The sequence below is a fragment of the Pleurodeles waltl genome, chromosome 5 (genome assembly GCF_031143425.1).
Source record: "Pleurodeles waltl isolate 20211129_DDA chromosome 5, aPleWal1.hap1.20221129, whole genome shotgun sequence".
NCBI classification, from domain to species: Eukaryota; Metazoa; Chordata; class Amphibia; order Caudata; family Salamandridae; genus Pleurodeles; species Pleurodeles waltl.
This window is the reverse complement of record NC_090444.1, coordinates 1,028,553,724-1,028,625,181: the sequence shown is the minus strand read 5'-3', so window position 1 is coordinate 1,028,625,181 and position 71,458 is coordinate 1,028,553,724.

Sequence of the window (71,458 nt, the reverse complement as noted above, 5' to 3'; positions counted from 1 at the left end):
GGAAGGAAATTTGTGGCTCCTCTTAGATTCCAGAACTTTCTGCCACAGAAATGTGAGGAACATGTGTTTTTTTAGCCAACTTTTGAGGTTTGCAAAGGATTCTGGGTAACAGAACCTGGACCGAGCCCCGAAAGTCACCCCTCCTTGGATTCCCCTAGGTCTCTAGTTTTCAGAAATGCACAGGCTTGGTAGGTTTCCCTAGGTGCCGGCTGAGCTAGAGGCCAAAATCTACAGGTAGGCACTTCGCAAAAAACACCTCTGTTTTCTTCCAAAAATTTGGATGTGTCCACGTTGCGCTTTGGGGCGTTTCCTGTCGCGGGCGCTAGGCCTACCCACACAAGTGAGGTATCATTTTTATCGGGAGACTTGGGGGAACGCTGGGTGGAAGGAAATTTGTGGCTCCTCTCAGATTCCAGAACTTTCTGCCACAGAAATGTGAGGAACATGTGTTTTTTTAGCCAAATTATGAGGTTTGCAAAGGATTCTGGGTAACAGAACCTGGTCCGAACCCCACAAGTCACCCCTCCTTGGATTCCCCTAGGTCTCTAGTTTTCAGAAATGCACAGGGTTGGTAGGTTTCCCTAGGTGCCGGCTGAGCTAGAGGCCAAAATCTACAGGTAGGCACTTTGCAAAAAACACCTCTGTTTTCTTCCAAAAATTTGGATGTGTCCACGTTGCGCTTTGGGGCGTTTCCTGTCGCGGGCGCTAGGCCTACCCACACAAGTGAGGTATCATTTTTATCGGGAGACTTGGGGGAACGCTGGGTGGAAGGAAATTTGTGGCTCCTTTCAGATTCCATAACTTTCTGCCACAGAAATGTGAGGAACATGTGTTTTTTTAGCCAAATTTAGAGGTTTGCAAAGGATTCTGGGTAACAGAACCTGGACCGAGCCCCGAAAGTCACCCCTCCTTGGATTCCCCTAGGTCTCTAGTTTTCAGAAATGCACAGGTTTGGTAGGTTTCCCTAGGTGCCGGCTGAGCTAGAGGCCAAAATCTACAGGTAGGCACTTTGCAAAAAACACCTCTGTTTTCTTCCAAAAATTAGGATGTGTCCACGTTGCGCTTTGGGGCGTTTCCTGTCGCGGGCGCTAGGCCTACCCACACAAGTGAGGTATCATTTTTATCGGGAGACTTGGGGGAACGCTGGGTGGAAGGAAATTTGTGGCTCCTCTCAGATTCCAGAACTTTCTGCCACAGAAATGTGAGGAACATGTGTTTTTTTAGCCAAATTATGAGGTTTGCAAAGGATTCTGGGTAACAGAACCTGGTCCGAGCCCCACAAGTCACCCCTCCTTGGATTCCCCTAGGTCTCTAGTTTTCAGAAATGCACAGGGTTGGTAGGTTTCCCTAGGTGCCGGCTGAGCTAGAGGCCAAAATCTACAGGTAGGCACTTCGCAAAAAACACCTCTGTTTTCTTCCAAAAATTTGGATGTGTCCACGTTGCGCTTTGGGGCGTTTCCTGTCGCGAGCGCTAGGCCTACCCACACAAGTGAGGTATCATTTTTATCGGGAGACTTGGGGGAACGCTGGGTGGAAGCAAATTTGTGGCTCCTTTCAGATTCCATAACTTTCTGCCACAGAAATGTGAGGAACATGTGTTTTTTTAGCCAAATTTAGAGGTTTGCAAAGGATTCTGGGTAACAGAACCTGGTCCGAGCCCCGCAAGTCACCCCTCCTTGGATTCCCCTAGGTCTCTAGTTTTCAGATATGCACAGGTTCGGTAGGTTTCCCTAGGTGCCGGCTGAGCTAGAGGCCAAAACCTACAGGTAGGCACTTCGCAAAAAACACCTCTGTTTTCTTCCAAAAATTTGGATGTGTCCACGTTGCGCTTTGGGGCGTTTCCTGTCGCGGGCGCTAGGCCTACCCACACAAGTGAGGTATCATTTTTATCGGGAGACTTGGGGGAACGCTGGGTGGAAGGAAATTTGTGGCTCCTCTCAGATTCCAGAACTTTCTGCCACAGAAATGTGAGGAACATGTGTTTTTTTAGCCAAATTTTGAGGTTTGCAAAGGATTCTGGGTAACAGAACCTGGTCCGAGCCCCGAAAGTCACCCCTCCTTGGATTCCCCTAGGTCTCTAGTTTTTCAGAAATGCACAGGTTTGGTAGATTTCCCTAGGTGCCTGCTGAGCTAGAGGCCAAAATCTACAGGTAGGCACTTCGCAAAAAACACCTCTGTTTTCTTCCAAAAATGTGGATGTGTCCACGTTGCGCTTTGGGTCATTTCCTGTCGCGGGCGCTAGGCCTACCCACACAAGTGAGGTATCATTTTTATCGGGAGACTTGGGGGAACGCTGGGTGGAAGAAAATTTGTGGCTCCTCTCAGATTCCACAACTTTCTGCCACAGAAATGTGAGGAACATGTGTTTTTTTAGCCAAATTTTGAGGTTTGCAAAGGATTCTGGGTAACAGAACCTGGACCAAGCCCCGAAAGTCACCCCTCCTTGGATTCCCCTAGGTCTCTAGTTTTCAGAAATGCACACGTTTGGTCGGTTTCCCTAGGTGCCGGCTGAGCTAGAGGCCAAAATCTACAGGTAGGCACTTCGCAAAAAACACCTCTGTTTTCTTCCAAAAATTTGTATGTGTCCACGTTGCGCTTTGGGGCGTTTCCTGTCGCGGGCGCTAGGCCTACCCACACAAGTGAGGTATCATTTTTATCGGGAGACTTGGGGGAACGCTGGGTGGAAGGAAATTTGTGGCTCCTTTCAGATTCCATAACTTTCTGCCACAGAAATGTGAGGAACATGTGTTTTTTTTAGCCAAATTTTGAGGTTTGCAAAGGATTCTCGGTAACAGAACCTGGTCCGAGCCCCGCAAGTCACCCCTCCTTGGATTCCCCTAGGTCTCTAGTTTTCAGAAATGCACAGGTTTGGTAGGTTTCCCTAGGTGCCGGCTGAGCTAGAGGCCAAAATCTACAGGTAGGCATTTCGCAAAAAACACCTCTGTTTTCTTCCAAAAATTTGGATGTGTCCACGTTGCGCTTTGAGTCGTTTCCTGTCGCGGGCGCTAGGCCTACCCACACAAGTGAGGTATCATTTTTATCGGGAGACTTGGGGGAACGCTGGGTGGAAGGAAATTTGTGACTCCTCTTAGATTCCATAACTTTCTGCCACAGAAATGTGAGGAACATGTGTTTTTTTAGCCAAATTTTGAGGTTTGCAAAGGATTCTGGGTAACAGAACCTGGTCCGAGCCCCGCAAGTCACCCCTCCTTGGATTTCCCTAGGTCTCTAGTTTTCAGAAATGCACAGGTTCGGTAGGTTTCCCTAGGTGCCGGCTGAGCTAGAGGCCAAAACCTATAGGTAGGCACTTCGCAAAAAACACCTCTGTTTTCTTCCAAAAATTTGGATGTGTCCACCTTGCGCTTTGGGGCGTTTCCTGTCGCGGGCGCTAGGCCTACCCACACAAGTGAGGTATCATTTTTATCGGGAGACTTGGGGGAACGCTGGGTGGAAGGAAATTTGTGGCTCCTCTCAGATTCCAGAACTTTCTGCCACAGAAATGTGAGGAACATGTGTTTTATTAGCCAAATTTAGAGGTTTGCAAAGGATTCTGGGTAACAGTACCTTGTCCGAGCCCCGCAAGTCACCCCTCCTTGGATTCCCCTAGGTCTCTAGTTTTCAGAAATGCACAGGTTTGGTAGGTTTCCCTAGGTGCCGGCTGAGCTAGAGGCCAAAACCTACAGGTAGGCACTTCGCAAAAAACACCTCTGTTTTCTTCCAAAAATGTGGATGTGTCCACGTTGCGCTTTGGGGCATTTCCTGTCGCGGGCGCTACGCCTACCCACACAAGTGAGGTATCATTTTTATCGGGAGACTTGGGGGAACGCTGGGTGGAAGAAAATTTGTGGCTCCTCTCAGATTCCACAACTTTCTGCCACAGAAATGTGAGGAACATGTGTTTTTTTAGCCAAATTTTGAGGTTTGCAAAGGATTCTGGGTAACAGAACCTGGACCAAGCCCCGAAAGTCACCACTCCTTGGATTCCCCTAGGTCTCTAGTTTTCAGAAATGCACAGGGTTGGTAGGTTTCCCTAGGTGCCGGCTGAGCTAGAGGCCAAAATCTACAGGTAGGCACTTCGCAAAAAACACCTCTGTTTTCTTCCAAAAATTTGTATGTGTCCACGTTGCGCTTTGGGGCGTTTCCTGTCGCGGGCGCTAGGCCTACCCACACAAGTGAGGTATCATTTTTATCGGGAGACTTGGGGGAACGCTGGGTGGAAGGAAATTTGTGGCTCCTTTCAGATTCCATAACTTTCTGCCACAGAAATGTGAGGAACATGTGTTTTTTTAGCCAAATTTTGAGGTTTGCAAAGGATTCTGGGTAACAGAACCTGGTCCGAGCCCCGCAAGTCACCCCTCCTTGGATTCCCCTAGGTCTCTAGTTTTCAGAAATGCACAGGTTTGGTAGGTTTCCCTAGGTGCCGGCTGAGCTAGAGGCCAATATCTACAGGTAGGCACTTCGCAAAAAACACCTCTGTTTTCTTCCAAAAATGTGGATGTGTCCACGTTGCGCTTTGGGGCGTTTCCTGTCGCGGGCGCTAGGCCTACCCACACAAGTGAGGTATCATTTTTATCGGGAGACTTGGGGGAAGGCTGGGTGGAAGGAAATTTGTGGCTTCTTTCAGATTCCATAACTTTCTGCCACAGAAATGTGAGGAACATGTGTTTTTTTAGCCAAATTTTGAGGTTTGCAAAGGATTCTCGGTAACAGAACCTGGTCCGAGCCCCGCAAGTCACCCCTCCTTGGATTCCCCTAGGTCTCTAGTTTTCAGAAATGCACAGGTTTGGTAGGTTTCCCTAGGTGCCGGCTGAGCTAGAGGCCAAAATCTACAGGTAGGCATTTCGCAAAAAACACCTCTGTTTTCTTCCAAAAATTTGGATGTGTCCACGTTGCGCTTTGAGTCGTTTCCTGTCGCGGGCGCTAGGCCTACCCACACAAGTGAGGTATCATTTTTATCGGGAGACTTGGAGGAACGCTGGGTGGAACGAAATTTGGGGTTCCTCTTAGATTCCAGAACTTTCTGCAACAGAAATGTGAGGAACATGTGTTTTTTTAGCCAACTTTTGAGGTTTGCAAAGGATTCTGGGTAACAGAACCTGGTCCGAGCCCCACAAGTCACCCCTCCTTAGATTCCCCTAGGTCTCTAGTTTTCAGAAATGCACAGGGTTGGTAGGTTTCCCTAGGTGCCGGCTGAGCTAGAGGCCAAAATCTACAGGTAGGCATTTCGCAAAAAACACCTCTGTTTTCTTCCAAACATTTGGATGTGTCCACGTTGCGCTGTGGGGCGTTTCCTGTCGCGGGCGCTAGGCCTACCCACACAAGTGAGGTATAATTTTTATCGGGAGACTTGGGGGAACGCTGGGTGGAAGGAAATTTGTGGCTCCTCTTAGATTCCAGAACTTTCTGCCACAGAAATGTGAGGAACATGTGTTTTTTTAGCCAACTTTTGAGGTTTGCAAAGGATTCTGGGTAACAGAACCTGGACCGAGCCCCGAAAGTCACCCCTCCTTGGATTCCCCTAGGTCTCTAGTTTTCAGAAATGCACACGTTTGGTAGGTTTCCCTAGGTGCCGGCTGAGCTAGAGGCCAAAATCTACAGGTAGGCACTTCGCAAAAAACACCTCTGTTTTCTTCCAAAAATTTGGATGTGTCCACGTTGCGCTTTGGGGCGTTTCCTGTCGCGGGCGCTAGGCCTACCCACACAAGTGAGGTATCATTTTTATCGGGAGACTTGGGGGAACGCTGGGTGGAAGGAAATTTGTGGCTCCTCTCAGATTCCAGAACTTTCTGCCACAGAAATGTGAGGAACATGTGTTTTTTTAGCCAAATTATGAGGTTTGCAAAGGATTCTGGGTAACAGAACCTGGTCCGAGCCCCACAAGTCACCCCTCCTTGGATTCCCCTAGGTCTCTAGTTTTCAGAAATGCACAGGGTTGGTAGGTTTCCCTAGGTGCCGGCTGAGCTAGAGGCCAAAATCTACAGGTAGGCACTTCGCAAAAAACACCTCTGTTTTCTTCCAAAAATTTGGATGTGTCCACGTTGCGCTTTGGGGCGTTTCCTGTCGCGGGCGCTAGGCCTACCCACACAAGTGAGGTATCATTTTTATCGGGAGACTTGGGGGAACGCTGGGTGGAAGGAAATTTGTGGCTCCTTTCAGATTCCATAACTTTCTGCCACAGAAATGTGAGGAACATGTGTTTTTTTAGCCAAATTTAGAGGTTTGCAAAGGATTCTGGGTAACAGAACCTGGACCGAGCCCCGAAAGTCACCCCTCCTTGGATTCCCCTAGGTCTCTAGTTTTCAGAAATGCACAGGTTTGGTAGGTTTCCCTAGGTGCCGGCTGAGCTAGAGGCCAAAATCTACAGGTAGGCACTTTGCAAAAAACACCTCTGTTTTCTTCCAAAAATGTGGATGTGTCCACGTTGCGCTTTGGGGCGTTTCCTGTCGCGGGCGCTAGGCCTACCCACACAAGTGAGGTATCATTTTTATCGGGAGACTTGGGGGAACGCTGGGTGGAAGGAAATTTGTGGCTCCTCTCAGATTCCAGAACTTTCTGCCACAGAAATGTGAGGAACATGTGTTTTTTTAGCCAAATTATGAGGTTTGCAAAGGATTCTGGGTAACAGAACCTGGTCCGAGCCCCACAAGTCACCCCTCCTTGGATTCCCCTAGGTCTCTAGTTTTCAGAAATGCACAGGTTTGGTAGGTTTCCCTAGGTGCCGGCTGAGCTAGAGGCCAAAATCTACAGGTAGGCACTTCGCAAAAAACACCTCTGTTTTCTTCCAAAAATTTGGATGTGTCCACGTTGCGCTTTGGGGCGTTTCCTGTCGCGAGCGCTAGGCCTACCCACACAAGTGAGGTATCATTTTTATCGGGAGACTTGGGGGAACGCTGGGTGGAAGGAAATTTGTGGCTCCTTTCAGATTCCATAACTTTCTGCCACAGAAATGTGAGGAACATGTGTTTTTTTAGCCAAATTTAGAGGTTTGCAAAGGATTCTGGGTAACAGAACCTGGTCCGAGCCCCGCAAGTCACCCCTCCTTGGATTCCCCTAGGTCTCTAGTTTTCAGATATGCACAGGTTCGGTAGGTTTCCCTAGGTGCCGGCTGAGCTAGAGGCCAAAACCTACAGGTAGGCACTTCGCAAAAAACACCTCTGTTTTCTTCCAAAAATTTGGATGCGTCCACGTTGCGCTTTGGGGCGTTTCCTGTCGCGGGCGCTAGGCCTACCCACACAAGTGAGGTATCATTTTTATCGGGAGACTTGGGGGAACGCTGGGTGGAAGGAAATTTGTGGCTCCTCTCAGATTCCAGAACTTTCTGCCACAGAAATGTGAGGAACATGTGTTTTTTTAGCCAAATTTGGAGGTTTGCAAAGGATTCTGGGTAACAGAACCTGGTCCGAGCCCCGAAAGTCACCCCTCCTTGGATTCCCCTAGGTCTCTAGTTTTCAGAAATGCACAGGTTTGGTAGATTTCCCTAGGTGCCTGCTGAGCTAGAGGCCAAAATCTACAGGTAGGCACTTCGCAAAAAACACCTCTGTTTTCTTCCAAAAATGTGGATGTGTCCACGTTGCGCTTTGGGTCATTTCCTGTCGCGGGCGCTAGGCCTACCCACACAAGTGAGGTATCATTTTTATCGGGAGACTTGGGGGAACGCTGGGTGGAAGAAAATTTGTGGCTCCTTTCAGATTCCACAACTTTCTGCCACAGAAATGTGAGGAACATGTGTTTTTTTAGCCAAATTTTGAGGTTTGCAAAGGATTCTGGGTAACAGAACCTGGACCAAGCCCCGAAAGTCACCCCTCCTTGGATTCCCCTAGGTCTCTAGTTTTCAGAAATGCACACGTTTGGTAGGTTTCCCTAGGTGCCGGCTGAGCTAGAGGCCAAAATCTACAGGTAGGCACTTCGCAAAAAACACCTCTGTTTTCTTCCAAAAATTTGTATGTGTCCACGTTGCGCTTTGGGGCGTTTCCTGTCGCGGGCGCTAGGCCTACCCACACAAGTGAGGTATCATTTTTATCGGGAGACTTGGGGGAACGCTGGGTGGAAGGAAATTTGTGGCTCCTTTCAGATTCCATAACTTTCTGCCACAGAAATGTGAGGAACATGTGTTTTTTTAGCCAAATTTTGAGGTTTGCAAAGGATTCTGGGTAACAGAACCTGGTCCGAGCCCCGCAAGTCACCCCTCCTTGGATTCCCCTAGGTCTCTAGTTTTCAGAAATGCACAGGTTTGGTAGGTTTCCCTAGGTGCCGGCTGAGCTAGAGGCCAATATCTACAGGTAGGCACTTCGCAAAAAACACCTCTGTTTTCTTCCAAAAATGTGGATGTGTCCACGTTGCGCTTTGGGGCGTTTCCTGTCGCGGGCGCTAGGCCTACCCACACAAGTGAGGTATCATTTTTATCGGGAGACTTGGGGGAAGGCTGTGTGGAAGGAAATTTGTGGCTTCTTTCAGATTCCAGAACTTTCTGCCACAGAAATGTGAGGAACATGTGTTTTTTTAGCCAAATTTTGAGGTTTGCAAAGGATTCTCGGTAACAGAACCTGGTCCGAGCCCCGCAAGTCACCCCTCCTTGGATTCCCCTAGGTCTCTAGTTTTCAGAAATGCACAGGTTTGGTAGGTTTCCCTAGGTGCCGGCTGAGCTAGAGGCCAAAATCTACAGGTAGGCATTTCGCAAAAAACACCTCTGTTTTCTTCCAAAAATTTGGATGTGTCCACGTTGCGCTTTGAGTCGTTTCCTGTCGCGGGCGCTAGGCCTACCCACACAAGTGAGGTATCATTTTTATCGGGAGACTTGGGGGAACGCTGGGTGGAAGGAAATTTGTGACTCCTCTTAGATTCCATAACTTTCTGCCACAGAAATGTGAGGAACATGTGTTTTTTTAGCCAAATTTTGAGGTTTGCAAAGGATTCTCGGTAACAGAACCTGGTCCGAGCCCCGCAAGTCACCCCTCCTTGGATTCCCCTAGGTCTCTAGTTTTCAGAAATGCACAGGTTTGGTAGGTTTCCCTAGGTGCCGGCTGAGCTAGAGGCCAAAATCTACAGGTAGGCATTTCGCAAAAAACACCTCTGTTTTCTTCCAAAAATTTGGATGTGTCCACGTTGCGCTTTGAGTCGTTTCCTGTCGCGGGCGCTAGGCCTACCCACACAAGTGAGGTATCATTTTTATCGGGAGACTTGGGGGAACGCTGGGTGGAAGGAAATTTGTGACTCCTCTTAGATTCCATAACTTTCTGCCACAGAAATGTGAGGAACATGTGTTTTTTTAGCCAAATTTTGAGGTTTGCAAAGGATTCTGGGTAACAGAACCTGGTCCGAGCCCCGCAAGTCACCCCTCCTTGGATTTCCCTAGGTCTCTAGTTTTCAGAAATGCACAGGTTCGGTAGGTTTCCCTAGGTGCCGGCTGAGCTAGAGGCCAAAACCTACAGGTAGGCACTTCGCAAAAAACACCTCTGTTTTCTTCCAAAAATTTGGATGTGTCCACGTTGCGCTTTGGGGCGTTTCCTGTCGCGGGCGCTAGGCCTACCCACACAAGTGAGGTATCATTTTTATCGGGAGACTTGGGGGAACGCTGGGTGGAAGGAAATTTGTGGCTCCTCTCAGATTCCAGAACTTTCTGCCCCAGAAATATGAGGAACATGTGTTTTATTAGCCAAATTTAGAGGTTTGCAAAGGATTCTGGGTAACAGTACCTTGTCCGAGCCCCGCAAGTCACCCCTCCTTGGATTCCCCTAGGTCTCTAGTTTTCAGAAATGCACAGGTTTGGTAGGTTTCCCTAGGTGCCGGCTGAGCTAGAGGCCAAAACCTACAGTTAGGCACTTCGCAAAAAACACCTCTGTTTTCATCCAAAAATGTGGATGTGTCCACGTTGCGCTTTGGGGCATTTCCTGTCGCGGGCGCTAGGCCTACCCACACAAGTGAGGTATCATTTTTATTGGGAGACTTGGGGGAACGCTGGGTGGAAGAAAATTTGTGGCTCCTCTCAGATTCCACAACTTTCTGCCACAGAAATGTGAGGAACATGTGTTTTTTTAGCCAAATTTTGAGGTTTGCAAAGGATTCTGGGTAACAGAACCTGGTCCGAGCCCCGCAAGTCACCCCTCCTTGGATTCCCCTAGGTCTCTAGTTTTCAGAAATGCACAGGTTTGGTAGGTTTCCCTAGGTGCCGGCTGAGCTAGAGGCCAATATCTACAGGTAGGCACTTCGCAAAAAACACCTCTGTTTTCTTCCAAAAATGTGGATGTGTCCACGTTGCGCTTTGGGGCGTTTCCTGTCGCGGGCGCTAGGCCTACCCACACAAGTGAGGTATCATTTTTATCGGGAGACTTGGGGGAAGGCTGGGTGGAAGGAAATTTGTGGCTTCTTTCAGATTCCATAACTTTCTGCCACAGAAATGTGAGGAACATGTGTTTTTTTAGCCAAATTTTGAGGTTTGCAAAGGATTCTCGGTAACAGAACCTGGTCCGAGCCCCGCAAGTCACCCCTCCTTGGATTCCCCTAGGTCTCTAGTTTTCAGAAATGCACAGGTTTGGTAGGTTTCCCTAGGTGCCGGCTGAGCTAGAGGCCAAAATCTACAGGTAGGCATTTTGCAAAAAACACCTCTGTTTTCTTCCAAAAATTTGGATGTGTCCACGTTGCGCTTTGAGTCGTTTCCTGTCGCGGGCGCTAGGCCTACCCACACAAGTGAGGTATCATTTTTATCGGGAGACTTGGAGGAACGCTGGGTGGAACGAAATTTGGGGTTCCTCTTAGATTCCAGAACTTTCTGCCACAGAAATGTGAGGAACATGTGTTTTTTTAGCCAACTTTTGAGGTTTGCAAAGGATTCTGGGTAACAGAACCTGGTCCGAGCCCCACAAGTCACCCCTCCTTAGATTCCCCTAGGTCTCTAGTTTTCAGAAATGCACAGGGTTGGTAGGTTTCCCTAGGTGCCGGCTGAGCTAGAGGCCAAAATCTACAGGTAGGCATTTCGCAAAAAACACCTCTGTTTTCTTCCAAAAATTTGGGTGTGTCCACGTTGCGCTGTGGGGCGTTTCCTGTCGCGGGCGCTAGGCCTACCCACACAAGTGAGGTATAATTTTTATCGGGAGACTTGGGGGAACGCTGGGTGGAAGGAAATTTGTGGCTCCTCTTAGATTCCAGAACTTTCTGCCACAGAAATGTGAGGAACATGTGTTTTTTTAGCCAACTTTTGAGGTTTGCAAAGGATTCTGGGTAACAGAACCTGGACCGAGCCCCGAAAGTCACCCCTCCTTGGATTCCCCTAGGTCTCTAGTTTTCAGAAATGCACACGTTTGGTAGGTTTCCCTAGGTGCCGGCTGAGCTAGAGGCCAAAATCTACAGGTAGGCACTTCGCAAAAAACACCTCTGTTTTCTTCCAAAAATTTGGATGTGTCCACGTTGCGCTTTGGGGCGTTTCCTGTCGCGGGCGCTAGGCCTACCCACACAAGTGAGGTATCATTTTTATCGGGAGACTTGGGGGAACGCTGGGTGGAAGGAAATTTGTGGCTCCTCTCAGATTCCAGAACTTTCTGCCACAGAAATGTGAGGAACATGTGTTTTTTTAGCCAAATTTTGAGGTTTGCAAAGGATTCTCGGTAACAGAACCTGGTCCGAGCCCCGCAAGTCACCCCTCCTTGGATTCCCCTAGGTCTCTAGTTTTCAGAAATGCACAGGTTTGGTAGGTTTCCCTAGGTGCCGGCTGAGCTAGAGGCCAAAATCTACAGGTAGGCATTTCGCAAAAAACACCTCTGTTTTCTTCCAAAAATTTGGATGTGTCCACGTTGCGCTTTGGGGCGTTTCCTGTCGCGGGCGCTAGGCCTACCCACACAAGTGAGGTATCATTTTTATCGGGAGACTTGGGGGAACGCTGGGTGGAAGGAAATTTGTGGCTCCTTTCAGATTCCATAACTTTCTGCCACAGAAATGTGAGGAACATGTGTTTTTTTAGCCAAATTTAGAGGTTTGCAAAGGATTCTGGGTAACAGAACCTGGACCGAGCCCCGAAAGTCACCCCTCCTTGGATTCCCCTAGGTCTCTAGTTTTCAGAAATGCACAGGTTTGGTAGGTTTCCCTAGGTGCCGGCTGAGCTAGAGGCCAAAATCTACAGGTAGGCACTTTGCAAAAAACACCTCTGTTTTCTTCCAAAAATTTGGATGTGTCCACGTTGCGCTTTGGGGCGTTTCCTGTCGCGGGCGCTAGGCCTACCCACACAAGTGAGGTATCATTTTTATCGGGAGACTTGGGGGAACGCTGGGTGGAAGGAAATTTGTGGCTCCTCTCAGATTCCAGAACTTTCTGCCACAGAAATGTGAGGAACATGTGTTTTTTTAGCCAAATTATGAGGTTTGCAAAGGATTCTGGGTAACAGAACCTGGTCCGAGCCCCACAAGTCACCCCTCCTTGGATTCCCCTAGGTCTCTAGTTTTCAGAAATGCACAGGTTTGGTAGGTTTCCCTAGGTGCCGGCTGAGCTAGAGGCCAAAATCTACAGGTAGGCACTTCGCAAAAAACACCTCTGTTTTCTTCCAAAAATTTGGATGTGTCCACGTTGCGCTTTGGGGCGTTTCCTGTCGCGAGCGCTAGGCCTACCCACACAAGTGAGGTATCATTTTTATCGGGAGACTTGGGGGAACGCTGGGTGGAAGGAAATTTGTGGCTCCTTTCAGATTCCATAACTTTCTGCCACAGAAATGTGAGGAACATGTGTTTTTTTAGCCAAATTTAGAGGTTTGCAAAGGATTCTGGGTAACAGAACCTGGTCCGAGCCCCGCAAGTCACCCCTCCTTGGATTCCCCTAGGTCTCTAGTTTTCAGATATGCACAGGTTCGGTAGGTTTCCCTAGGTGCCGGCTGAGCTAGAGGCCAAAACCTACAGGTAGGCACTTCGCAAAAAACACCTCTGTTTTCTTCCAAAAATTTGGATGCGTCCACGTTGCGCTTTGGGGCGTTTCCTGTCGCGGGCGCTAGGCCTACCCACACAAGTGAGGTATCATTTTTATCGGGAGACTTGGGGGAACGCTGGGTGGAAGGAAATTTGTGGCTCCTCTCAGATTCCAGAACTTTCTGCCACAGAAATGTGAGGAACATGTGTTTTTTTAGCCAAATTTTGAGGTTTGCAAAGGATTCTGGGTAACAGAACCTGGTCCGAGCCCCGAAAGTCACCCCTCCTTGGATTCCCCTAGGTCTCTAGTTTTCAGAAATGCACAGGTTTGGTAGATTTCCCTAGGTGCCTGCTGAGCTAGAGGCCAAAATCTACAGGTAGGCACTTCGCAAAAAACACCTCTGTTTTCTTCCAAAAATGTGGATGTGTCCACGTTGCGCTTTGGGTCATTTCCTGTCGCGGGCGCTAGGCCTACCCACACAAGTGAGGTATCATTTTTATCGGGAGACTTGGGGGAACGCTGGGTGGAAGAAAATTTGTGGCTCCTTTCAGATTCCACAACTTTCTGCCACAGAAATGTGAGGAACATGTGTTTTTTTAGCCAAATTTTGAGGTTTGCAAAGGATTCTGGGTAACAGAACCTGGACCAAGCCCCGAAAGTCACCCCTCCTTGGATTCCCCTAGGTCTCTAGTTTTCAGAAATGCACACGTTTGGTAGGTTTCCCTAGGTGCCGGCTGAGCTAGAGGCCAAAATCTACAGGTAGGCACTTCGCAAAAAACACCTCTGTTTTCTTCCAAAAATTTGTATGTGTCCACGTTGCGCTTTGGGGCGTTTCCTGTCGCGGGCGCTAGGCCTACCCACACAAGTGAGGTATCATTTTTATCGGGAGACTTGGGGGAACGCTGGGTGGAAGGAAATTTGTGGCTCCTTTCAGATTCCATAACTTTCTGCCACAGAAATGTGAGGAACATGTGTTTTTTTAGCCAAATTTTGAGGTTTGCAAAGGATTCTGGGTAACAGAACCTGGTCCGAGCCCCGCAAGTCACCCCTCCTTGGATTCCCCTAGGTCTCTAGTTTTCAGAAATGCACAGGTTTGGTAGGTTTCCCTAGGTGCCGGCTGAGCTAGAGGCCAATATCTACAGGTAGGCACTTCGCAAAAAACACCTCTGTTTTCTTCCAAAAATGTGGATGTGTCCACGTTGCGCTTTGGGGCGTTTCCTGTCGCGGGCGCTAGGCCTACCCACACAAGTGAGGTATCATTTTTATCGGGAGACTTGGGGGAACGCTGGGTGGAAGGAAATTTGTGACTCCTCTTAGATTCCATAACTTTCTGCCACAGAAATGTGAGGAACATGTGTTTTTTTAGCCAAATTTTGAGGTTTGCAAAGGATTCTGGGTAACAGAACCTGGTCCGAGCCCCGCAAGTCACCCCTCCTTGGATTTCCCTAGGTCTCTAGTTTTCAGAAATGCACAGGTTTGGTAGGTTTCCCTAGGTGCCGGCTGAGCTAGAGGCCAAAACCTACAGTTAGGCACTTCGCAAAAAACACCTCTGTTTTCATCCAAAAATGTGGATGTGTCCACGTTGCGCTTTGGGGCATTTCCTGTCGCGGGCGCTAGGCCTACCCACACAAGTGAGGTATCATTTTTATTGGGAGACTTGGGGGAACGCTGGGTGGAAGAAAATTTGTGGCTCCTCTCAGATTCCACAACTTTCTGCCACAGAAATGTGAGGAACATGTGTTTTTTTAGCCAAATTTTGAGGTTTGCAAAGGATTCTGGGTAACAGAACCTGGTCCGAGCCCCGCAAGTCACCCCTCCTTGGATTCCCCTAGGTCTCTAGTTTTCAGAAATGCACAGGTTTGGTAGGTTTCCCTAGGTGCCGGCTGAGCTAGAGGCCAATATCTACAGGTAGGCACTTCGCAAAAAACACCTCTGTTTTCTTCCAAAAATGTGGATGTGTCCACGTTGCGCTTTGGGGCGTTTCCTGTCGCGGGCGCTAGGCCTACCCACACAAGTGAGGTATCATTTTTATCGGGAGACTTGGGGGAAGGCTGGGTGGAAGGAAATTTGTGGCTTCTTTCAGATTCCATAACTTTCTGCCACAGAAATGTGAGGAACATGTGTTTTTTTAGCCAAATTTTGAGGTTTGCAAAGGATTCTCGGTAACAGAACCTGGTCCGAGCCCCGCAAGTCACCCCTCCTTGGATTCCCCTAGGTCTCTAGTTTTCAGAAATGCACAGGTTTGGTAGGTTTCCCTAGGTGCCGGCTGAGCTAGAGGCCAAAATCTACAGGTAGGCATTTCGCAAAAAACACCTCTGTTTTCTTCCAAAAATTTGGATGTGTCCACGTTGCGCTTTGAGTCGTTTCCTGTCGCGGGCGCTAGGCCTACCCACACAAGTGAGGTATCATTTTTATCGGGAGACTTGGAGGAACGCTGGGTGGAACGAAATTTGGGGTTCCTCTTAGATTCCAGAACTTTCTGCCACAGAAATGTGAGGAACATGTGTTTTTTTAGCCAACTTTTGAGGTTTGCAAAGGATTCTGGGTAACAGAACCTGGACCGAGCCCCGAAAGTCACCCCTCCTTGGATTCCCCTAGGTCTCTAGTTTTCAGAAATGCACAGGTTTGGTAGGTTTCCCTAGGTGCCGGCTGAGCTAGAGGCCAAAATCTACAGGTAGGCATTTTGCAAAAAACACCTCTGTTTTCTTCCAAAAATTTGGATGTGTCCACGTTGCGCTGTGGGGCGTTTCCTGTCGCGGGCGCTAGGCCTACCCACACAAGTGAGGTATAATTTTTATCGGGAGACTTGGGGGAACGCTGGGTGGAAGGAAATTTGTGGCTCCTCTTAGATTCCAGAACTTTCTGCCACAGAAATGTGAGGAACATGTGTTTTTTTAGCCAACTTTTGAGGTTTGCAAAGGATTCTGGGTAACAGAACCTGGACCGAGCCCCGAAAGTCACCCCTCCTTGGATTCCCCTAGGTCTCTAGTTTTCAGAAATGCACACGTTTGGTAGGTTTCCCTAGGTGCCGGCTGAGCTAGAGGCCAAAATCTACAGGTAGGCACTTCGCAAAAAACACCTCTGTTTTCTTCCAAAAATTTGGATGTGTCCACGTTGCGCTTTGAGTCGTTTCCTGTCGAGGGCGCTAAGCCTACCCACACAAGTGAGGTATAATTTTTATCGGGAGACTTGGGGGAACGCTGGGTGGAAGGAAATTTGTGGCTCCTCTTAGATTCCAGAACTTTCTGCCACAGAAATGTGAGGAACATGTGTTTTTTTAGCCAACTTTTGAGGTTTGCAAAGGATTCTGGGTAACAGAACCTGGACCGAGCCCCGAAAGTCACCCCTCCTTGGATTTCCCTAGGTCTCTAGTTTTCAGAAATGCACAGGTTTGGTAGGTTTCCCTAGGTGCCGGCTGAGCTAGAGGCCAAAATCTACAGGTAGGCACTTCGCAAAAAACACCTCTGTTTTCTTCCAAAAATTTGGATGTGTCCACGTTGCGCTTTGAGTCGTTTCCTGTCGCGGGCGCTAGGCCTACCCACACAAGTGAGGTATCATTTTTATCGGGAGATTTGGAGGAACGCTGGGTGGAACGAAATTTGGGGTTCCTCTTAGATTCCAGAACTTTCTGCCACAGAAATGTGAGGAACATGTGTTTTTTTAGCCAACTTTTGAGGTTTGCAAAGGATTCTGGGTAACAGAACCTGGACCGAGCCCCGAAAGTCACCCCTCCTTGGATTCCCCTAGGTCTCTAGTTTTCAGAAATGCACAGGTTTGGTAGGTTTCCCTAGGTGCCGGCTGAGCTAGAGGCCAAAATCTACAGGTAGGCACTTCGCAAAAAACACCTTTGTTTTCTTCTAAAAATTTGGATGTGTCCACGTTGCGCTTTGGGGCGTTTCCTGTCGCGGGCGCTAGGCCTACCCACACAAGTGAGGTATAATTTTTATCGGGAGACTTGGGGGAACGCTGGGTGGAAGGAAATTTGTGGCTCCTCTCAGATTCCAGAACTTTCTGCCACAGAAATGTGAGGAACATGTGTTTTCTTAGCCAAATTATGAGGTTTGCAAAGGATTCTGGGTAACAGAACCTGGTCCGAGCCCCACAAGTCACCCCTCCTTAGATTCCCCTAGGTCTCTAGTTTTCAGAAATGCACAGGGTTGGTAGGTTTCCCTAGGTGCCGGCTGAGCTAGAGGCCAAAATCTACAGGTAGGCATTTCGCAAAAAACACCTCTGTTTTCTTCCAAAAATTTGGATGTGTCCACGTTGTGCTGTGGGGCGTTTCCTGTCGCGGGCGCTAGGCCTACCCACACAAGTGAGGTATAATTTTTATCGGGAGACTTGGGGGAACGCTGGGTGGAAGGAAATTTGTGGCTCCTCTTAGATTCCAGAACTTTCTGCCACAGAAATGTGAGGAACATGTGTTTTTTTAGCCAACTTTTGAGGTTTGCAAAGGATTCTGGGTAACAGAACCTGGACCGAGCCCCGAAAGTCACCCCTCCTTGGATTCCCCTAGGTCTCTAGTTTTCAGAAATGCACACGTTTGGTAGGTTTCCCTAGGTGCCGGCTGAGCTAGAGGCCAAAATCTACAGGTAGGCACTTCGCAAAAAACACCTCTGTTTTCTTCCAAAAATTTGGATGTGTCCACGTTGCGCTTTGAGTCGTTTCCTGTCGAGGGCGCTAGGCCTACCCACACAAGTGAGGTATTATTTTTATCGGGAGACTTGGGGGAACGCTAGGTGGAAGGAAATTTGTGGCTCCTCTTAGATTCCAGAACTTTCTGCCACAGAAATGTGAGGAACATGTGTTTTTTTGCCAACTTTTGAGGTTTGCAAAGGATTCTGGGTAACAGAACCTGGACCGAGCCCCGAAAGTCACCCCTCCTTGGATTCCCCTAGGTCTCTAGTTTTCAGAAATGCACAGGTTTGGTAGGTTTCCCTAGGTGCCGGCTGAGCTAGAGGCCAAAATCTACAGGTAGGCACTTCGCAAAAAACACCTCTGTTTTCTTCCAAAAATTTGGATGTGTCCACGTTGCGCTTTGGGGCGTTTCCTGTCGCGGGCGCTAGGCCTACCCACACAAGTGAGGTATCATTTTTATCGGGAGACTTGGGGGAACGCTGGGTGGAAGGAAATTTGTGGCTCCTTTCAGATTCCATAACTTTCTGCCACAGAAATGTGAGGAACATGTGTTTTTTTAGCCAAATTTAGAGGTTTGCAAAGGATTCTGGGTAACAGAACCTGGTCCGAGCCCCGCAAGTCACCCCTCCTTGGATTCCCCTAGGTCTCTAGTTTTCAGATATGCACAGGTTCGGTAGGTTTCCCTAGGTGCCGGCTGAGCTAGAGGCCAAAACATACAGGTAGGCACTTCGCAAAAAACACCTCTGTTTTCTTCCAAAAATTTGGATGTGTCCACGTTGCGCTTTGGGGCGTTTCCTGTCGCTGGCGCTAGGCCTACCCACACAAGTGAGGTATCATTTTTATCGGGAGACTTGGGGGAACGCTGGGTGGAAGGAAATTTGTGGCTCCTCTCAGATTCCAGAACTTTCTGCCACAGAAATGTGAGGAACATGTGTTTTTTTAGCCAAATTTTGAGGTTTGGAAAGGATTCTGGGTAACAGAACCTGGTCCGAGCCCCGAAAGTCACCCCTCCTTGGATTCCCCTAGGTCTCTAGTTTTCAGAAATGCACAGGTTTGGTAGATTTCCCTAGGTGCCTGCTGAGCTAGAGGCCAAAACCTACAGGTAGGCACTTCGCAAAAAACACCTCTGTTTTCTTCCAAAAATTTGGATGTGTCCACGTTGTGCTGTGGGGCGTTTCCTGTCGCGGGCGCTAGGCCTACCCACACAAGTGAGGTATCATTTTTATCGGGAGACTTGGGGGAACGCTGGCTGGAAGAAAATTTGTGGCTCCTCTCAGATTCCACAACTTTCTGCCACAGAAATGTGAGGAACATGTGTTTTTTTAGCCAAATTTTGAGGTTTGGAAAGGATTCTGGGTAACAGAACCTGGTCCGAGCCCCGAAAGTCACCCCTCCTTGGATTCCCCTAGGTCTCTAGTTTTCAGAAATGCACAGGTTTGGTAGATTTCCCTAGGTGCCTGCTGAGCTAGAGGCCAAAACCTACAGGTAGGCACTTCGCAAAAAACACCTCTGTTTTCTTCCAAAAATTTGGATGTGTCCACGTTGCGCTTTGGGGCGTTTCCTGTCGCGGGCGCTAGGCCTACCCACACAAGTGAGGTATCATTTTTATCGGGAGACTTGGGGGAACGCTGGGTGGAAGGACATTTGTGGCTCCTTTCAGATTCCATAACTTTCTGCCACAGAAATGTGAGGAACATGTGTTTTTTTAGCCAAATTTTGAGGTTTGCAAAGGATTCTGGGTAACAGAACCTGGTCCGAGCCCCGCAAGTCACCCCTCCTTGGATTCCCCTAGGTCTCTAGTTTTCAGAAATGCACAGGTTTGGTAGGTTTCCCTAGGTGCCGGCTGAGCTAGAGGCCAAAATCTACAGGTAGGCACTTCGCAAAAAACACCTCTGTTTTCTTCCAAAAATGTGGATGTGTCCACGTTGTGCTTTGGGGCGTTTCCTGTCGCGGGCGCTAGGCCTACCCACACAAGTGAGGTATCATTTTTATCGGGAGACTTGTGGGGAAGGCTGGGTGGAAGGAAATTTGTGGCTTCTTTCAGATTCCATAACTTTCTGCCACAGAAATGTGAGGAACATGTGTTTTTTTAGCCAAATTTTGAGGTTTGCAAAGGATTCTCGGTAACAGAACCTGGTCCGAGCCCCGCAAGTCACCCCTCCTTGGATTCCCCTAGGTCTCTAGTTTTCAGAAATGCACAGGTTTGGTAGGTTTCCCTAGGTGCCGGCTGAGCTAGAGGCCAAAATCTACAGGTAGGCATTTCGCAAAAAACACCTCTGTTTTCTTCCAAAAATTTGGATGTGTCCACGTTGCGCTTTGAGTCGTTTCCTGTCGCGGGCGCTAGGCCTACCCACACAAGTTTGGTATCATTTTTATCGGGAGACTTGGAGGAACGCTGGGTGGAAGGAAATTTGGGGTTCCTCTTAGATTCCAGAACTTTCTGCCACAGAAATGTGGGGAACATGTGTTTTTTTAGCCAACTTTTGAGGTTTGCAAAGGATTCTGGGTAACAGAACCTGGACCGAGCCCCGAAAGTCACCCCTCCTTGGATTCCCCTAGGTCTCTAGTTTTCAGAAATGCACAGATTTGGTAGGTTTCCCTAGGTGCCGGCTGAGCTAGAGGCCAAAATCTACAGGTAGGCACTTCGCAAAAAACACCTTTGTTTTCTTCCAAAAATTTGGATGTGTCCACGTTGCGCTTTGGGGCGTTTCCTGTCGCGGGCGCTAGGCCTACCCACACAAGTGAGGTATCATTTTTATCGGGAGACTTGGGGGAACGCTGGGTGGAAGGAAATTTGTGGCTCCTCTCAGATTCCAGAACTTTCTGCCACAGAAATGTGAGGAACATGTGTTTTCTTAGCCAAATTATGAGGTTTGCAAAGGATTCTGGGTAACAGAACCTGGTCCGAGCCCCACAAGTCACCCCTCCTTAGATTCCCATAGGTCTCTAGTTTTCAGAAATGCACAGGGTTGGTAGGTTTCCCTAGGTGCCGGCTGAGCTAGAGGCCAAAATCTACAGGTAGGCATTTCGCAAAAAACACCTCTGTTTTCTTCCAAAAATTTGGATGTGTCCACGTTGCGCTGTGGGGCGTTTCCTGTCGCGGGCGCTAGGCCTACCCACACAAGTGAGGTATAATTTTTATCGGGAGACTTGGGGGAACGCTGGGTGGAAGGAAATTTGTGGCTCCTCTTAGATTCCAGAACTTTCTGCCACAGAAATGTGAGGAACATGTGTTTTTTTAGCCAACTTTTGAGGTTTGCAAAGGATTCTGGGTAACAGAACCTGGACCGAGCCCCGAAAGTCACCCCTCCTTGGATTCCCCTAGGTCTCTAGTTTTCAGAAATGCACAGGTTTGGTAGGTTTCCCTAGGTGCCGGCTGAGCTAGAGGCCAAAATCTACAGGTAGGCACTTCGCAAAAAACACCTCTGTTTTCTTCCAAAAATTTGGATGTGTCCACGTTGCGCTTTGGGGCGTCTCCTGTCGCGGGCGCTAGGCCTACCCACACAAGTGAGGTATCATTTTTATCGGGAGACTTGGGGGAACGCTGGGTGGAAGGAAATTTGTGGCTCCTCTCAGATTCCAGAACTTTCTGCCACAGAAATGTGAGGAACATGTGTTTTTTTAGCCAAATTATGAGGTTTGCAAAGGATTCTGGGTAATAGAACCTGGTCCGAGCCCCACAAGTCACCCCTCCTTAGATTCCCCTAGGTCTCTAGTTTTCAGAAATGCACAGGGTTGGTAGGTTTCCCTAGGTGCCGGCTGAGGTAGAGGCCAAAATCTACAGGTAGGCACTTCGCAAAAAACACCTCTGTTTTCTTCCAAAAATTTGGATGTGTCCACGTTGCGCTTTGGGGCGTTTCCTGTCGCGGGCGCTAGGCCTACCCACACAAGTGAGGTATCATTTTTATCGGGAGACTTGGGGGAACGCTGGGTGGAAGGAAATTTGTGGCTCCTTTCAGATTCCATAACTTTGTGCCACAGAAATGTGAGGAACATGTGTTTTTTTAGCCAAATTTTGAGGTTTGCAAAGGATTCTGGGTAACAGAACCTGGTCCGAGCCCCGCAAGTCACCCCTCCTTGGATTCCCCTAGGTCTCTAGTTTTCAGAAATGCACAGGTTCGGTAGGTTTCCCTAGGTGCCGGCTGAGCTAGAGGCCAAAACCTACAGGTAGGCACTTCGCAAAAAACACCTCTGTTTTCTTCCAAAAATTTGAATGTGTCCACGTTGCGCTTTGGGGCGTTTCCTGTCGCGGGCGCTAGGCCTACCCACACAAGTGAGGTATCATTTTTATCGGGAGACTTGGGGGAACGCTGGGTGGAAGGAAATTTGTGGCTCCTCTCAGATTCCAGAACTTTCTGCCACAGAAATGTGAGGAACATGTGTTTTATTAGCCAAATTTTGAGGTTTGCAAAGGATTCTGGGTAACAGAACCTGGTCCGAGCCCCGAAAGTCACCCCTCCTTGGATTCCCCTAGGTCTCTAGTTTTCAGAAATGTACAGGTTTGGTAGATTTCCCTAGGTGCCTGCTGAGCTAGAGGCCAAAATCTACAGGTAGGCACTTCGCAAAAAACACCTCTGTTTTCTTCCAAAAATGTGGATGTGTCCACGTTGCGCTTTGGGGCATTTCCTGTCGCGGGCGCTAGGCCTACCCACACAAGTGAGGTATCATTTTTATCGGGAGACTTGGGGGAACGCTGGGTGGAAGAAAATTTGTGGCTCCTCTCAGATTCCACAACTTTCTGCCACAGAAATGTGAGGAACATGTGTTTTTTTAGCCAAATTTTGAGGTTTGCAAAGGATTCTGGGTAACAGAACCTGGACCAAGCCCCGAAAGTCACCCCTCCTTGGATTCCCCTAGGTCTCTAGTTTTCAGAAATGCACAGGGTTGGTAGGTTTCCCTAGGTGCCGGCTGAGCTAGAGGCCAAAATCTACAGGTAGGCACTTCGCAAAAAACACCTCTGTTTTCTTCCAAAAATTTGGATGTGTCCACGTTGCGCTTTGGGGCGTTTCCTGTCGCGGGCGCTAGGCCTACCCACACAAGTGAGGTATCATTTTTATCGGGAGACTTGGGGGAACGCTGGGTGGAAGGAAATTTGTGGCTCCTTTCAGATTCCATAACTTTCTGCCACAGAAATGTGAGGAACATGTGTTTTTTTAGCCAAATTTTGAGGTTTGCAAAGGATTCTGGGTAACAGAACCTGGTCCGAGCCCCGCAAGTCACCCCTCCTTGGATTCCCCTAGGTCTCTAGTTTTCAGAAATGCACAGGTTCGGTAGGTTTCCCTAGGTGCCGGCTGAGCTAGAGGCCAAAACCTACAGGTAGGCACTTCGCAAAAAACACCTCTGTTTTCTTCCAAATATTTGGATGTGTCCACGTTGCGCTTTGGGGCGTTTCCTGTCGCGGGCGCTAGGCCTACCCACACAAGTGAGGTATCATTTTTATCGGGAGACTTGGGGGAACGCTGGGTGGAAGGAAATTTGTGGCTCCTCTCAGATTCCAGAACTTTCTGCCACAGAAATGTGAGGAACATGTGTTTTATTAGCCAAATTTAGAGGTTTGCAAAGGATTCTGGGTAACAGAACCTGGTCCGAGCCCCGCAAGTCACCCCTCCTTGGATTCCCCTAGGTCTCTAGTTTTCAGAAATAGACAGGTTCGGTAGGTTTCCCTAGGTGCCGGCTGAGCTAGAGGCCAAAACCTACAGGTAGGCACTTCGCAAAAAACACCTCTGTTTTCTTCCAAATATTTGGATGTGTCCACGTTGCGCTTTGGGGCGTTTCCTGTCGCGGGCGCTAGGCCTACCCACACAAGTGAGGTATCATTTTTATCGGGAGACTTGGGGGAACGCTGGGTGGAAGGAAATTTGTGGCTCCTCTCAGATTCCAGAACTTTCTGCCACAGAAATGTGAGGAACATGTGTTTTATTAGCCAAATTTTGAGGTTTGCAAAGGATTCTGGGTAACAGAACCTGGTCCGAGCCCCGAAAGTCACCCCTCCTTGGATTCCCCTAGGTCTCTAGTTTTCAGAAATGCACAGGTTTGGTAGATTTCCCTAGGTGCCTGCTGAGCTAGAGGCCAATATCTACAGGTAGGCACTTCGCAAAAAACACCTCTGTTTTCTTCCAAAAATGTGGATGTGTCCACGTTGCGCTTTGGGGCGTTTCCTGTCGCGGGCGCTAGGCCTACCCACACAAGTGAGGTATCATTTTTATCGGGAGACTTGGGGGAACGCTGGGTGGAAGGAAATTTGTGGCTCCTTTCAGATTCCATAACTTTCTGCCACAGAAATGTGAGGAACATGTGTTTTTTTAGCCAAATTTTGAGGTTTGCAAAGGATTCTGGGTAACAGAACCTGGTCCGAGCCCCGCAACTCACCCCTCCTTTGAATCCCCTAGGTCTCTAGTTTTCAGAAATGCACAGGTTCGGTAGGTTTCCCTAGGTGCCGGCTGAGCTAGAGGCCAAAACCTACAGGTAGGCACTTCGCAAAAAACACCTCTGTTTTCTTCCAAATATTTGGATGTGTCCACGTTGCGCTTTGGGGCGTTTCCTGTCGCGGGCGCTAGGCCTACCCACACAAGTGAGGTATCATTTTTATCGGGAGACTTGGGGGAACGCTGGGTGGAAGGAAATTTGTGGCTCCTCTCAGATTCCAGAACTTTCTGCCACAGAAATGTGAGGAACATGTGTTTTATTAGCCAAATTTTGAGGTTTGCAAAGGATTCTGGGTAACAGAACCTGGTCCGAGCCCCGAAAGTCACCCCTCCTTGGATTCCCCTAGGTCTCTAGTTTTCAGAAATGCACAGGTTTGGTAGATTTCCCTAGGTGCCTGCTGAGCTAGAGGCCAAAATCTACAGGTAGGCACTTCGCAAAAAACACCTCTGTTTTCTTCCAAAAATGTGGATGTGTCCACGTTGCGCTTTGGGGCATTTCCTGTCGCGGGCGCTAGGCCTACCCACACAAGTGAGGTATCATTTTTATCGGGAGACTTGGGGGAACGCTGGGTGGAAGAAAATTTGTGGCTCCTCTCAGATTCCACAACTTTCTGCCACAGAAATGTGAGGAACATGTGTTTTTTTAGCCAAATTTTGAGGTTTGCAAAGGATTCTGGGTAACAGAACCTGGACCAAGCCCCGAAAGTCACCCCTCCTTGGATTCCCCTAGGTCTCTAGTTTTCAGAAATGCACAGGTTTGGTAGGTTTCCCTAGGTGCCGGCTGAGCTAGAGGCCAAAATCTACAGGTAGGCACTTCGCAAAAAACACCTCTGTTTTCTTCCAAAAATTTGGATGTGTCCACGTTGCGCTTTGGGGCGTTTCCTGTCGCGGGCGCTAGGCCTACCCACACAAGTGAGGTATCATTTTTATCGGGAGACTTGGGGGAACGCTGGGTGGAAGGAAATTTGTGGCTCCTCTCAGATTCCAGAACTTTCTGCCCCAGAAATATGAGGAACATGTGTTTTATTAGCCAAATTTAGAGGTTTGCAAAGGATTCTGGGTAACAGTACCTTGTCCGAGCCCCGCAAGTCACCCCTCCTTGGATTCCCCTAGGTCTCTAGTTTTCAGAAATGCACAGGTTTGGTAGGTTTCCCTAGGTGCCGGCTGAGCTAGAGGCCAAAACCTACAGTTAGACACTTCGCAAAAAACACCTCTGTTTTCATCCAAAAATGTGGATGTGTCCACGTTGCGCTTTGGGGCATTTCCTGTCGCGGGCGCTAGGCCTACCCACACAAGTGAGGTATCATTTTTATTGGGAGACTTGGGGGAACGCTGGGTGGAAGAAAATTTGTGGCTCCTCTCAGATTCCACAACTATCTGCCACAGAAATGTGAGGAACATGTGTTTTTTTAGCCAAATTTTGAGGTTTGCAAAGGATTCTGGGTAACAGAACCTGGTCCGAGCCCCGCAAGTCACCCCTCCTTGGATTCCCCTAGGTCTCTAGTTTTCAGAAATGCACAGGTTTGGTAGGTTTCCCTAGGTGCCGGCTGAGCTAGAGGCCAAAATCTACAGGTAGGCATTTTGCAAAAAACACCTCTGTTTTCTTCCAAAAATTTGGATGTGTCCACGTTGCGCTGTGGGGCGTTTCCTGTCGCGGGCGCTAGGCCTACCCACACAAGTGAGGTATAATTTTTATCGGGAGACTTGGGGGAACGCTGGGTGGAAGGAAATTTGTGGCTCCTCTTAGATTCCAGAACTTTCTGCCACAGAAATGTGAGGAACATGTGTTTTTTTAGCCAACTTTTGAGGTTTGTAAAGGATTCTGGGTAACAGAACCTGGACCGAGCCCCGAAAGTCACCCCTCCTTGGATTCCCCTAGGTCTCTAGTTTTCAGAAATGCACACGTTTGGTAGGTTTCCCTAGGTGCCGGCTGAGCTAGAGGCCAAAATCTACAGGTAGGCACTTCGCAAAAAACACCTCTGTTTTCTTCCAAAAATTTGGATGTGTCCACGTTGCGCTTTGAGTCGTTTCCTGTCGAGGGCGCTAGGCCTACCCACACAAGTGAGGTATAATTTTTATCGGGAGACTTGGGGGAACGCTGGGTGGAAGGAAATTTGTGGCTCCTCTTAGATTCCAGAACTTTCTGCCACAGAAATGTGAGGAACATGTGTTTTTTTAGCCAACTTTTGAGGTTTGCAAAGGATTCTGGGTAACAGAACCTGGACCGAGCCCCGAAAGTCACCCCTCCTTGGATTTCCCTAGGTCTCTAGTTTTCAGAAATGCACAGGTTTGGTAGGTTTCCCTAGGTGCCGGCTGAGCTAGAGGCCAAAATCTACAGGTAGGCACTTCGCAAAAAACACCTCTGTTTTCTTCCAAAAATTTGGATGTGTCCACGTTGCGCTTTGAGTCGTTTCCTGTCGCGGGCGCTAGGCCTACCCACACAAGTGAGGTATCATTTTTATCGGGAGATTTGGAGGAACGCTGGGTGGAACGAAATTTGGGGTTCCTCTTAGATTCCAGAACTTTCTGCCACAGAAATGTGAGGAACATGTGTTTTTTTAGCCAACTTTTGAGGTTTGCAAAGGATTCTGGGTAACAGAACCTGGACCGAGCCTCGAAAGTCACCCCTCCTTGGATTCCCCTAGGTCTCTAGTTTTCAGAAATGCACAGGTTTGGTAGGTTTCCCTAGGTGCCGGCTGAGCTAGAGGCCAAAATCTACAGGTAGGCACTTCGCAAAAAACACCTTTGTTTTCTTCTAAAAATTTGGATGTGTCCACGTTGCGCTTTGGGGCGTTTCCTGTCGCGGGCGCTAGGCCTACCCACACAAGTGAGGTATAATTTTTATCGGGAGACTTGGGGGAACGCTGGGTGGAAGGAAATTTGTGGCTCCTCTCAGATTCCAGAACTTTCTGCCACAGAAATGTGAGGAACATGTGTTTTCTTAGCCAAATTATGAGGTTTGCAAAGGATTCTGGGTAACAGAACCTGGTCCGAGCCCCACAAGTCACCCCTCCTTAGATTCCCCTAGGTCTCTAGTTTTCAGAAATGCACAGGGTTGGTAGGTTTCCCTAGGTGCCGGCTGAGCTAGAGGCCAAAATCTACAGGTAGGCATTTCGCAAAAAACACCTCTGTTTTCTTCCAAAAATTTGGATGTGTCCACGTTGTGCTGTGGGGCGTTTCCTGTCGCGGGCGCTAGGCCTACCCACACAAGTGAGGTATAATTTTTATCGGGAGACTTGGGGGAACGCTGGGTGGAAGGAAATTTGTGGCTCCTCTTAGATTCCAGAACTTTCTGCCACAGAAATGTGAGGAACATGTGTTTTTTTAGCCAACTTTTGAGGTTTGCAAAGGATTCTGGGTAACAGAACCTGGACCGAGCCCCGAAAGTCACCCCTCCTTGGATTCCCCTAGGTCTCTAGTTTTCAGAAATGCACACGTTTGGTAGGTTTCCCTAGGTGCCGGCTGAGCTAGAGGCCAAAATCTACAGGTAGGCACTTCGCAAAAAACACCTCTGTTTTCTTCCAAAAATTTGGATGTGTCCACGTTGCGCTTTGAGTCGTTTCCTGTCGAGGGCGCTAGGCCTACCCACACAAGTGAGGTATAATTTTTATCGGGAGACTTGGGGGAACGCTAGGTGGAAGGAAATTTGTGGCTCCTCTTAGATTCCAGAACTTTCTGCCACAGAAATGTGAGGAACATGTGTTTTTTTGCCAACTTTTGAGGTTTGCAAAGGATTCTGGGTAACAGAACCTGGACCGAGCCCCGAAAGTCACCCCTCCTTGGATTCCCCTAGGTCTCTAGTTTTCAGAAATGCACAGGTTTGGTAGGTTTCCCTAGGTGCCGGCTGAGCTAGAGGCCAAAATCTACAGGTAGGCACTTCGCAAAAAACACCTCTGTTTTCTTCCAAAAATTTGGATGTGTCCACGTTGCGCTTTGGGGCGTTTCCTGTCGCGGGCGCTAGGCCTACCCACACAAGTGAGGTATCATTTTTATCGGGAGACTAGGGGGAACGCTGGGTGGAAGGAAATTTGTGGCTCCTCTCAGATTCCAGAACTTTCTGCCACAGAAATGTGAGGAACATGTGTTTTTTTAGCCAAATTATGAGGTTTGCAAAGGATTCTGGGTAACAGAACCTGGTCCGAGCCCCACAAGTCACCCCTCCTTGGATTCCCCTAGGTCTCTAGTTTTCAGAAATGCACAGGGTTGGTAGGTTTCCCTAGGTGCCGGCTGAGCTAGAGGCCAAAATCTACAGGTAGGCACTTCGCAAAAAACACCTCTGTTTTCTTCCAAAAATTTGGATGTGTCCACGTTGCGCTTTGGGGCGTTTCCTGTCGCGGGCGCTAGGCCTACCCACACAAGTGAGGTATCATTTTTATCGGGAGACTTGGGGGAACGCTGGGTGGAAGGAAATTTGTGGCTCCTTTCAGATTCCATAACTTTCTGCCACAGAAATGTGAGGAACATGTGTTTTTTTAGCCAAATTTAGAGGTTTGCAAAGGATTCTGGGTAACAGAACCTGGTCCGAGCCCCGCAAGTCACCCCTCCTTGGATTCCCCTAGGTCTCTAGTTTTCAGATATGCACAGGTTCGGTAGGTTTCCCTAGGTGCCGGCTGAGCTAGAGGCCAAAACATACAGGTAGGCACTTCGCAAAAAACACCTCTGTTTTCTTCCAAAAATTTGGATGTGTCCACGTTGCGCTTTGGGGCGTTTCCTGTCGCTGGCGCTAGGCCTACCCACACAAGTGAGGTATCATTTTTATCGGGAGACTTGGGGGAACGCTGGGTGGAAGGAAATTTGTGGCTCCTCTCAGATTCCAGAACTTTCTGCCACAGAAATGTGAGGAACATGTGTTTTTTTAGCCAAATTTTGAGGTTTGGAAAGGATTCTGGGTAACAGAACCTGGTCCGAGCCCCGAAAGTCACCCCTCCTTGGATTCCCCTAGGTCTCTAGTTTTCAGAAATGCACAGGTTTGGTAGATTTCCCTAGGTGCCTGCTGAGCTAGAGGCCAAAACCTACAGGTAGGCACTTCGCAAAAAACACCTCTGTTTTCTTCCAAAAATGTGGATGTGTCCACGTTGCGCTTTGGGGCATTTCCTGTCGCGGGCGCTAGGCCTACCCACACAAGTGAGGTATCATTTTTATCGGGAGACTTGGGGGAACGCTGGCTGGAAGAAAATTTGTGGCTCCTCTCAGATTCCACAACTTTCTGCCACAGAAATGTGAGGAACATGTGTTTTTTTAGCCAAATTTTGAGGTTTGCAAAGGATTCTGGGTAACAGAACCTGGACCAAGCCCCGAAAGTCACCCCTCCTTGGATTCCCCTAGGTCTCTAGTTTTCAGAAATGCACACGTTTGGTAGGTTTCCCTAGGTGCCGGCTGAGCTAGAGGCCAAAATCTACAGGTAGGCACTTCGCAAAAAACACCTCTGTTTTCTTCCAAAAATTTGGATGTGTCCACGTTGCGCTTTGGGGCGTTTCCTGTCGCGGGCGCTAGGCCTACCCACACAAGTGAGGTATCATTTTTATCGGGAGACTTGGGGGAACGCTGGGTGGAAGGACATTTGTGGCTCCTTTCAGATTCCATAACTTTCTGCCACAGAAATGTGAGGAACATGTGTTTTTTTAGCCAAATTTTGAGGTTTGCAAAGGATTCTGGGTAACAGAACCTGGTCCGAGCCCCGCAAGTCACCCCTCCTTGGATTCCCCTAGGTCTCTAGTTTTCAGAAATGCACAGGTTTGGTAGGTTTCCCTAGGTGCCGGCTGAGCTAGAGGCCAAAATCTACAGGTAGGCACTTCGCAAAAAACACCTCTGTTTTCTTCCAAAAATGTGGATGTGTCCACGTTGAGCTTTGGGGCGTTTCCTGTCGCGGGCGCTAGGCCTACCCACACAAGTGAGGTATCATTTTTATCGGGAGACTTGGGGGAAGGCTGGGTGGAAGGAAATTTGTGGCTTCTTTCAGATTCCATAACTTTCTGCCACAGAAATGTGAGGAACATGTGTTTTTTTAGCCAAATTTTGAGGTTTGCAAAGGATTCTCGGTAACAGAACCTGGTCCGAGCCCCGCAAGTCACCCCTCCTTGGATTCCCCTAGGTCTCTAGTTTTCAGAAATGCACAGGTTTGGTAGGTTTCCCTAGGTGCCGGCTGAGCTAGAGGCCAAAATCTACAGGTAGGCATTTCGCAAAAAACACCTCTGTTTTCTTCCAAAAATTTGGATGTGTCCACGTTGCGCTTTGAGTCGTTTCCTGTCGCGGGCGCTAGGCCTACCCACACAAGTTTGGTATCATTTTTATCGGGAGACTTGGAGGAACGCTGGGTGGAAGGAAATTTGGGGTTCCTCTTAGATTCCAGAACTTTCTGCCACAGAAATGTGGGGAACATGTGTTTTTTTAGCCAACTTTTGAGGTTTGCAAAGGATTCTGGGTAACAGAACCTGGACCGAGCCCCGAAAGTCACCCCTCCTTGGATTCCCCTAGGTCTCTAGTTTTCAGAAATGCACAGATTTGGTAGGTTTCCCTAGGTGCCGGCTGAGCTAGAGGCCAAAATCTACAGGTAGGCACTTCGCAAAAAACACCTTTGTTTTCTTCCAAAAATTTGGATGTGTCCACGTTGCGCTTTGGGGCGTTTCCTGTCGCGGGCGCTAGGCCTACCCACACAAGTGAGGTATCATTTTTATCGGGAGACTTGGGGGAACGCTGGGTGGAAGGAAATTTGTGGCTCCTCTCAGATTCCAGAACTTTCTGCCACAGAAATGTGAGGAACATGTGTTTTCTTAGCCAAATTATGAGGTTTGCAAAGGATTCTGGGTAACAGAACCTGGTCCGAGCCCCACAAGTCACCCCTCCTTAGATTCCCATAGGTCTCTAGTTTTCAGAAATGCACAGGGTTGGTAGGTTTCCCTAGGTGCCGGCTGAGCTAGAGGCCAAAATCTACAGGTAGGCATTTCGCAAAAAACACCTCTGTTTTCTTCCAAAAATTTGGATGTGTCCACGTTGCGCTGTGGGGCGTTTCCTGTCGCGGGCGCTAGGCCTACCCACACAAGTGAGGTATAATTTTTATCGGGAGACTTGGGGGAACGCTGGGTGGAAGGAAATTTGTGGCTCCTCTTAGATTCCAGAACTTTCTGCCACAGAAATGTGAGGAACATGTGTTTTTTTAGCCAACTTTTGAGGTTTGCAAAGGATTCTGGGTAACAGAACCTGGACCGAGCCCCGAAAGTCACCCCTCCTTGGATTCCCCTAGGTCTCTAGTTTTCAGAAATGCACAGGTTTGGTAGGTTTCCCTAGGTGCCGGCTGAGCTAGAGGCCAAAATCTACAGGTAGGCACTTCGCAAAAAACACCTCTGTTTTCTTCCAAAAATTTGGATGTGTCCACGTTGCGCTTTGGGGCGTCTCCTGTCGCGGGCGCTAGGCCTACCCACACAAGTGAGGTATCATTTTTATCGGGAGACTTGGGGGAACGCTGGGTGGAAGGAAATTTGTGGCTCCTCTCAGATTCCAGAACTTTCTGCCACAGAAATGTGAGGAACATGTGTTTTTTTAGCCAAATTATGAGGTTTGCAAAGGATTCTGGGTAACAGAACCTGGTCCGAGCCCCACAAGTCACCCCTCCTTAGATTCCCCTAGGTCTCTAGTTTTCAGAAATGCACAGGGTTGGTAGGTTTCCCTAGGTGCCGGCTGAGGTAGAGGCCAAAATCTACAGGTAGGCACTTCGCAAAAAACACCTCTGTTTTCTTCCAAAAATTTGGATGTGTCCACGTTGCGCTTTGGGGCGTTTCCTGTCGCGGGCGCTAGGCCTACCCACACAAGTGAGGTATCATTTTTATCGGGAGACTTGGGGGAACGCTGGGTGGAAGGAAATTTGTGGCTCCTTTCAGATTCCATAACTTTGTGCCACAGAAATGTGAGGAACATGTGTTTTTTTAGCCAAATTTTGAGGTTTGCAAAGGATTCTGGGTAACAGAACCTGGTCCGAGCCCCGCAAGTCACCCCTCCTTGGATTCCCCTAGGTCTCTAGTTTTCAGAAATGCACAGGTTCGGTAGGTTTCCCTAGGTGCCGGCTGAGCTAGAGGCCAAAACCTACAGGTAGGCACTTCGCAAAAAACACCTCTGTTTTCTTCCAAAAATTTGAATGTGTCCACGTTGCGCTTTGGGGCGTTTCCTGTCGCGGGCGCTAGGCCTACCCACACAAGTGAGGTATCATTTTTATCGGGAGACTTGGGGGAACGCTGGGTGGAAGGAAATTTGTGGCTCCTCTCAGATTCCAGAACTTTCTGCCACAGAAATGTGAGGAACATGTGTTTTATTAGCCAAATTTTGAGGTTTGCAAAGGATTCTGGGTAACAGAACCTGGTCCGAGCCCCGAAAGTCACCCCTCCTTGGATTCCCCTAGGTCTCTAGTTTTCAGAAATGTACAGGTTTGGTAGATTTCCCTAGGTGCCTGCTGAGCTAGAGGCCAAAATATACAGGTAGGCACTTCGCAAAAAACACCTCTGTTTTCTTCCAAAAATGTGGATGTGTCCACGTTGCGCTTTGGGGCATTTCCTGTCGCGGGCGCTAGGCCTACCCACACAAGTGAGGTATCATTTTTATCGGGAGACTTGGGGGAACGCTGGGTGGAAGAAAATTTGTGGCTCCTCTCAGATTCCACAACTTTCTGCCACAGAAATGTGAGGAACATGTGTTTTTTTAGCCAAATTTTGAGGTTTGCAAAGGATTCTGGGTAACAGAACCTGGACCAAGCCCCGAAAGTCACCCCTCCTTGGATTCCCCTAGGTCTCTAGTTTTCAGAAATGCACAGGGTTGGTAGGTTTCCCTAGGTGCCGGCTGAGCTAGAGGCCAAAATCTACAGGTAGGCACTTCGCAAAAAACACCTCTGTTTTCTTCCAAAAATTTGGATGTGTCCACGTTGCGCTTTGGGGCGTTTCCTGTCGCGGGCGCTAGGCCTACCCACACAAGTGAGGTATCATTTTTATCGGGAGACTTGGGGGAACGCTGGGTGGAAGGAAATTTGTGGCTCCTTTCAGATTCCATAACTTTCTGCCACAGAAATGTGAGGAACATGTGTTTTTTTGGGCCAAATTTTGAGGTTTGCAAAGGATTCTGGGTAACAGAACCTGGTCCGAGCCCCGCAAGTCACCCCTCCTTGGATTCCCCTAGGTCTCTAGTTTTCAGAAATGCACAGGTTCGGTAGGTTTCCCTAGGTGCCGGCTGAGCTAGAGGCCAAAACCTACAGGTAGGCACTTCGCAAAAAACACCTCTGTTTTCTTCCAAATATTTGGATGTGTCCACGTTGCGCTTTGGGGCGTTTCCTGTCGCGGGCGCTAGGCCTACCCACACAAGTGAGGTATCATTTTTATCGGGAGACTTGGGGGAACGCTGGGTGGAAGGAAATTTGTGGCTCCTCTCAGATTCCAGAACTTTCTGCCACAGAAATGTGAGGAACATGTGTTTTATTAGCCAAATTTAGAGGTTTGCAAAGGATTCTGGGTAACAGAACCTGGTCCGAGCCCCGCAAGTCACCCCTCCTTGGATTCCCCTAGGTCTCTAGTTTTCAGAAATGCACAGGTTCGGTAGGTTTCCCTAGGTGCCGGCTGAGCTAGAGGCCAAAACCTACAGGTAGGCACTTCGCAAAAAACACCTCTGTTTTCTTCCAAATATTTGGATGTGTCCACGTTGCGCTTTGGGGCGTTTCCTGTCGCGGGCGCTAGGCCTACCCACACAAGTGAGGTATCATTTTTATCGGGAGACTTGGGGGAACGCTGGGTGGAAGGAAATTTGTGGCTCCTCTCAGATTCCAGAACTTTCTGCCACAGAAATGTGAGGAACATGTGTTTTATTAGCCAAATTTTGAGGTTTGCAAAGGATTCTGGGTAACAGAACCTGGTCCGAGCCCCGAAAGTCACCCCTCCTTGGATTCCCCTAGGTCTCTAGTTTTCAGAAATGCACAGGTTTGGTAGATTTCCCTAGGTGCCTGCTGAGCTAGAGGCCAATATCTACAGGTAGGCACTTCGCAAAAAACACCTCTGTTTTCTTCCAAAAATGTGGATGTGTCCACGTTGCGCTTTGGGGCGTTTCCTGTCGCGGGCGCTAGGCCTACCCACACAAGTGAGGTATCATTTTTATCGGGAGACTTGGGGGAACGCTGGGTGGAAGGAAATTTGTGGCTCCTTTCAGATTCCATAACTTTCTGCCACAGAAATGTGAGGAACATGTGTTTTTTTAGCCAAATTTTGAGGTTTGCAAAGGATTCTGGGTAACAGAACCTGGTCCGAGCCCCGCAACTCACCCCTCCTTTGAATCCCCTAGGTCTCTAGTTTTCAGAAATGCACAGGTTCGGTAGGTTTCCCTAGGTGCCGGCTGAGCTAGAGGCCAAAACCTACAGGTAGGCACTTCGCAAAAAACACCTCTGTTTTCTTCCAAATATTTGGATGTGTCCACGTTGCGCTTTGGGGCGTTTCCTGTCGCGGGCGCTAGGCCTACCCACACAAGTGAGGTATCATTTTTATCGGGAGACTTGGGGGAACGCTGGGTGGAAGGAAATTTGTGGCTCCTCTCAGATTCCAGAACTTTCTGCCACAGAAATGTGAGGAACATGTGTTTTATTAGCCAAATTTTGAGGTTTGCAAAGGATTCTGGGTAACAGAACCTGGTCCGAGCCCCGAAAGTCACCCCTCCTTGGATTCCCCTAGGTCTCTAGTTTTCAGAAATGCACAGGTTTGGTAGATTTCCCTAGGTGCCTGCTGAGCTAGAGGCCAAAATCTACAGGTAGGCACTTCGCAAAAAACACCTCTGTTTTCTTCCAAAAATGTGGATGTGTCCACGTTGCGCTTTGGGGCATTTCCTGTCGCGGGCACTAGGCCTACCCACACAAGTGAGGTATCATTTTTATCGGGAGACTTGGGGGAACGCTGGGTGGAAGAAAATTTGTGGCTCCTCTCAGATTCCACAACTTTCTGCCACAGAAATGTGAGGAACATGTGTTTTTTTAGCCAAATTTTGAGGTTTGCAAAGGATTCTGGGTAACAGAACCTGGACCAAGCCCCGAAAGTCACCCCTCCTTGGATTCCCCTAGGTCTCTAGTTTTCAGAAATGCACAGGTTTGGTAGGTTTCCCTAGGTGCCGGCTGAGCTAGAGGCCAAAATCTACAGGTAGGCACTTCGCAAAAAACACCTCTGTTTTCTTCCAAAAATTTGGATGTGTCCACGTTGCGCTTTGGGGCGTTTCCTGTCGCGGGCGCTAGGCCTACCCACACAAGTGAGGTATCATTTTTATCGGGAGACTTGGGGGAACGCTGAGTGGAAGGAAATTTGTGGCTCCTTTCAGATTCCATAACTTTCTGCCACAGAAATGTGAGGAACATGTGTTTTTTTAGCCAAATTTTGAGGTTTGCAAAAGATTCTGGGTAACAGAACCTGGTCCGAGCCCCGCAAGTCACCCCTCCTTGGATTCCCCTAGGTCTCTAGTTTTCAGAAATGCACAGGTTTGGTAGGTTTCCCTAGGTGCCGGCTGAGTTAGAGGCCAATATCTACAGGTAGGCACTTCGCAAAAAACACCTCTGTTTTCTTCCAAAAATGTGGATGTGTCCACGTTGCGCTTTGGGGCGTTTCCTGTCGCGGGCGCTAGGCCTACCCACACAAGTGAGGTATCATTTTTATCGGGAGACTTGGGGGAAGGCTGGGTGGAAGGAAATTTGTGGCTTCTTTCAGATTCCATAACTTTCTGCCACAGAAATGTGAGGAACATGTGTTTTTTTAGCCAAATTTTGAGGTTTGCAAAGGATTCTCGGTAACAGAACCTGGTCCGAGCCCCGCAAGTCACCCCTCCTTGGATTCCCCTAGGTCTCTAGTTTTCAGAAATGCACAGGTTTGGTAGGTTTCCCTAGGTGCCGGCTGAGCTAGAGGCCAAAATCTACAGGTAGGCATTTCGCAAAAAACACCTGTTTTCTTCCAAAAATTTGGATGTGTCCACGTTGCGCTTTGAGTCGTTTCCTGTCGCGGGCGCTAGGCCTACCCACACAAGTGAGGTATCATTTTTATCGGGAGACTTGGGGGAACGCTGGGTGGAAGGAAATTTGTGACTCCTGTTAGATTCCATAACTTTCTGCCACAGAAATGTGAGGAACATGTGTTTTTTTAGCCAAATTTTGAGGTTTGCAAAGGATTCTGGGTAACAGAACCTGGTCCGAGCCCTGCAAGTCACCCCTCCTTGGATTCCCCTAGGTCTCTAGTTTTCAGAAATGCACAGGTTCGGTAGGTTTCCCTAGGTGCCGGCTGAGCTAGAGGCCAAAACCTACAGGTAGGCACTTCGCAAAAAACACCTCTGTTTTCTTCCAAAAATTTGGATGTGTCCACGTTGCGCTTTGGGGCGTTTCCTGTCGCGGGCGCTAGGCCTACCCACACAAGTGAGGTATCATTTTTATCGGGAGACTTGGGGGAACGCTGGGTGGAAGGAAATTTGTGGCTCCTCTCAGATTCCAGAACTTTCTGCCACAGAAATGTGAGGAACATGTGTTTTATTAGCCAAATTTTGAGGTTTGCAAAGGATTCTGGTTAACAGAACCTGGTCCGAGCCCCGAAAGTCACCCCTCCTTGGATTCCCCTAGGTCTCTAGTTTTCAGAAATGCACAGGTTTGGTAGATTTCCCTAGGTGCCTGCTGAGCTAGAGGCCAAAATCTACAGGTAGGCACTTCGCAAAAAACACCTCTGTTTTCTTCCAAAAATGTGGATGTGTCCACGTTGCGCTTTGGGGCATTTCCTGTCGCGGGCGCTAGGCCTACCCACACAAGTGAGGTATCATTTTTATCGGGAGACTTGGGGGAACGCTGGGTGGAAGAAAATTTGTGGCTCCTCTCAGATTCCACAACTTTCTGCCACAGAAATGTGAGGAACATGTGTTTTTTTAGCCAAATTTTGAGGTTTGCAAAGGATTCTGGGTAACAGAACCTGGTCCGAGCCCCGAAAGTCACCCCTCCTTGGATTCCCCTAGGTCTCTAGTTTTCAGAAATGCACAGGTTTGGTAGGTTTCCCTAGGTGCCGGCTGAGCTAGAGGCCAAAATCTACAGGTAGGCACTTCGCAAAAAACACCTCTGTTTTCTTCCAAAAATTTGGATGTGTCCACGTTGCGCTTTGGGGCGTTTCCTGTCGCGGGCGCTAGGCCTACCCACACAAGTGAGGTATCATTTTTATCGGGAGACTTGGGGGAACGCTGAGTGGAAGGAAATTTGTGGCTCCTTTCAGATTCCATAACTTTCTGCCACAGAAATGTGAGGAACATGTGTTTTTTTAGCCAAATTTTGAGGTTTGCAAAGGATTCTGGGTAACAGAACCTGGTCCGAGCCCCGCAAGTCACCCCTCCTTGGATTCCCCTAGGTCTCTAGTTTTCAGAAATGCACAGGTTTGGTAGGTTTCCCTAGGTGCCGGCTATGGTAGAGGCCAATATCTACAGGTAGGCACTTCGCAAAAAACACCTCTGTTTTCTTCCAAAAATGTGGATGTGTCCACGTTGCGCTTTGGGGCGTTTCCTGTCGCGGGCGCTAGGCCTACCCACACAAGTGAGGTATCATTTTTATCGGGAGACTTGGGGGAAGGCTGGGTGCAAGGAAATTTGTGGCTTCTTTCAGATTCCATAACTTTCTGCCACAGAAATGTGAGGAACATGTGTTTTTTTAGCCAAATTTTGAGGTTTGCAAAGGATTCTCGGTAACAGAACCTGGTCCGAGCCCCGCAAGTCACCCCTCCTTGGATTCCCCTAGGTCTCTAGTTTTCAGAAATCCACAGGTTTGGTAGGTTTCCCTAGGTGCCGGCTGAGCTAGAGGCCAAAATCTACAGGTAGGCATTTCGCAAAAAACACCTCTGTTTTCTTCCAAAAATTTGGATGTGTCCACGTTGCGCTTTGAGTCGTTTCCTGTCGCGGGCGCTAGGCCTACCCACACAAGTGAGGTATCATTTTTATCGGGAGACTTGGGGGAACGCTGGGTGGAAGGAAATTTGTGGCTCCCCTCAGATTCCAGAACTTTCTGCCACAGAAATGTGAGGAACATGTGTTTTTTTAGCCAAATTATGAGGTTTGCAAAGGATTCTGGGTAACAGTACCTGGTCCGAGCCCCGCAAGTCACCCCTCCTTGGATTCCCCTAGGTCTCTAGTTTTCAGAAATGCACAGGTTTGGTAGATTTCCCTAGGTGCCTGCTGAGCTAGAGGCCAAAATCTACAGGTAGGCACTTCGCAAAAAACACCTCTGTTTTCTTCCAAAAATGTGGATGTGTCCACGTTGCGCTTTGGGGCATTTCCTGTCGCGGGCGCTAGGCCTACCCACACAAGTGAGGTATCATTTTTATCGGGAGACTTGGGGGAACGCTGGGTGGAAGAAAATTTGTGGCTCCTCTCAGATTCCACAACTTTCTGCCACAGAAATGTGAGGAACATGTGTTTTTTTAGCCAAATTTTGAGGTTTGCAAAGGATTCTGGGTAACAGAACCTGGTCCGAGCCCCGAAAGTCACCCCTCCTTGGATTCCCCTAGGTCTCTAGTTTTCAGAAATGCACAGGTTTGGTAGGTTTCCCTAGGTGCCGGCTGAGCTAGAGGCCAAAATCTACAGGTAGGCACTTCGCAAAAAACACCTCTGTTTTCTTCCAAAAATTTGGATGTGTCCACGTTGCGCTTTGGGGCGTTTCCTGTCGCGGGCGCTAGGCCTACCCACACAAGTGAGGTATCATTTTTATCGGGAGACTTGGGGGAACGCTGAGTGGAAGGAAATTTGTGGCTCCTTTCAGATTCCATAACTTTCTGCCACAGAAATGTGAGGAACATGTGTTTTTTTAGCCAAATTTTGAGGTTTGCAAAGGATTCTGGGTAACAGAACCTGGTCCGAGCCCCGCAAGTCACCCCTCCTTGGATTCCCCTAGGTCTCTAGTTTTCAGAAATGCACAGGTTTGGTAGGTTTCCCTAGGTGCCGGCTATGGTAGAGGCCAATATCTACAGGTAGGCACTTCGCAAAAAACACCTCTGTTTTCTTCCAAAAATGTGGATGTGTCCACGTTGCGCTTTGGGGCGTTTCCTGTCGCGGGCGCTAGGCCTACCCACACAAGTGAGGTATCATTTTTATCGGGAGACTTGGGGGAAGGCTGGGTGCAAGGAAATTTGTGGCTTCTTTCAGATTCCATAACTTTCTGCCACAGAAATGTGAGGAACATGTGTTTTTTTAGCCAAATTTTGAGGTTTGCAAAGGATTCTCGGTAACAGAACCTGGTCCGAGCCCCGCAAGTCACCCCTCCTTGGATTCCCCTAGGTCTCTAGTTTTCAGAAATCCACAGGTTTGGTAGGTTTCCCTAGGTGCCGGCTGAGCTAGAGGCCAAAATCTACAGGTAGGCATTTCGCAAAAAACACCTCTGTTTTCTTCCAAAAATTTGGATGTGTCCACGTTGCGCTTTGAGTCGTTTCCTGTCGCGGGCGCTAGGCCTACCCACACAAGTGAGGTATCATTTTTATCGGGAGACTTGGGGGAACGCTGGGTGGAAGGAAATTTGTGGCTCCCCTCAGATTCCAGAACTTTCTGCCACAGAAATGTGAGGAACATGTGTTTTTTTAGCCAAATTATGAGGTTTGCAAAGGATTCTGGGTAACAGTACCTGGTCCGAGCCCCGCAAGTCACCCCTCCTTGGATTCCCCTAGGTCTCTAGTTTTCAGAAATGCACAGGTTTGGTATGTTTCCCTAGGTGCCGGCTGAGCTAGAGGCCAAAATCTACAGGTAAGCACTTCGCAAAAAAACCTCTGTTTTCTTCCAAAAATTTGGATGTGTCCACGTTGCGCTTTGGGGTGTTTCCTGTCGCGGGCGCTAGGCCTTCCCACACAAGTGAGGTATCATTTTTATCGGGAGACTTGGGGGAATGCTGGGTGGAAGGAAATTTGTAGCTCCTCTCAGATTCCAGAACTTTCTGCCACAGAAATGTGAGGAACATGTGTTTTTTTAGCCTAATTATGAGGTTTGCAAAGGATTCTGGGTAACAGAACCTGGTCCGAGCCCCGCAAGTCACCCCTCCTTGGATTCCCCTAGGTCTCTAGTTTTCAGAAATTCACAGGTTTGGTAGGTTTCCCTAGGTGCCGGCTGAGCTAGAGGCCAAAATCTACAGGAAGGCACTTCGCAAAAAACACCTCTGTTTTCTTCCAAAAATTTGGATGTGTCCACGTTGCGCTTTGAGTCGTTTCCTGTCGCGGGCGCTAGGCCTACCCACACAAGTGAGGTATCATTTTTATCGGGAGACTTGGGGGAACGCTGGGTGGAAGGAAATTTGTGGCTCCTCTCAGATTCCAGAACTTTCTGCCACAGAAATGTGAGGAACATGTGTTTTTTTAGCCAACTTTTGAGGTTTGCAAAGGATTCTAGGTAACAGAACCTGGTCCGAGCCCCGCATGTCACCCCTCCTTGGATTCCCCTAGGTCTCTAGTTTTCAGAAATGCACAGGTTTGGTAGGTTTCCCTAGGTGCCGGCTGAGCTAGAGGCCAAAATCTACAGGTAGGCACTTCGCAAAAAACACCTCTGTTTTCTTCCAAAAATTTGGATGTGTCCACGTTGCGCTTTGGGGCGTTTCCTGTCGCGGGCGCTAGGCCTACCCACACAAGTGAGGTATCATTTTTATCGGGAGACTTGGGGGAACGCTGGGTGGAAGGAAATTTGTGGCTCCTCTCAGATTCCAGAACTTTCTGCCACAGAAATGTGAGGAACATGTGTTTTTTTTAGCCAACTTTTGAGGTTTGCAAAGGATTCTGGGTAACAGAACCTGGTCCGAGCCCCGCAAGTCACCCCTCCTTGGATTCCCCTAGGTCTCTAGTTTTCAGAAATGCACAGGTTTGGTAGGTTTCCCTTTGTGCCGGCTGAGCTAGAGGCCAAAATCTACAGGTAGGCACTTCACAAAAAACACCTCTGTTTTCTTCCAAAAATTTGGATGTGTCCACGTTGCGCTTTGGGGCGTTTCCTGTCGCGGGCGCTAGGCCTACCCACACAAGTGAGGTATCATTTTTATTGGGAGACTTGGGGGAACGCTGGGTGGAAGGAAATTTGTGGCTCCTTTCAGATTCCATAACTTTCTGCCACAGAAATGTGAGGAACATGTGTTTTTTTAGCCAAATTATGAGGTTTGCAAAGGATTCTGGGTAACAGAACCTGGTCCGAGCCCCGCAAGTCACCCCTCCTTGGATTCCCCTAGGTCTCTAGTTTTCAGAAATGCACAGGTTTGGTAGGTTTCCCTAGGTGCCGGCTGAGCTACAGGCCAAAATCTACAGGTAGGCACTTCGCAAAAAACACCATTGTTTTCTTCCAAAAATGTGGATGTGTCCACGTTGTGCTTTGGGGCGTTTCCTGTCGCGGGCGCAAGGCCTACCCACACAAGTGAGGTATCATTTTTATCGGAAGACTTGGGGGAACGCTGGGTGGAAGGAAATTTGTGGCTCCTCTCAGATTCCATAACTTTCTGCCACAGAAATGTGAGGAACATGTGTTTTTTTAGCCAAATTTTGAGGTTTGCAAAGGATTCTGGGTAACAGAACCTGGACCGAGCCCCGAAAGTCACCCCTCCTTGGATTCCCCTAGGTCTCTAGTTTTCAGAAATGCACAGGTTTGGTAGGTTTCCCTAGGTGCCGGCTGAGCTAGAGGCCAAAATCTACAGGTAGGCACTTCGCAAAAAACACCTCTGTTTTCTTCCAAAAATTTGGATGTGTCCACGTTGCGCTTTGGGGCGTTTCCTGACGCGGGCGCTAGGCCTACCCACACAAGTGAGGTATCATTTTTATCGGGAGACTTGGGGGAACGCTGGCTGGAAGGAAATTTGTGGCTCCTCTCAGATTCCAGAACTTTCTGCCACAGAAATGTGAGGAACATGTGTTTTTTTAGCCAACTTTTGAGGTTTGCAAAGGATTCTGGGTAACAGTACCTGGTCCGAGCCCCGCAAGTCACCCCTCCTTGGATTCCCCTAGGTCTCTAGTTTTCAGAAATGCACAGGTTTGGTAGGTTTCCCTAGGTGCCGGCTGAGCTAGAGGCCAAAATCTACAGGTAGGCACTTCGCAAAAAACACCTCTGTTTTCTTCCAAAAATGTGGATGTGTCCACGTTGTGCTTTGGGGCGTTTCCTGTCGCGGGCGCAAGGCCTACCCACACAAGTGAGGTATCATTTTTATCGGGAGACTTGGGGGAACGCTGGGTGGAAGGAAATTTGTGGCTCCTCTCAGATTCCAGAACTTTCTGCCACAGAAATGTGAGGAACATGTGTTTTTTTAGCCAAATTTTGAGGTTTGCAAAGGATTCTGGGTAACAGAACCTGGACCGAGCCCCGAAAGTCACCCCTCCTTGGATTCCCCTAGGTCTCTAGTTTTCAGAAATGCACAGGTTTGGTAAGTTTCCCTAGGTGCCGGCTGAGCTAGAGGCCAAAATCTACAGGTAGGCACTTCGCAAAAAAACACCTCTGTTTTCTTCCAAAAATTTGGATGTGTCCACGTTGCGCTTTGAGTCGTTTCCTGTCGCGGGCGCTAGGCCTACCCACACAAGTGAGGTATCATTTTTATCGGGAGACTTGGGGGAACGCTGGGTGGAAGGAAATTTGTGGCTCCTCTCAGATTCCAGAACTTTCTGCCACAGAAATGTGAGGAACATGTGTTTTTTTAGCCAACTTTTGAGGTTTGCAAAGGATTCTGGGTAACAGTACCTGGTCCGAGCCCCGCAAGTCACCCCTCCTTGGATTCCCCTAGGTCTCTAGTTTTCAGAAATGCACAGGTTTGGTAGGTTTCCCTAGGTGCCGGCTGAGCTAGAGGCCAAAATCTACAGGTATGCACTTCGCAAAAAACACCTCTGTTTTCTTCCATAAATGTGGATGTGTCCACGTTGTGCTTTGGGGCGTTTCCTGTCGCGGGCGCAAGGCCTACCCACACAAGTGAGGTATCATTTTTATCGGGAGACTTGGGGGAACGCTGGGTGGAAGGAAATTTGTGGCTCCTTTCAGATTCCATAACTTTCTGCCACAGAAATGTGAGGAACATGTGTTTTTTTAGCCAAATTTTGAGGTTTGCAAAGGATTCTGGGTAACAGAACCTGGTCCGAGCCCCGCAAGTCACCCCTCCCTGGATTCCCCTAGGTCTCTAGTTTTCAGAAATGCACAGGTTTGGTAGGTTCCCCTAGGTGCCGGCTGAGCTAGAGGCCAAAATCTACAGGTAGGCACTTCGCAAAAAAAACCTCTGTTTTCTTCCAAAAATTTGGATGTGTCCACGTTGCGCTTTTAGTCGTTTCCTGTCGCGGGCGCTAGGCCTACCCACACAAGTGAGGTATCATTTTTATCGGGAGACTTGGGGGAACGCTGGGTGGAACGAAAATTTGTGGCTCCTCTCAGATTCCAGAACTTTCTGCCACAGAAATGTGAAGAACATGTGTTTTTTTAGCCAAATTATGAGGTTTGCAAAGGATTCTGTGTAACAGAACCTGGTCCGAGCCCCGCAAGTCACCCCTCCTTGGATTCCCCTAGGTCTCTAGTTTTCAGAAATGCACAGGTTTGGTAGGTTTCCCTAGGTGCCGGCTGAGCTAGAGGCCAAAATCTACAGGTAGGCACTTCGCAAAAAACACCTCTGTTTTCTTCTCATTATGTGGATGTGTCCACGTTGTGCTTTGGGTTGTTTCCTGTCGCGGGCGCAAGGCCTACCCACACAAGTGAGGTATCATTTTTATCGGGAGACTTGGGGGAACGCTGGGTGGAAGGAAATTTGTGGCTCCTCTCAGATTCCAGAACTTTCTGCCACAGAAATGTGAGGAACATGTGTTTTTTTAGCCAAATTATGAGGTTTGCAAAGGATTCTGGGTAACAGAACCTGGACCGAGCCCCGAAAGTCACCCCTCCTTGGATTCCCCTAGGTCTCTAGTTTTCAGAAATGCACAGGTTTGGTAGGTTTCCCTAGGTGCCGGCTGAGCTAGAGGCCAAAATCTACAGGTAGGCACTTCGCAAAAAACACCTCTGTTTTCTTCCAAAAATTTGGATGTGTCCACGTTGCGCTTTGGGGCGTTTCCTGTCGCGGGCGCTAGGCCTACCCACACAAGTGAGGTATCATTTTTATCGGGAGACTTGGGGGAACGCTGGGTGGAAGGAAATTTGTGGCTCCTCTCAGATTCCAGAACTTTCTGCCACAGAAATGTGAGGAACATGTGTTTTTTTAGCCAAATTATGAGGTTTGCAAAGGATTCTGGGTAACAGAACCTGGTCCGAGCCCCGCAAGTCACCCCTCCTTGGATTCCCCTAGGTCTCTAGTTTTCAGAAATGCACAGGTTTGGTAGGTTTCCCTAGGTGCCGGCTGAGCTAGAGGCCAAAATCTACAGGTAGGCACTTCGCAAAAAAACACATCTGTTTTCTTCAAAAAATTTGGATGTGTCCACGTTGCGCTTTGAGTCGTTTCCTGTCGCGGGCGCTAGGCCTACCCACACAAGTGAGGTATCATTTATCGGGAGACTTGGGGGAACGCTGGGTGGAAGGAAATTTGTGGCTCCTCTCAGATTCCAGAACTTTCTGCCACAGAAATGTGAGGAACATGTGTATTTTTAGCCAACTTTTGAGGTTTGCAAAGGATTCTGGGTAACAGTACCTGGTCCGAGCCCTGCAAGTCACCCCTCCTTGGATTCCCCTAGGTGTCTAGTTTTCAGAAATGCACAGGTTTGGTAGGTTTACCTAGGTGCCGGCTGAGCTAGAGGCCAAAATCTACAGGTGGGCACTTCGCAATAAACACCTCTGTTTTCTTCCAAAAATGTGGATGTGTCCACGTTGTGCTTTGGGGCGTTTCCTGTCGCGGGCGCAAGGCCTACCCACACAAGTGAGGTATCATTTTTATCGGGAGACTTGGGGGAACGCTGGGTGGAAGGAAATTTGTGGCTCCTCTCAGATTCCATAACTTTCTGCCACAGAAATGTGAGGAACATGTGTTTTTTTAGCCAAATTTTGAGGTTTGCAAAGGATTCTGGGTAACAGAACCTGGACCGAGCCCCGAAAGTCACCCCTCCTTGGATTCCCCTAGGTCTCTAGTTTTCAGAAATGCACAGGTTTGGTAGGTTTCCCTAGGTGCCGGCTGAGCTAGAGGCCAAAATCTACAGGTAGGCACTTCGCAAAAAACACCTCTGTTTTCTTCCAAAAATTTGGATGTGTCCACGTTGCGCTTTGGGGCGTTTCCTGTCGCGGGCGCTAGGCCTACCCACACAAGTGAGGTATCATTTTTATCGGGAGACTTGGGGGAACGCTGGGTGGAAGGAAATTTGTGGCTCCTCTCAGATTCCAGAACTTTCTGCCACAGAAATGTGAGGAACATGTGTTTTTTTTTGGCCAAATTATGAGGTTTGCAAAGGATTCTGGGTAACAGAATCTGGTCCGAGCCCCGCAAATCACCCCTCCTTGGATTCCCCTAGGTCTCTAGTTTTCAGAAATGCACAGGTGTGGTAAGTTTCCCTTTGTGCCGGCTGAGCTAGAGGCCAAAATCTACAGGTAGGCACTTCGCAAAAAACACCTCTGTTTTCTTCCAAAAATTTGGATGTGTCCACGTTGCGCTTTGGGGCGTTTCCTGTTGCGGGCGCTAGGCCTACCCACACAAGTGAGGTATCATTTTTATCGGGAGACTTGGTTGAACGCTGGGTGGAAGGAAATTTGTGGCTCCTCTCAGATACCAGAACTTTCTGCCACAGAAATGTGAGGAACATGTGTTTTTTTAGCCAAATTATGAGGTTTGCAAAGGATTCTGGGTAACAGAACCTGGTCCGAGCCCCGCAAGTCACCCCTCCTTGGATTCCCCTAGGTCTCTAGTTTTCAGAAATACACAGGTTCGGTAGGTTTCCCTAGGTGCCCGGCTGAGCTAGAGGCCAAAATCTACAGGTAGGCACTTCGCAAAAAACACCTCTGTTTTCTTCCAAAAATGTGGATGTGTCCACGTTGCGCTTTGGGGCGTTTCCTGTCACGGGCGCTAGGCCTACCCACACAAGTGAGGTATCATTTTTATCGGGAGACTTGGGGGAACGCTGGGTGGAAGGAAATTTGTGGCTCCTTTCAGATTCCATAACTTTCTGCCACAGAAATGTGAGGAACATGTGTTTTTTTAGCCAAATTTTGAGGTTTGCAAAGGATTCTGGGTAACAGAACCTGGTCCGAGGCCCGCAAGTCACCCCTCCCTGGATTCCCCTAGGTCTCTAGTTTTCAGAAATGCACAGGTTTGGTAGGTTTCCCTAGGTGCCGGCTGAGCTAGAGGCCAAAATCTACAGGTAGGCACTTCGCAAAAAAACACCTCTGTTTTCTTCCAAAAATTTGGATGTGTCCACGTTGCGCTTTGAGTCGTTTCCTGTCGCGGGCGCTAGGCCTACCCACACAAGTGAGGTATCATTTTTATCGGGAGACTTGGGGGAACACTGGGTGGAAGGAAATTTGTGGCTCCTCTCAGATTCCAGAACTTTCTGCCACAGAAATGTGAGGAACATGTGTTTTTTTAGCCAAATTATGAGGTTTGCAAAGGATTCTGGGTAACAGTACCTGGTCCGAGCCCCGCAAGTCACCCCTCCTTGGATTCCCCTAGGTCTCTAGTTTTCAGAAATGCACAGGTTTGGTAGGTTTCCCTAGGTGCCGGCTATGCTAGAGGCCAAAATCTACAGGTAGGCACTTCGCAAAAAACACCTCTGTTTTCTTCCAAAAATGTGGATGAGTCCACGTTGCGCTTTGGGGCATTTCCTGTCGCGGGCGCTAGGCCTACCCACACAAGTGAGGTATCATTTTTATCGGGAGACTTGGGGGAACGCTGGGTGGAAGGACATTTGTGGCTCCTCTCAGATTCCAGAACTTTCTGCCACAGAAATGTGAGGAACATGTGTTTTTTTAGCCAAATTATGAGGTTTGCAAAGGATTCTGGGAAACAGTACCTGGTCCGAGCCCCGCAAGTCACCCCTCCTTGGATTCCCCTAGGTCTCTAGTTTTCAGAAATGCACAGGTTTGGTAGGTTTCCCTAGGTGCCGGCTGAGCTAGAGGCCAAAATCTACAGGTAGGCACTTCGCAAAAAACACCTCTGTTTTCTTCCAAAAATTTGGATGTGTCCACGTTGCGCTTTGGGGCGTTTCCTGTCGCGGGCGCTAGGCCTACCCACACAAGTGAGGTATCATTTTTATCGGGAGACTTGGGGGAATGCTGGGTGGAAGGACATTTGTGGCTCCTCTCAGATTCCAGAACTTTCTGCCACAGAAATGTGAGGAACATGTGTTTTTTTAGCCATATTATGAGGTTTGCAAAGGATTCTGGGTAACAGAACCTGGTCCGAACCCCGCAAGTCACCCCTCCTTGGATTCCCCTAGGTCTCTAGTTTTCAGAAATGCACAGGTTTGGTAGGTTTCCCTAGGTGCCGGCTGAGCTAGAGGCCAAAATCTACAGGTAGGCACTTCGCAAAAAACACCTCTGTTTTCTTCCAAAAATGTGGATGTGTCCACGTTGCGCTTTGGGGCGTTTCCTGTCACGGGCGCTAGGCCTACCCACACAAGTGAGGTATCATTTTTATCGGGAGACTTGGGGGAACGCTGGGTGGAAGGAAATTTGTGGCTCCTTTCAGATTCCATAACTTTCTGCCACAGAAATGTGAGGAACATGTGTTTTTTTAGCCAAATTTTGAGGTTTGCAAAGGATTCTGGGTAACAGAACCTGGTCCGAGGCCCGCAAGTCACCCCTCCCTGGATTCCCCTAGGTCTCTAGTTTTCAGAAATGCACAGGTTTGGTAGGTTTCCCTAGGTGCCGGCTGAGCTAGAGGCCAAAATCTACAGGTAGGCACTTCGCAAAAAAACACCTCTGTTTTCTTCCAAAAATTTGGATGTGTCCACGTTGCGCTTTGAGTCGTTTCCTGTCGCGGGCGCTAGGCCTACCCACACAAGTGAGGTATCATTTTTATCGGGAGACTTGGGGGAACACTGGGTGGAAGGAAATTTGTGGCTCCTCTCAGATTCCAGAACTTTCTGCCACAGAAATGTGAGGAACATGTGTTTTTTTAGCCAAATTATGAGGTTTGCAAAGGATTCTGGGTAACAGTACCTGGTCCGAGCCCCGCAAGTCACCCCTCCTTGGATTCCCCTAGGTCTCTAGTTTTCAGAAATGCACAGGTTTGGTAGGTTTCCCTAGGTGCCGGCTATGCTAGAGGCCAAAATCTACAGGTAGGCACTTCGCAAAAAACACCTCTGTTTTCTTCCAAAAATGTGGATGAGTCCACGTTGCGCTTTGGGGCATTTCCTGTCGCGGGCGCTAGGCCTACCCACACAAGTGAGGTATCATTTTTATCGGGAGACTTAGGGGAACGCTGGGTGGAAGGACATTTGTGGCTCCTCTCAGATTCCAGAACTTTCTGCCACAGAAATGTGAGGAACATGTGTTTTTTTAGCCAAATTATGAGGTTTGCAAAGGATTCTGGGTAACAGAACCTGGTCCGAGCCCCGCAAGTCACCCCTCCTTGGATTCCCCTAGGTCTCTAGTTTTCAGTAATGCACAGGTTTGGTAGGTTTCCCTAGGTGCCGGCTGAGCTAGAGGCCAAAATCTAAAGGTAGGCACTTCGCAAAAAACACCTCTGTTTTCTTCCAAAAATGTGGATGTGTCCACGTTGTGCTTTGGGGCGTTTCCTGTCGCGGGCGCAAGGCCTACCCACACAAGTGAGGTATCATTTTTATCGGGAGACTTGGGGGAACGCTGGGTGGAAGGAAATTTGTGGCTCCTCTCAGATTCCAGAACTTTCTGCTACAGAAATGTGAGGAACATGTGTTTTTTTAGCCAAATTTTGAGGTTTGCAAAGGATTCTGGGTAACAGAACCTGGACCGAGCCCCGAAAGTCACCCCTCCTTGGATTCCTCTAGGTCTCTAGTTTTCAGAAATGCACAGGTTTGGTAGGTATCCCTAGGTGCCGGCTGAGCTAGAGGCCAAAATCTACAGGTAGGCACTTCGCAAAAAACACCTCTGTTTTCTTCCAAAAATTTGGATGTGTCCACGTTGCGCTTTGGGGCGTTTCCTGTCGCGGGCGCTAGGCCTACCCACACAAGTGAGGTATCATTTTTATTGGGAGACTTGGGGGAACGCTGGGTGGAAGGAAATTTGTGGCTCCTCTCAGATTCCAGAACTTTCTGCCACAGAAATGTGAGGAACATGTGTTTTTTTAGCCAAATTATGAGGTTTGCAAAGGATTCTGTGTAACAGAACCTGGTCCGAGCCCCGCAAGTCACCCCTCCTTGGATTCCCCTAGGTCTCTAGTTTTCAGAAATGCACAGGTTTGGTAGGTTTCCCTAGGTGCCAGCTGAGCTAGAGGCCAAAATCTACAGGTAGGCACTTCGCAAAAAAACACCTCTGTTTTCTTCCAAAAATTTGGATGTGTCCACGTTGCGCTTTGAGTCGTTTCCTGTCGCGGGCGCTAGGCCTACCCACACAAGTGAGGTATCATTTTTATCGGGAGACTTGGGGGAACGCTGGGTGGAAGGAAATTTGTGGCTCCTCTCAGATTCCAGAACTTTCTGCCACAGAAATGTGAGGAACATGTGTTTTTTTAGCCAACTTTTGAGGTTTGCAAAGGATTCTGGGTAACAGTACCTGGTCCGAGCCCCGCAAGTCACCCCTCCTTGGATTCCCCTAGGTCTCTAGTTTTCAGAAATGCACAGGTTTGGTAGGTTTCCCTAGGTGCCGGCTGAGCTAGAGGCCAAAATCTACAGGTAGGCACTTCGCAAAAAACACCTCTGTTTTCTTCCAAAAATGTGGATGTGTCCACGTTGTGCTTTGGGGCGTTTCCTGTCGCGGGCGCAAGGCCTACCCACACAAGTGAGGTATCATTTTTATCGGGAGACTTGGGGGAACGCTGGGTGGAAGGAAATTTGTGGCTCCTCTCAGATTCCAGAACTTTCTGCCACAGAAATGTGAGGAACATGTGTTTTTTTAGCCAAATTTTGAGGTTTGCAAAGGATTCTGGGTAACAGAACCTGGACCGAGCCCCGAAAGTCACCCCTCCTTGGATTCCCCTAGGTCTCTAGTTTTCAGAAATGCACAGGTTTGGTAGGTTTCCCTAGGTGCCGGCTGAGCTAGAGGCCAAAATCTACAGGTAGGCACTTCACAAAAAACACCTCTTTTTTCTTCCAAAAATGTGGATGTGTCCACGTTGCGCTTTGGGGCGTTTCCTGTCGCGGGCGCTAGGCCTACCCACACAAGTGAGGTATCATTTTTATCGGGAGACTTGGGGAACGCTGGGTGGAAGGAAATTTGTGGCTCCTCTCAGATTCCAGAACTTTCTGCCACAGAAATGTGAGGAACATGTGTTTTTTTAGCCAACTTTTGAGGTTTGCAAAGGATTCTGGGTAACAGTACCTGGTCCGAGTTCCGCAAGTCACCCCTCCTTGGATTCCCCTAGGTCTCTAGTTTTCAGAAATGCACAGGTTTGGTAGGTTTCCCTAGGTGCCGGCTGAGCTAGAGGCCAAAATCTACAGGTAGGCACTTCGCAAAACACACCTCTGTTTTCTTCCAAAAATGTGGATGTGTCCACGTTGCGCTTTGGGGCGTTTCCTGTCGCGGGCGCTAGGCCTACCCACACAAGTGAGGTATCATTTTTATCGGGAGACTTGGGGGAACGCTGGGTGGAAGGAAATTTGTGGCTCCTCTCAGATTCCAGAACTTTCTGCCACAGAAATGTGAGGAACATGTGTTTTTTTAGCCAACTTTTGAGGTTTGCAAAGGATTCTGGGTAAACAGTACCTGGTCCGAGTTCCGCAAGTCACCCCTCCTTGGATTCCCCTAGGTCTCTAGTTTTCAGAAATGCACAGGTTTGGTAGGTTTCCCTAGGTGCCGGCTGAGCTAGAGGCCAAAATCTACAGGTAGGCACTTCGCAAAAAACACCTCTGTTTTCTTCCAAAAATGTGGATGTGTCCACGTTGTGCTTTGGGGCGTTTCCTGTCGCGGGCGCAAGGCCTACCCACACAAGTGAGGTATCATTTTTATTGGGAGACTTGGGGGAACGCTGGGTGGAAGGAAATTTGTGGCTCCTCTCAGATTCCAGAACTTTCTGCCACAGAAATGTGAGGAACATGTGTTTTTTTAGCCAAATTTTGAGGTTTGCAAAGGATTCTGGGTAACAGAACCTGGACCGAGCCCCGAAAGTCACCCCTCCTTGGATTCCCCTAGGCCTCTAGTTTTCAGAAATGCACAGGTTTGGTAGGTTTCCCTAGGTGCCGGCTGAGCTAGAGGCCAAAATCTACAGGTAGGTACTTTGCAAAAAACACCTCTGTTTTCTTCCAAAAATGTGGATGTGTCCACGTTGCGCTTTGGGGCGTTTCCTGTCGCGGGCGCTAGGCCTACCCACACAAGTGAGGTATCATTTTTATCGGGAGACTTGGGGGAACGCTGGGTGGAAGGAAATTTGTGGCTCCTCTCAGATTCCAGAACTTTCTGCCACAGAAATGTGAGGAACATGTGTTTTTTTAGCCAAATTTTGAGGTTTGCAAAGGATTCTGGGTAACAGAACCTGGACCGAGCCCCGAAAGTCACCCCTCCTTGGATTCCCCTAGGCCTCTAGTTTTCAGAAATGCACAGGTTTGGTAGGTTTCCCTAGGTGCCGGCTGAGCTAGAGGCCAAAATCTACAGGTAGGTACTTTGCAAAAAACACCTCTGTTTTCTTCCAAAAATGTGGATGTGTCCACGTTGCGCTTTGGGGCGTTTCCTGTCGCGGGCGCTAGGCCTACCCACACAAGTGAGGTATCATTTTTATCGGGAGACTTGGGGGAACGCTGGGTGGAAGGAAATTTGTGGCTCCTCTCAGATTCCAGAACTTTCTGCCACAGAAATGTGAGGAACATGTGTTTTTTTAGCCAAATTATGAGGTTTGCAAAGGATTCTGGGTAACAGAACCTGGTCCGAGCCCCGCAAGTCACCCCTCCTTGGATTCCCCTAGGTCTCTAGTTTTCAGAAATGCACAGGTTTGGTAGTTTTCCCTAGGTGCCGGCTGAGTTAGAGGCCAAAATCTACATGTAGGCACTTCGCAAAAAACACCTCTGTTTTCTTCCAAAAATGTGGATGTGTCCACGTTGCGCTTTGGGGCGTTTCCTATCTTGGGCGCTAGGCCTACCCACACAAGTGAGGTATCATTTTTATCGGGAGACTTGGGGGAACATAGATTAGCAAAACAAGTGTTATTGCCCCTTGTCTTTCTCTACATTTTTTCCTTCCAAATATAGGAGAGTGTGTAAAAAAGACATCTATTTGAGAAATGTCCTGTAATTCACATGCTAGTATGGTCACCCCGGAATTCAGAGATGTGCAAATAACCACTGCTCCTCAACACCTTATCTTGTGCCCTTTTTGGAAATACAAAGGTTTTCTTGATAGCAATTTTTTACTCTTTATATTTCAGCAAATGAATAGCTGTGTACCCGGTATAGAATGAAAACGCACTGCAGGGTGCAGCTCATTTATTGGCTCTGGGTTCCTTGGGTTCTTCATGAACCTACAAGCCCTATATATCCCCGCAACCAGAGGAGTCCAGAAGACGTAACGGTATATTGCTTTCGATAATCTGACATTGCAGGGAAAAGTTACAGAGTAAAACATAGAGAAACATTTATGTTTTTTTCACCTCAATTTCAATATTTATTTTTTTCAGTTGTTATTTTCTGTAGGATACTCTTGTAGGATCTACACAAATGACCCCTTGCTGAATTCAGAATTTTGTCTACTTTTCAGAAATGTTTAGGTTTCTGGGATCCAGCATTGGTTTCATGCCCATTTCTGTCACTGACTGGAAGGAGGCTGAAAGCACAAAAAAATTCAAAAATGGGGTATGTCCCAGTAAATTGCCAAAATTGTATTGAAAAATTGGGTTTTCTGATTCAAGTCTGCCTGTTCCTGAAAGCTGGGAAGCTGCTGAGTTTAGCACCGCAAACCCTTTGTTGATTCTATTTTCAGGGGAAAAACCACAAGCCTTCTTCTGCAGCCACTTTTTCAAATTTTTTTGAAAAAAAACGAAATTTTCACTGTATTTTGGCCAATTTCTTGGCCTCCTTCAGGGGAACCCACAAAGTCTGGGTACCTCTAGAATCCCTAGGATGTTGGAAAAAAGGACGCAAATTTGGCTTGGTTAGTTTATGCGGACAAAAAGTTATGAGGGCCTAAGCGCGAACTGCCCCAAATAGGCAAAAAAAGGCCTGGCAGCGAAGGGGTTAATGCGCCCGGCCAGCGTTGCTCTCTCAGCCTATCCAGCTGGGCTCCTGGGTCCTGCAGTCCTGCCCCGCCCAACAATTCTACAGCATCCAAGAGAGTTCCTGAGATGGGTAGCTTGCAAGTCAAGAAGACAAGCAGAAATGTCACTAGGATACCTAGAGCCTGATTTATGGAAAGTTAGCACCGCCTTTGCGTCGTTTTTTGATGCAAAAGGGGCGAAACTTACAAAATATAATTTTTCATACATCAGGCCCCTAGTGTATACACATTGTTTCACAAGCGTGGGTATCTTTTAACTTCTCTTGTTTACTATCACACTGGCTGCACCACAGGCGCCTTTCCCCTCAGTTATTTCCTTTCACACTGATTAACAGGTTTACATACAGTAACTGACAAAAAAATAATACCCCTTGCAGTTGTCAACCTATTTTTTAAATACCAAGTGAATTTTCATTATTTCTTTCAAATCTTTTTCTAAACATGAATCACAAGATTAGTCAACAGAGACAATGTTCCGAATAGAACATTTCCTTGACCTTCCCACTGCTTCAACTGACTGCAAGGTTTCTCTCCTTTTATAGCAGCAAATGTCAGGAAAATAGCAGGGATCAGGCTTCACAGCTAAGTTCAGGTTTATTCAGCAAAATGCAAAATCGCTAAAATCTGGCGGGTCTATTTTTAGATATACATGCTTGTATTCTCACTAAACGTTGCTTATAAACCTTAATGGTTTGGATACCATCTCCTCTGTCATTCTTGAGAAGTTACATTGGTTTCACTGTTCTTGAATGAGGAGTTGCTTCTAGCTCTTACGTTTCCAATCTAGATTAAAAGGTCTGTATGACCAGTGGCACAAACTGAACAACTGGTATACCTGAGCCTAGAGATCCAGAAAGTTGTACCGTATCGATTGCGGTCAACCAGAGAATACTTGGAAAAATATCAGGGAAACCAATTCTGGTAGGATTGATAAATAATGAAGATCCTGACACACTTCTACATTTAATATCACCACACAAGAGTCGGTGAAGGTTACTTCTGTCTTGTTAGGTCTGCTCTCCATCCAGGTGATCTATTCATTATGGGCTAATCTGGTGGGACGATTTACTACACTGGAGCACTCCCTAATAACACTATTTTGCATTATAGTCCTCATTCTGGCTGTCCCATAATTACTGGTGGTAAGTGAACAATGGTTGTAAACTGAAACTGCTGTGGTTGGTCTTTTCCAGGTGGGCTATTACCACACCATTCTAATCAGACACAGAAATGAAGGACAACACGTTGATAATGTGTATGGTTTCATTCGTTCTATGATGCACAAACGTGGAATGCGCGCTATTTGCCCAGTACCTTTGCAGCAGATGTTACCACTGACCTAGCACAAAAATAAAACAAAATGCAAGATCCACACGTGCTAAAGTGCCTAAAGTTATGTTTAGCCGCCATTTGTGAGAATACAAGGCCTGAATCCTTGTGTCGTGATTGCAGTCACACAAAAATGTCAGACTGGCACGTGAAACAATTTGAGAAAGTATTCTAATTACATATTGATAGCACATACAATGCTTTTGAGTCGCCATTAAAAGGAAAAATCTGAGCAAAAGAGTTTAAATACACTCAATGTCCTAAAATCTCACTTCACAAGCGTAACCTTATTTACATAAGAAGGTTCACAGGATTCAAAATTCCACTGTCTGGTTTGTTTTAGGCCTTCTGAAGTTTGAAACACCTGCTTTAGATAACTATCATATAAGGGAATACTCATTCAATTACTATCAGTCTGTTTCCTGGGTGAGGGCCAAGAAACTATCTAAGTACAGTAATTGCCTGCTAAGTAGGAAGCATACTAAAAGTGGGAGAAATTAACCAAACGCGAGTGTAGCCATGCACAAATAAACGTAAGCCTCCCCCATAATAAGAAACAGGTGGAAGCATCTCGGTCACTGACGTCTAACCCTGGTTGTATTAGATCCAAGCAATCTGTTGCATGAACAAGTGTTTTATGTTCCATGTCACGGTCGTGTGTGCATTATTGTTGATTTTCGCATATGATGTCGTTCAAAATAGACGCGAGCGGGGCACATTGTGGAACGCTCGTGCCTATTTCAGATGATGCCTTCGTAGGGGGGTAATGAATTTATGTGGCTCGTGGAAGGCTAGCGTACATTTAAACTCTGGGGTTGCGTATATATGGGGGTGGGGAGTCAGTTGAAGGCATTCAGTTACCTAACTTATTCCTGCTCACATGTTGTCTTGTTAATAAACGTCAAGCATTCGTGAATCTTTCTCCTGGTTGGATGTTTCTTCATTTCATGTGTCTCATTACTCAGCTCAACACAATCCTCTCGTGAGACATACTTCTCAGCTCTCCCAATCCACCCATTCTCTAAAGCAAGCAAGGTAAGCTGGTGAAAGTGATCAACTGGACAACATATGAGTCACAGTCAAAAAATACACATCCATGTATTTAGTTATAAAATTATTAAATGCCACCTACACATCCACACATTGTGATTAGAACTCCCAAAAATCTCTGAAACCCGTAACTTGTAATGCAACATCTAGACAGGTCCACCTAGTCTTATGCACCCCTTTTAGCATTTTAAGCAGGCAGTCCTTAAATGTTTTCAAAGTCTATGATTTCCCATAGTCTGAGAACTTATCAAACAAACAAATACCCTCAAATAGGAACGCTTGCTGTTACATTTAACAGTATCTGAATACCTTCAGCACCCCATATCTGTAATCCATCAAGATGCCACTTTTAGCTAGAGAGGGACTATTCGACTTCCTACAATTTCGAGAACTGCGTACCCTTCACCTTATTCTTTTCCTTTTACACCCGCTGTGCTGTTACCCTCTATCCTACTTTTGTGAAGAGGAAGGTGCATTAGACCTCCTTGCTAAGGGCATAATTTCCAAACCTTTTTTTGTGGATACTTTCACCTTACGCGTCTAAAGTTCATTTGAAAATTTCGAGTTTTCATTCGCCAATTTAGGATTATTAGAATTTTAGAAAATAAAGGTAACTCGATAGACAGGACAAGCTAACAGTATGGTGTGATTTCTGCATTTGAAACAAACCTTATTAGTAAATATAGCTTTGTGAGTGTTTCTGAGTTTACTTTCCTGAAGTAGGTGAACCCACACACTTGGAAATTTTAGTAAAACAAAAACATCTCCTATGCAGCTCACCATGATTAATACACAACATATCAGGAGTTATGCTAGGACCCAATCTTGCTTGACATACATGAGGTATGCCCAGTAAATGTGTTTGCATCTCCTTATACAAATTATCTGTTTGTATGTTTTGTTAAGCAAAATAACTAAAAATGTATGGCATGCATCTTAAAAGTCATCCTTAACTCATAATGTATTGCTACCTTCTGGTTTGACACATTTTAGAATGAAGTCAGTTGATGATATCTGAATACCTGTATTGAAGAGAAATACGACGGTGAGAACTTTAACGTTTCAAAGCAAGATTTCATATTCACAATGCTGGTTCAAACTCAGTGTCCCAGTAGAGGCACCAGCATTGGAGATAATATTTTTCACGCAGTTCATAAAGGATGTGTTTGGTACACATTCAGACCAAACTCACCTGTACCCACATTAACTGATATCTCTGATTGGGAGAGGCACAAAAGAGCTCACCATGAACATCCTTCTAGGGTTTCAACATGTTTCTCACATAACCAAGCCTCACATTCCGGGTATAAACATCCATGAAGGCACCAATATGTACTTATAAGCCTTTCCGTTAAAAGTGCCAAGTGCACTCTGCATGATTTACAAAATCTAAGAAGGAAATTAATTGCCACTGTGACCACATCACAAAGTATGACATTTGATTGAACCTCATTGTAACACAAATTATAGTGTATCCTAAGGAATTATAGGATTGTATTCCTTCCACTCAAGTCTATTTAGAGCCTGACAAAACCTTTTACACTTAGAACCTTGAAATAATATTTTTACATAGGTATATTTAAGGAATTACACCCTGTCCAGTTGGAAGCATGCTGGATTCATTCATCTCAGTAATCAATGCTCATCAAGGTCAATGGATCTTTGGATCCTGCATAGGATGTGGTAGAACCATACAATATAAATACAAACCAATTAAGTTATGCAGTATGATCAATGTGGACATACAAGGAAAACTCCATCCAGGATTAAAGTTAAGGGATTATTACAAGTTTAAGCTTGGACTCATGTAGACAACTCTCAAGATAAAGTTATGAAGATACAGAATCGCCAAGGGTTGCCCAAGGTTACAAAATAAGTTCAACCAAACTGGCATTAATAAAACTAAGCATTCAACAAGGAGAATGCAAAACATCATCAAGATAATCTGAGATACAGAAAATAGACGTTGCTTAGCTTTGATGAGCATTGCGGCAATTCAAATCATCCAAGCTCAATTTAGCTGGACACAGGGAAACCCAACTATTAGCCGAATCAAGGAAAAACATGAACAGAGCGGAACACATGTGGGCAAAAGACAAAAAGAACAAAAAGGGCAAAAATAATTTGGAAAAAAGGGTAATCTCAGGCAACAGGTAACTAAGGTGGGCACAGATAGGTAAAAAAGGAAAGATTATACATGTCAGAGGCTCGGCCAAGAGTCTTCTGCAAGGGCTAGGACGAAAATATCTAAGTCTCAACAAGGCATTTCTAAGGGGCAAAGCAGAGAGGAAGATACCTCTCCAAGGAGCACCTGCACCTCAGACAGTCACCATCGCTACCCCCAATTCAGGAAAGACCTTAAAACCTGGCTCTTTGACTGAAGCTCAGAGGACAACCCCCTTAGCGCCTTGAGACCCTTACAAATGAGTAGTTGGGCTTTACAACTCTGATTTGATTTGAGGGGCTCAGCATGCGGGGTTCCTCACCTGTAAGGGTTGGGGTGTGATTTTCATCTCATCACCAATCAAAGGAAAATCTGACCAAAGTTCAGCTGGTCATCGATATTTCAAAGTTCACATGACAATCTGATTAATTCAGGGCAACAGTTCATTTCACATTGAAGGGGCATTACCCAATAACAATCAATTACACAACCCCAAATTGTAACAACCTCATCTTTTCCCATATCAGCACTGAGAACAGCATCCTTCTATAAAGCCTCATTAGAGATTGAATGTATACATTGCTAGTCCACAGTCCAGGATGTTCCACCTCCAAGGTCAAATTTGTGCAACTCTCTATAAGTAAAACAATAGACACCTATTACCAAACTAGTCTTCTCATGGGAATGAAATCTGAAATAAAAAAATCATGTTAACAGAATGATTTAACTTTTTCTGCATAATTCCGAAGTATAGGGCCTAGCAAGCCTCACTTAGGCTAATATAAGCGAGTTAAAACAATACACTAATTTAATACATTCTAATAAACATAATTTTAATATGCAAACTATAAATTTACCATTAATAATTCTCCATTAATAGCTATGTTACAGTAACTTTGAAAGAAATGACCCTGTTAATACATTTCAAAGAGTACAACGTGAAACTGCATTTCTCTATTTTTGCAGACATATTTAAAACATTATTAATTAGGATATCAATATTGTTTCAATACATGCTATTAGTCTAGATTCTCAGTTGTAACATCATAACTATTACATTAGTCAAACATTTAATTAAACTTTGACACCACTAGGGTTTCTAACATCATTTAAAAAGAATGCACATTCAAAATGATTTCTCAATGCATCTATCTACAGTCAAAGCATTAGCACTTTGGTTGACATAATGCATACATTTTCAGGTATAGACAACTTCTGTGACATGAGCGACAGCACTAAAGTTTCTGCTACATCAGTCTCCCCTGTGATGGCTTATGGAGATAAGGTCTTCTGAAGTCCTCTAACTGCTTGATGTTACTATAATATATGCTCCTCCTAGTCTCCATTTCAGTCTCCTCTCTTTTTTGTCTTTCCTTTGATTTCTTCACTTTCTTTACTAATTTATAAAGACCAACTGCATCTGGGGTACACAAAGCCATAACCAATAGGGGTCTCATAATGGTTCCCACAGTTCCTCTCCCTAGATTTCCAAACCATTTTCCAATAGTTGAAAAAACACTACCAATTGCTTCCCATCCACCTGTCGGTGTTAACTCTTTCAGGTCTTGTTTCAAGTCAGTTATGTTTGCAATGCATTTTCCATCTCTTTATTATTGTCAGGCATGTAAGTTCAACATTTTTGGACATGTAACATCTTACAAACTCTGCCTTTCTTTGCAAGAAGAATGTTTAACACAAGGGGATTTTGTAAAAACATAGATCTTACAGCAACCATTTCTTTGTCCATTAATGTCATGGCACCTGCAGTGTCTGTAGATAATTTATCTATTATGGTTGACAGCTTCCTAACCTTGAGATCATTCAAGATCACACCTACTGATGGCATTTGGGCGCTAAAAATATCTCCTACAATCCCCGAAGCACTAGCTCATCCTTTACCTCTGGAGTTTGATTTCTCATCCCAGATTGGATCTTTAAAGTGCTCCACAAAATAGATCTTTGGAAAAATTACTCCCAGGTGCCACGCACCATATCAGCCTTTCTGCAACTTATAATAGGCATTCTTTACACAGATGAAATAAATACCTGGTATGGCTGGTCTTGTCCATTCAACATACGCAGAAGAGACCTTTGAAATAAGCGTGGGAAAGGAAACTGCAAATCTTAAATCTATACTTTTTTCATTAATCAATTACTATTTCTTAGGAGTCAATAATGAGAGCTGTAAGTAACATTTTCAAAGTTTTATTAATCATTAGCTCTTAGCTTGATCTTTATTAATCAAACATAAATTACAGACAATCGAATAAAGCATGTCCCATAAATCGAATTCCTAGCTTAAATTCTAAGGCAAGAAAGTACATTGAAGTCGAGTAACTCCTATAGAGTTTCCCATAGAAAAGCATTGAAGGCTCAAAAAATCATCTGACTCCGAGACTATCAAGCAATGTAATAATAATATAATAGCAATAAGGAACAAGCATCCGAGAGTCAGACTAGCGAGTAAAGCTATCAAACTCATAATGAGTAAAGTATCAGCCTTTTTAGCAAGAGAGTGAGCAAGTCTGTGAGTGAGTTCCCACTGAACGAGTCCTCACTGTTCTTTCCCTGGGACACTTATATATGAAATACAGTAATACACAATTGTTAGCAATTTCTTCAGCGTGAGAAAACTGGTCACACGGTGCGAGAAAACTGCGCCACGTGGGGTTTGCGTCGTTATCAGCAACCACAAGAGGTTGTTGCACGTCGTTTCTCCAGCCGTGATGTGTCGATCTCCCAGCTGCAATGCAGGTGGAACATTGATTTCAGCTGCAAAGCCAGTGGCATGTAATTTATCAACCGCGTTGCAGATGGTGCGTTGAAAATTTCCCCGCACGGCGTTCTGTGCAGGGATTTCAGCTCTTGTTCTGCCAACTTCACCTTTCAAGGGACTGGATAGGGCACCACTTGGCAGGGCAGGAGTCTCAGCAGAGAGTCCAGGTGCTGGCAGAGGAAGTCTTTGATTGCCCTGATACTTCAAATCAGGAGGCAAGCTCAGTTCAAGCCCTTGGAGATTCTTCTTAAGCAGAAATGGACAACAAAGTCCAGTCTATTTCTCCTTTCACATGCAGAAGCGGCAACTGCAGGATAGCCCAACAAAGCACAGTCACAGGCAGGGGCAGTACTTCTCCTCAGCTCTTCTCCCTGGCAGAGGTTTGTCTTGAATCCAACAGTGATCTTGAAAAAATCTAAAGTATGGGGTTTTGGGTCCACTAATTATACCCCTTTCTGCCTTTGAAGTAGGAAAACTTCAAAGGATAGGCTCTGTTATTCACAAGATCCTGCGTTGCCCAGGCCAGGCCCCAGACACACACCAGCTGGTTGGAGACTGCATTGTGTGAGGGCAGGCACAGCCCATTCAGGTATAAGTGACCACTCCTCCATCCACTCTAGCACAGATGGCTCATCAGGATATTCAGGCTACACCCATAGCTCCCTTTGTGTCACTGTCTAGTAGCCACTCAAACATCCCAAATATCAGTCTGACCCAGCCAGGGAATACACAAATGGAAAGAGTGACAGAATAGTTAAAGCAAGACAATCGCCACTTTCTAAAAGAGGCATTTTCAAACTGACAATTTAGAAACCAAATTTACCAAAAAATATATTTTTAAATTGTGAGTTCAGAGACACCAAACTCCACATTTTCATCTGTTCTCAAAGTGAACCTGCACTTAAAAGATATTTAAAGGCAGCACCCATGTTAACCTATGAGAGAGAGATAGGCCTGCAACATCCAAAATCAAATTTAGCAGTATTTCACTGTTAGGACAGTTAAATCACATCAGTACATGTCCCACCTTTAACATACACTGCACCCTGCCCATGGGGCTACCTAGGGCCTACCTTACATGTATAAGAAGGGAAGGTTCAGGCCTGGCAAGTGGGGACACTTGCCAAGTCGAACTGGTAGGTTCCAACTACACACAGACACTGCAGTGGCAGGTCTGAGCCATGTTTACAGCGCTACTTATGTGGGTGGCACAACCAGTGCTGCAGACCCACTGGTAGCATTTGATTTATAGGCCCTAGGCAGGCTGGTACTTTACTAGGGACTTACAAATATGCCAATCATGGAAAGAAATCACACATAAATTTTACGGAGGACCACTTGCACTTTAGCACTGGTCAGCAGTGGTAAAGTGCCCAGAGTACCAAACACAGCAAAACGGAACACAGCACACAGTCAAAACATGAGAAGCAGAGGCACATAAGAGAGGGAAGACCACACCAAGGATGCCAGGTCTAACACGTGTCCTCCCCAGTTGAAAGTGGGGAGAACTACCCTACCTCATGGGAGTTCCCATTACTAAGGCAGAAGAATCTAGACAGATCATCAGCATTGGTGTGTTCTGTGCCAGGGCTTTGTTCCACTGTAAAGTCCATTCCCTGTAGGGAGATGGGCCACTTCAACAGTTTTGGATTCTCACCCTTCATCTGCATTAACCATCCGAGGGACCTGTGGTTGGTCTGAATCCAGAAGTGAGTCCCAAACAAGTGGGGTCTTAGCTTCTTCAGCACCCAGACCACAGCAAAAGCCTCATGCTCAAACGCACTCCACCTATGTTCCCAGGGAAGTAACCTCCTACTGATGAAGGCTACTGGTTGCTCTAGGCCCTCTTTGTTTAGCTGTGATAACACTGCTCCTATACCATGCTCTGAAGCATCAGTCTGCACGACAAATTATTTGGAGAAGTCAGGTGCCCTGAGCATGGGTGCTGTGCACATGGCTGCCTTCAGGGCATCAAAGTCTGTCTGGCAAGGCTCAGTCCAAATCACCTTTCTGGGATGATTTTTGGAGGTTAACTCAGTCAAGGGAGCAACATTAGTGCCAAATCCCTCGATAACCTCCTATAGCATCTGGTGAGACTTAAAAAGACTCTCACCTCAGTCTGGGAGCCTCCCAAGCCAGAATGGTGTCAATGTTTGGCCGTAGGGGGGCCACTTGGCCACTACCCACCTGGTGTCCCAAGTACATCACAGAACCCTGCCCTATTTGTCACTTGCTAGCCTTATTAGTGAGGCCTGTCTTTTGCAGGACCTCCAACACTTTGCAGAGATGCTGCAAGTGTTCCTCCTAAGTGGAGCTGAACACAGCAATGTCCTCCAGTTAGGTAGAACTGAGATCATCCTGTCCAGGCAACACCTGGTTGACTAACCTCTGAAAGGTGGCAGGGACATTCTTCAACCCAAATGGCATCACTCTAAATTGGTAGTGCCCATCTGGGGTGGAGAATGCAGACCTCTCCTTTGCCCCCTCAGTTAGGGCAATCTGCCAATATCCAGACATTAAGTTCAACGTGCTGAGAAATTTGGCATCCCCTAACTGGTTGATGGGCTCGGGAGATGGTGTGCGCGTCAGTCTTAGTGACAGCATAAAGTCCCTGGTAATCCACACAGAACCTGAGTTCTGGAGTGGCACCAGGTGCTGCAGCTTTTGGGACCAAGACCACAGGGCTGGCCCAAGGGATACTGGAGAACTCAAAAACCCCAAGAGCTAACATTTTGGATATTGCATCCTTAATGTTGGCCCTGGCCTTGTCAGTCACTCTGTAAACCTTATGTTTAACAGGATTACTGTCCCCAGTGTCCACATCATGTTTACATAAAGGAGTGAACCCTGTGATCAAGGAAAATAGAGGGGCAAACTGTCCCAACACTTGGCGACAGTCCCTCTGTTGCTCTGGGGTCAGGTAGGAGGAGAGGTTCACACTCTCCACTGAACCATCTTTCTCTTTGACAGACTGGAGGTCAGGAAGAGGCTCCCTCTCTTCCTCCACCCCATCATCTGCGGCCAAGAGCATTGTTACCTCTGTCCTCTCAAAATGAGGCTTGATGCGATTGAAATTTAGGACCCTCAAAGAGTTCCTGAGAGTCCGCAAGTTCACCAGCTAGGTGACATCACTCTTGCGCTCCACTATCTCAAATGGCCCAGTCCACATATCTTGGAGAGACCTAGGCTCCACTGGGGCCATCACCCAAACATTTCGGCCACGCTGGTACTCAATCAGAGTGGCATTCTGGTTGTACCAGTGCTTCATGCTTCATATCTTCCTGGCTGGCTTCCAAGTTCTCATGTAACTGAATACATTCTGGGAGGGCTTACTGGAGGCTTTCTCCAAGCCTTTCCTAACCAGATTCAAAGGGCCCCTAACAGGGGGGCATACAGTAACGCAAAGGGGCAAAATCCACGACCCTTTTTAGGCACCTCCCGGTAGCCGAACAGAAGGCATGTCAAGAGGACATCCCACTTTCGCCTCAAGGTCTCTGACAGGCCTATGATCATGCCTTTCAAGGTGTGGTTGAATCTCTCAACCAGACCATTACTTTGGGGGTGGTAAGGAGTGGTGACTTTGTCACTCCACACTCCTTCCACAGAGACTTCATATAGGTTCATATGAAGTTGGTACCCCTATCAGATACCACCGCCTTGGGGAACCCCATGTGGGTAAAAACCCCCATCAAAGCATGTCCCGCCAAAGGGGAGGTGATTGACCTCAAAAGAATGGCTTCTGGGTATTGTTTGGCATGGTCCACAAACACCAGGATGAACCTGTTGCCCATGGCTGTCTTGGGATCCAGAGGCCCCACAATGTCAATACTAACCCTTTCAAAGGGGGTGCTGACTATGGGAAATGGTTGGAGGGGAGCCTTACATTTCCCCCCACTCTTGTCACTTGCCTGACACGTTTGGCAAGACCTACAGTGTGCATCTGAGTGCCTGCACATTTGGGGCCAGTAAAAGTGGGTGGCAAGCTGCTCAAAGGTCTTGTTCTACCCCAAATGACCAGCTAAAGGAAGGCTCAGACCCAGAAGGAAGGATCTGAAGTATTGGGGTACCACCAGCACACAGGCTGACCCAGGCTCAGCAACCTTAAGCTCACTACATAGGAGGCCATCCTCCCAGTAAATCAAGTGTGATCCAGGCTCCTTGCCAGATGTCTGGTCTGCAGCCTGCTATCCCAAACCCTCCAGAGTAGGGCATGTCTTCTGTACCTCACAAAATGCCTCCCTGGTGGGTCCCCCTTCCTGCAGCCACTGCGTCAGCTCACGGACCTCCCCCAGCTCAGTCACTTGTTCCCCGGTTGGCTCCAGGGCTTCCCCCTAAGGTTTAGCCTCCTCCTGGACCATGGGAACTTTTGGAGTGGGTTTCCCCTGCCTCTTACCCTTCCCCCCTCTGGCAGACCCCTGGACTACACTTTCAGGCTCCAGGGTCTCCTTTATCACCCTGACAGGCTGCCATCGACTGGTTGGACACACACACCCACCCAGGCAGACCCAACATTTCCAAGTGAGACCTGTGTTCCACCTCCTTCCAAGGGGAATCCTCCAGATCATTGCCAAGCAGACAATATACAGCCACAGTTGGACTCACAGCTATTCTCAAGGCATGTAAGACCCCCCCCCCCATTCAAAAAGAACCTGTGCCACTCTGCACGGGGGCTCTGAGTTGTCTACCATAACTACTTGGTGAAGTATATGGGGATCTATCTGCTCTTCAGACACCAGGTGACTTCTCACAGTAGTCACACAGTCTCCTGTGTCTCTCAGAGCCTCCACCTTCTGTCTGTTGATGGTCACCCACTGCCTGTACTTCTTAGTGTTTTCTGGTACAAGGGTTCTCTGAATCATCTTACTGTTCCCTGGTGAGACAAGGGTCTTCTCAACTGGCTCCCACCCACCTGGAACCAACTCCTCCCCAAAAGCTGCACTGGCCAAACCCTGTGACTGTGCACAAGTGGATACCTGTGTCCACTTGGGATATTTGGGGTCCCCCTCACATGACCCACCTGGTCACATGCATAACATTTGCAGTAACCCACCTTTGCAGGATTCCCTTTGGAAAATTAAGGCTTCTTTTCAACTGGGGGCTGGAAATCCTTACACTGGGAACTAGGTTGGGGCCCTTTAGAGAACTCCCCCTGTTTGCACTTACCCCCTGTATTCTTCTAAGAGGTACCCTGCCCACCCTTGGCATGGTCTCCCCAATACCTCCTCTGGACCCTGGTGCCCTCCCAGCGGTTTGCTTCCTTTGCAAGCTTCCTGGGGTCTGTCAGCTTGCTGTCAATCAGGTGCTGGCGTAGCTCTGGAAAACATAGACTATACAAATGCTCCCAAGCAATCAAATTGTACAGCCCCTCAAATGTTGTTACCATACTGCCCTTCACCCAAGCATCCGGTGACCTGCAAAAAGTGTCCAAACATTCCAACCATGTTTGGGATTCCTTCTTTCTGAAGGACCTAAACTTGTCCTTATACTGCTCAGGGGTCAGACCATACCTTGTGAGTAGGGTGTCCTTCATTTTAGAGAAAGTGAGCCCCTGAGGATCCCCTAAGGGTGTCGGAGTATCCGTCCCCTCTACATCAAAGTACTTCCATAGACCCGCTACCCAATGTGCTTGAGGGACCAGAATCATATGGAGAGCAGACCATACCCCTTAAATCATGGATATGTCACCCTCCCTCTTTTAATTCTTCACTAGGTGTTTTGGGATGTGTGCTCTCCTGTCAGGCTTCACTGATTTACTGCTGCCGTCATCTCTACTAGACTGGCTCCTCTGATCTAATTCCCTCTAACTAAGCTCATAAGCCAGCAGCATCTTCTTCTCTTCAATGGCCAGTCTCCTCTCTTCCATCTCTCTTTGCATCCTAAACTTCTCTAACTCCAACTTGTGAGCCCTCTCTGCTTGTCTGTCCTGCAACTCTTCAGGAGCCAGACCCTTGGATGACACACTGCAACCTGCCCTGGAGACCCTCCCCCAGGCATAATAGGTACATCCTCCACACCATTATGAATACTCTGCACCTCCCCATCATCATCCTCCTCCTCCGTGTGGCCCCCTGTCTCCTTGGCTGTCACCCAGGCTCTCAGTACCTTTTGAAGCTCCTCCTTCCTGATGGAACTCTTAATGGGACAAGCAAGATCCTTACAGAACTGTTTCAGTTAAGCAACTGTGTAACTTTCCAGTTTGCCTAACTCAAAAACAGCTCCAGTTGGTGCTTCTCCAGATTCTGACATGATAGCCAATCAAAGTGCAAAGTTCCAAGGCAGAAAAAAGAGTTCCCAATGAGAAGTTCATTAATCAAGAAAAAGATCACCAAAAATATGAAAGAAGGAAAAAGTCCAAAAAGAGCAAAAGCAAAAACAAGTAGTATGTGCTCACATAATGGTCTGCACTGAAAACAGTAGTGTACACTTAATCACTGTATTTCAAGTACAAATACAAGTCCAATCCTCACCGCTGATCCCCAATGTTAGAAATGGGGTCTTTGGTTGGCAGTCAGGTTACCTTGTGTCCAAGCAAGGACCTTCACTCTACTCAGGATGAAACACCTGGTTAACCCCCACTTACCCCCTTAGTAGCTTGGCATGAGCAGGAAGGCTTAACACAGAAGCAATGTGTAAAGTATTTGTACCAACATAAACAGTAATACAGTGAAAACACTACAAAATGGACACCACACCAGTTTAGAAAAATAGGTAATATTTATCTAAATCAAACAAGACCAAAACGACAAAAATCCAACCTACACAAGTCAAGACATGAATTTTCAAAAGAATAAGAGTCTTACTCGATAAAAAACAATGGAAACATTGATTTTACACAAAGTACCTGGTTTGCGTCAAAAATAAAGCTGCACGGGAGAGGGTGCATTGGAAATGTCAGTGATACGCCGATTCCTTACTCACAAGTGAGGCTGTGCTTTTTTTCTTCTCCGGTCTGGTCAGAGATGTGTCGTTTTTCTCCCTCGCCAAGAGAGTGATGCATCGACTTCCAGAGAGGGCACCTCGGATCTGTGCAGGGTCACAATGACTTTGAAGCCCAGGGATGAAGCGTGAGAAATTTGGTAGCACAGTGTAAGAAAACCATGCTGCGTGGGGTTTGCATCGTTATCAGCAGCCGTAAGTGGGTGTTGCGTGTTGTTTCTCCAGCCGTGATGCATCGATCTCCCAGCCGCAATGCATGTGGAGCATCGATTTCATCAAAAAACAAACAGGAGAGGGCTATTACATTGGGAGTGTTGAAGGGTAGTTGGTCCTGTGTACGGTACTCCCATCAAACTTCAAAAAACCAAAGGGTGCACAGTTCCAGACAGTGAATTATATATAAATGCAGTAAATAGAAAATAATAGATCCTGTGAGTCTGCTTTCTTTAGAACAAGAGCCCTCACTCACCAATTAGTGACATGCTTCATCATCAGGATTTTGCTCCTCGTCAAGCCGGCACTGCAATGCCTGACGGGCCCCTCAAGGGGGCTCTTTGCCGGAGATCTTTTAGATATAGAAGTGCCGGTCGTTGAGTGCTGGAATGTGGGATTGGTATAGAAAGATATGTGTGTGTGAGATTAAAAATGGCTAGAGGTCTGCAAAACTCATATTTAATCAAAATCAGACCCCTGTCATGGTTAAAAACCGTTATGTGGGGAAAGGATTAGTAGTAATGTCTAATCCACCCTCAAAGGACAAAAATTAGAGTTAAATCTACAGTCCCTAAATTCAGAGAATGTTAAGAATGTCAGTACAGAAATCCCTATACTGCTACTAGAAAGGTCAACATGTTTCTCGCATATAAAGTCATTTAAGATCAGTGCGATTCGTCAGGACCAAAACATACCTAATCCACATATTATAATCTAATTAGTAATCAAGCCATTTCACAAGAACCTGTAGAAGAAAAAAATGCATAAACTTATGTCACAGATAAAAAATGTGCATAGTGAGCTCACACATGTAACTATTCCCTTGTTTGAAGTGTATCACACGGTGAAGTACACATTGACAAAACATACAATCCTCTAAATTAGGAGGATAGATCCTTACCCTCCTTGCATTAAAAGATGGGCCCCATCGGGATGGCAGCAATCATCAGTGGTCAGAACTGGTCTAATTAACTAGGTGTATATACAAATATAGATAGTTAATGACATGTTATATGTAATAATCGTATATATAAACATGAAGAAAAATATGCTCAGAATTGTGATCAGGGCCAAACGTGTCCAGAAGATATCATAAAAAATATATATATTAGTTGGAGAGAATGTAGTATCCATCCGGTAGTAGTTACTGTTTAAATCAACAGGATGGTACTAGCATCAGATAGAAACTTGTAAAATATGTGACAGAGGATGTTGTCCCATTATTGTCATGTGCTGAGTTATCCACACCTCAAAAAATGCCTCAAGTACGCGAACGCTAGAATTCAATATGTACCAATGATATATCTTTAGATATACAGTATATATCTGTATATAACTATAGTAATGACAGCTCCCACCAAGCATCGGTATGTAAAACCAGATAACGGTACTCTGACCACTCGCGTTGAGCAATATGCGAGGGAAGAGAGTAAAGTTCTCCCTATATCGGGAGCCCTTAAGTTATTATTGCAATTAGAGTGACGAAGGTAGGGAGAAGGGCAAGGTTGAACAGACTTACCCCGCTTTTCAGATCCACAAGGTAGTCTGCACCTACCCATGCTCCATGTTCCCGGAAAAGTAAACCGCGACCGGAGTACGGCAAATAAAAGGAGCCAAAAATACATAGAAATAGAAAGGGGACAGGGCATAAAACATAAAGTAATGGCGGCCATCTTAAAATGAAGTCTAGGTGAGTGTAACAACATAAAAAAAGGACTAAGAATCCGTCCCGAGATGGCGTACATCTTGAATACAGTCAATAAAGCTTAGCCAAAAGGCTTATCTCAATGGATGGATGTGCCCAAAAGGTTGAAACAGGGGGGGGTTCTAATCTCACAAGACCCCTGATTAAATAGCTCAAATAGAAGGGCTGCTGTTAGGAATTCTATTTATTAAATCCGACATCTCCCAAGGATCAAAAGGTGATGATTAATAATTGACCCAGCAATCAACGGTTGGCAAATTCTAGCCAGAGTATGTCGTTGTTTAATCCAGTCCGGTGTGTTGCTAATATAAACACCCAACGTTGTTCTTTCTCAAAAAGTCTTCTAGTGTATTTTTTTGTTATTTATTACGCGTTCCAATACTACCCATTTAAGGTTGTCGGGTGTATGGTGAAATTCAATGAATATGTTTAGTCAACTTAGTCGCTGCTCGCTGGCATCTTATGGCACTGCGATGTTCATTAATGCGTGTCTTAACCATTCTAGTGGTCATCCCAATGCATCGGAGACCGCATGGACAGGTGATCATATAAATGCAGTTCTTGGTACGACAATTCGTGTGTGCAATCAGTCCCCAAGGTTGCCTTTCACCCAGGTCCACTTCCTGGGTATGCATAGAGAGAGTTCAAACATTACAGTTACCACAGGGATGGTGTCCTACAACCCCTAGCCACAATGTAGACAGAATACTATCTCAATTTCGTTGCAGTGATGGTCTAGTGTGCACTACTAAATCTCGGATATTTTGTGTACGTTTAAAGGCAAATAAGGGGTGGTCTAAAGTATCGCCGGAGATATTCAAAATGGACCAATGTTTTTTGATTGTCTTCATTACTCTGTTGCTCAAAGGGGTGAAGGTAGTGACACAAGTCAGTCTAGAATGTGGTTCACGTTGATTATCGCTCAGGAGACCTCTCTCGGTATGTTTCTGGCTCTTTTTTTGGCCTGATTAATAATACATGATGGATATTTATGGTTTTGTAGCTTATGGCCCAAAAGTTCAGCTTTATCATGGAAATTAGAGATTTCAGTACAGTTACGTCTTAGTCTCAGGAATTGACCAAAAGGCAGATTCTGTCGCAAGGATTTGGGATGGTGACTGTCAAAAAGCGGTAGACTGTTCCTATCCGTGGGTTTATGAAAGATGGATGAGTGTAGAACTCTATCGGATAGTATAATTCGTAAGTCAAGGAAAGAGACTTTTTCTGTGGTGAAATTAGCACCAAAAAGTAAATGTTGGTCCAAAGTATTAATCCCCTCAATAAATGCTTTCGCCTGGTCACTATTACCCTTTCAGACTACTAGTATATCGTCTATGTATCAACGCCATAGTCGGATGTTGGAAGAGAAAGGTTGAGTTAGAGCTAAAATATGTCTTAATTCAAATGTGTACATATATAAACAGGCCAGACTGGGAGCAAATGTGCTTCCCATTGAGGTCCCTCGAATTTGATGGTATAGTTGGTTCTCGAATTGGAAGACATTTTCTTTTATTGCCAGACTTGCACATTGCAAAATGAAGGTAATGGGGGTTTTGTAAGGCCAAGGCATCAAGCTGAGAATCTCTTCAACTGCTTCCAGAGTGACATCCTGTGGTATGTTAGTATAAAGTGCCTCTACATCCAGGCATATTAACATGTCCGTAGTTCCACTTTTATTGACATTGTCTAACAAGATCAATGTGTCCTTGGTGTCTTTCAAAAAGGTAGATGTGTTCTGAACAATAGGTTGTAAGTAAAAGTCACAAAATTTCGATAGCGGTTCTAACAGAGACCCTATGCCAGATACGATGGAACGTCCCGGTCGAGGGGTCCCTTTGTGAATTTTGGGAAGGCAATAAAAATAGGGAATCCTTGGTTCTTTTGTAGCCAACAATTTAGCCTCTGAATGGGATATCCAGTCTAAACTTTCAGCTTCAATGATCAATCCTCTAATCTTTTTTTGCAAATGTGGAGTAGGATCAGAGGGTATAGGTTCATAGTACACAGTGTCACTCAACAGTCTCAGACATTCTTGTCTGTAGGAAGTTGTGTTTTTGATCACAATAGTGCCCCCTTTATCCGCTGATTAATGATGATATCTGGATGATAGG